General features: G+C 34.2%; 2 protein-coding genes across 2 annotated transcripts; one reads left to right on the plus strand and one right to left on the minus strand.

Moving 5' to 3' along the window:
* Window positions 1-17,215: 17,215 nt before the first annotated feature.
* On the minus strand, window positions 17,216-20,888 carry LOC114261577 (transcription factor bHLH62). The gene is made up of 7 exons (XM_028201851.2): window positions 19,278-20,888; window positions 18,954-19,190; window positions 18,727-18,861; window positions 18,561-18,632; window positions 18,193-18,372; window positions 17,977-18,076; window positions 17,216-17,657 (listed from the first exon to the last, which is right to left on the minus strand). The coding sequence occupies exons 1-7, from the start codon at window positions 20,202-20,204 to the stop codon at window positions 17,620-17,622; spliced, it is 1,689 nt and encodes a 562-aa protein (XP_028057652.2). The 5' UTR covers window positions 20,205-20,888; the 3' UTR covers window positions 17,216-17,619.
* A 12,245-nt stretch (window positions 20,889-33,133) lies between these two features.
* LOC114276851 (uncharacterized) lies at window positions 33,134-36,298 on the plus strand. Its single transcript, XM_082904850.1, has 9 exons — window positions 33,134-33,474; window positions 33,614-33,647; window positions 33,947-34,002; window positions 34,106-34,234; window positions 34,343-34,414; window positions 34,504-34,572; window positions 34,766-34,837; window positions 35,257-35,330; window positions 35,964-36,298. Exons 1-8 carry the CDS (start codon window positions 33,134-33,136, stop codon window positions 35,297-35,299), a joined length of 816 nt encoding a protein of 271 aa, XP_082760976.1. The 3' UTR covers window positions 35,300-35,330; window positions 35,964-36,298.
* Window positions 36,299-72,089: the final 35,791 nt, after the last annotated feature.

Below are 72,089 nucleotides of genomic sequence, written 5' to 3' on the forward strand. Positions count from 1 at the left end.
CTGAGCAACAAAAAGAAAAATTATAAAACAATGGCTGCTTTGCCTAGGGCAACTTGGTCACAATTTCATTTCTTAGCAAAACGGTGACTAGGTGCAAGAGACCCTTGCTAAAATGGGGTGTAAGAAAAGAAAAATAGACTGCAAAATAGATTGTTACCATAACTTGAACCCATGCCGCCACCAGGATGCCTTTACCTTAGGGCCAAATTGTCCTTTATATTTATTTAGTGTTGATTAGGAAGAAAAAAAAGGTTTGGCCATTTGGCTAATTTAGCCGACAAAAGGGGGAAAATAAAAATTCACTCAACTTTATAGCTCACAAAAAAAAAAAAAAAGAAGCAACTTTTTAACATTTGTCAAATGCATTCGCTACAAGAAAAAGCAGAATTGGCGACTAAAAATAGAATTTTCGTTGCTAAAAGTAGCAGAATTGGCGACTAAAAAGCGACTAAAACAGTTTAGTAGCCAAATGTGTAGTTATCAGCAACTAAGAATCAGTTTAGTCGCCGATTATATGGGTTTTAGCGACTAAAAAAATTTTAGTAGCCAAAAGTGAAGGTTTTTGGCAACTAAAAAAATTTAGTAGCCAAAAGTATAGGTTTTGGCGACTAAAAAATAGTTTGGTCATCGATTATACGTGTTTTACCGACAAAAATAAATTTTGTAGACAAAAGTGAGGCTTTTTGGCTACTAAAAAAAATTTAGTAGCTAAAAGTGTACAATTGGGGACTAAAAATAAGTTTAGTCGCCAAAAGTGGTTATTTTTAGGCGGGAATTAATTTTTTTAGCGACTAAAAAATAATTAGTAGCCAAAACTATAGAATTGGCGACTAAAAAACAGATTTAGTCGCCAAAAGTGCTCTCATTTTTTTTTAGTAAATAATTTATTTTTTATATAAATTATATTGAATAAAAATAATTATGTTTATATATATAGTTTTATATTAATACGGGTCAATATAGTATATAAATAATATATGTTGCATATATATTCGTGTGGTGTTGTAGAGGCATAGTGAAGAGAGTGTGTTGATAAAGGTTTAGAATGTGGGAGGTTTAGTAATTTTTTTTTTTTTCACAGAACAACCTTTGGTGACTAAAATTATTGGTCACCAAAAGTATTTCTTTTGGCGACTAAACGGTTTAGTAGGCAATTCATTGACTATTGGCGACTAAAAGATTAGTCGCTAAATGTATAATTTTAAAAAGTGTAATTGACTATTGGCGACCAAAACTTTGGTTGCTAAAGACCTATTTTTTGCCGACTAAAACATTTTTAGTCGCCAATACCTTCCCTGACCGTGTTTTCGCGACAAAACCGGCGACTAAAAAATTTAGTCGGGGAAACTAAAAAGTCGACTTTTGGCGACTAAAAATTTAGTCGCCAAAGGTGTTTTTTCTTGTAGTGATTAGCATATGTTTTGGGAAGTTGGTAAAAAGCTGACTTTTGGCTTTTTACCAAGCTTTTTAGCTTTTTAGAAAATAATTTGGGAAGTTGGTAAAAAGCTGACTTTTGGCTTTTTAGTTTAATATTTGTTTATGGTGTCAAATCAAATTAAAATGACCAAAATACCCTTATCCAACATAAGAAATTTATTTTTTTTTATTTTTTTGTCATAGGCTCCAATTTGTAATTTCACACTTGCATTTTTATAACTTTCCAAACTAATTTTGTTGCGTTTTTGCCACTTGCGTTTTTGGACCAAAGATAAAAAAACGTGGCTTTTTATTTTGGTTCTCAAAACGGCACTTAATATCTACTTTCTCTATAAAATATATATATATATATATATATATATTGTATTTACCAAGCCACAGTGGCAACCCCAGGGCAAGTCCTTACACATAATCCACTGCTTGAACAAGAAAGGTAAACTTATAGAAAATGTTTAAATCTTGAGCGTGGTCTGCAAATAGTCCACAAACATCACTCAACAGCCACAAAGTTTGCTTAATAATCATCACAAAGAGTCAAAGAGTTTGCTACCACGTAATCTCTACACTATGTAATTTCTACACTCAAGTGCATATTTGAATCACTAAAGCTTTGATATTTAATAGTTTGCTACTCAACTCGCTATTAACAACAAGACTTTGAACTCGTATATAGAACAGCCCAGATCTTATTCATTTTTTACCCAAATTACAGTTTCTATTCATTCCCTATGAATTCCACAAACCAAACGGATCAAAACAAAATATAAAATACTTTCACTACTAGCTTGGATGTATTTGCTTTGTTGTTACAAGCAATGGTCAATGCATCTGTTTTATAACCAAGCCACCAAGTTGGAGATCATTAGTTATGAGATTATTACCTTTCACCTGAATACTCTATTTTATAACCACAAATAGATCATAAGAGTCTTTTATTTAAATAATGCAGGTCTCTTTTTATTTCACAACTACAAGAGTCTTGCTATCCTCAAGTTATGAATATAGTTTTAACTTAATGTAGCAGAAATCTCAAAGCCACCACATCAGCAAATAATGTGCATACCAAAAATCCACACATTATAGAAGCCATCAGAGAAGTCAGTTTTGTGACCACAACGACTTATTATCTCTAACACTCATTTTGCAACATGTATAATTAAATCACAATTAAAATTAACATGATCTATATAAACTCCACTTCAAATTAGCAAGGTTAAATTACAACTAATCAATATCAGTACATAAAAATACACTAATCATGTGGTGCTGAGAAATGAATTTCAAATAGTTAGCAGCATAGTTACTGCTAAACTTCCCATTACATAGATAAACAAACTTACACCATACACCACACACCAAAATTAGATATAACAATTAGACTCCAAAATGAATTATGGCTAGGTTTGAGGCACATAAAAGCAGAGTAAGGATAGCTATGGGAGAGGAATTGATTTTATAATTCAGAATGGAGATAGGTTGCAGTTAACCCCATTGCATCCCATCCCATCCCATCCCAATTATGTATTTCACGAGAGGCCTCTCTAGCATAGATCGGTTATTGAAAGAATGGTAAGGCTTTCATGCCTCTATAAAATATCTACTTTCATTATTTTTATAATTGAAAAACTAACAAATGACATTTACATATTATAAAATCAAATCAACACAATCGATGGTATTACATAATATGTGAAATAATTGAGGATCATTCCCTATGCATTGTAAAATTACATTTGAAATAGGGTACTAAAAGAAATTTCAAAAACTTAAGGGATCATCCCATCTACATTGTAAAAATGCTCTTGAAATAGAGGGCCAATAAAAAAACTTTTTAAAGATGTAAGGGGACCATTTCATATACAATATCAATATAATCTTAGAATTATTGGGTAATAATAAAATTTTGAAGAACTCCATGATATTCAAGCTGAAGTCTTTGAGCAAGGATATCTGCATGCCTACTTATCAATGTGGTAACCAAAATTTGGAGTCTTCACTTCCATGAAATCAACCCTCATTTTGCATACAATAAAAAATGTTGGGTGTACAACATTAGAGCAAAGTTTAAACCCCCATTGAAACAAAGTTTAAACACTCATTTCAAACAAAAGATTTTCACAAAAGAGATAGCAATACCATATATGTCTTTTCCTTTCCTCTATGATAATTTGGGCACATAACCTACCATATTAAAGCTTTGAAGTCTGATGCATCTTTTCAAAGTAAAACAAATATAACTGATGTTACTACTGATCAACAAATCTGTCCAAAACTTTTAACTCTTGCAACCTCCACCTATGTAAGCATTTAATCACAAGTAACAAAATATTTCACCACCTACAAAGCACATGCTTTTCTATTCTATGTTGCAGAAATCCTAACCAGACAAAGAGCTCTCTTTGTCTGGACATTGGCGACATCGAGGAAATAGAAATTTCTGAAACAGTTCAGTACAGGGTACCCACATTACTACCACCTAGTATATCATGACGATGATTAGCTCAACATCACTTCGAACAATATGTAATCATACAATGATAAACAGCGTGAACAATTTAACTTAAGCATATAGTTAACTGAACACACTAAGATAAAGGACTTTCAAAAAGAGATGTTATACGATATCTGAGTGGCACTTACTGCTGCTTCCACGTTTGCTGGAGATTCATCATTTGGACTGGAAAGCATTGAAATAATACTCAAAACTATACTTTCAACCTGTCATAACATCATTTCAAAAGTAATTAAACCTGTAATGCAGACATAAAATAAAAGGACAGACAAAACCTCTGTGTGTGTGTGTGTGTGTGTGTGTGTGTGTGTGTGTTGGACAATCCAACATCATTAGCTGTCTGTTGAATGGTTCAAGTGAGCCCATGGATGAAGCAGCAGATTCCATTCATCCAAGGTTGTGAACAAATCTTCCACAACTTTAAAAACAAACTTAGCAACCTAAACCTAAATTTGCTGCTACAAGAGGAAACTAGTTCATACTAACCATTTGGTTCTATATAAACACACACACACACACACACACACACACACACACATTATACATACATACATACATACATATATACATGTGACAAACAACCATTGACAATTATTTTCTATCTAATCCCATTGCTATGTTAATCTTAGTAGAAAGGCCAGACAAACCAATATGCTTTTTCCCTATCATCAAACAATAAATTCCTTATCCAAATAATGGAACTATGCATTTCCACCAAGGAAGAAAAGAAAAGCAGAAGAAAATTGCATGATAAAATAGAATTAGAAAGTTGTGACAAAAATTACAAAATAAAAAAAGAAACCCTACGATGTAGAACACAACACATGAAAAAAAACCATAGATCAAATGCAAAAAAGCATTCACAAAAAATAAAAATATAGAGACATAGAAGAAGAAGGAATTAACTAGAAAGGGAAACAACAAACAACCTATGAAATTGATTTGCTCCAATTAAATCGCATTACTTTTTATAGCTCTCAACTCTACCTGCATTCCAGAACCTAGGATTTTAATATGAATAAATTAAGAAAAAATAGTAGCCAATGGAATAAAAAAAAAATGAATCAAAAAATGATATGTATGACAGAGAAACAAGATTAGCCCAAAATAGAGAAACTTTAACAACTTCAATCTTTGCATACCATGCTAGATGAGCTTTATCTCTTTTTGAGCCAAAGATAACCCAGATGAAGAAAAAGTTTCATTTGGGTTTTCCAAGCTATGAGTCCCTTAGGCTGAGGCTTCCAAATAGTGCCTCTTTTATATGAGAGAGAGAGAGAGAGAGAGAGAGAGAGAGAGAGGTGCAAATTGTGAGGTAGTTCACACACTGAAAAAATTGCAGAAGAAAATTTTGGAAATCCAAAAAGGATATGAAATCAAAATGACATACAAAATCAAAATCAAAATCACATTCACACACACAATCAATGGATTAGGGCTTTGAAAATGCATACATAATCAATGGATTAGGGCTTTGAAACTAATGAGCAGCCATACATGCAAATACATACACAATGAGCCAGATTCGGGAGCGAGTGAAGGAGAATGAGAGAGACAAAGACAGAGAAAGACAGAGAGAGAGAGAGAGAGAGAGAGAGGAGAAAGAGAAAGAACCTGTTCGTATTGCGGCGGCAGTAGTGGCGGTGGTGGCGATGTCCGACGAACGTAAGGAACGGTAGTGAGGGACTTCGGTGAAGTAAGAAGATGTGAGGTTCTCTGTGTAAAAGGGAGACAGAGGAAAGTGACGTAAATCTCGGCGCAAATCATAAAAATATTTTTCCTCCAAAATTTTATAAATATTTTAGCGACTAAAACGTTTTTTAGTCAGCATAAGTTAGCTATTTGGTGAGTAATTGTTCTTTTGTCAGAAAAAATTGAGTATATGGCGACCAAAATCATTTTTGGTCACTAAAAATAAATTTTTTGCGACCAAATTTTTGGTCGCCAAAGATAAAAAGGAAAGTTTTTGTTTTTCATTCAGCTACCAAAAAATTTTAGTAGCCAAAACTAACTATACAGCGACCAAAACATTTTTTAGTTGCCAATTGTGGCAATTTTAGTGACTAAATTTTTTTTTTAGTCGCCAATAGTCAATATACCCCGACAAAAAAAAAAATAGTAACTAAATATTGTACTTTTGCCGACTAATATAGTTTTTAGTCGCCAATTCTACTATTTTTGGCGACTAAAGATTTTTTTAGTTGCCAAATTTAGTCGCCAAAACTGCAATTTATTGTAGTGCATGATGAATGCAATGTTAAGTATGGATAGCCAACAAAGCTATCTTATTACGAGACATATATGCATATATATGAGATACGGAGTATGATATATGAAAATATTTCTCTTAAACTCTCCCTCAAACTCACTGTCACTAGAGAACAGTATTGTGATTTGTGAGGGCAATATTCATACTAGAAGCATATGATTCACCCGATTTTATGAAAAACATTAAAATCTAATTTAATGAAAAATAATGACAAATTCAAAAACACTCATAATTATCATATATTGTTTACCTTTTTCCATTAAAAAAATATTTTTTTTGGTGTTTATTTTCACCAAACTAATTTACAATATTTCAAATTTTGAAAACGAAATCAAACAGATGATCACATTAAAACACACAACATCTAGATTAATTGCCTGTATTAGGAACATGAAAACCATGATGGCCTTCAACATAACAAATTAAGATGAACTTTTTAATGACAAGGTTACAAAGAAGTTTGATGATCAGTAGGGAAATCTGCAACCATGTTAGGTGTAGATGCGTGCAAGGAAAGTTAGTATATTCATACAAATACAAATAAAATACTATAGAGTAACCCCCCGGGGGGGGGGGGGGTGGTGGGGTTTAAAAACAAGCATGATTGTGATGTGTACAAACACTGCCAATAACTAATGATCACAACTCAGAAATGGAAAAGATGGCCTTTAATGGTGAGAGTTTTTTTTTGAAATGCAGAAAAACCAAAACATGTGTACAGTTGTAGAGCACGACATATATAATGCATGGTTGTTGAAACAAATGATGGTCCTTCATGGCTTTTCTTAATTTTCTCCCCCCAACAATGGCAAAAAAACTGACCTACAAGTTACAGGATAAGGGGCCATTTAGGTGATGACGGTGTTCGCGCTGGGTAGTGTAGATCTTGATAAATATTGGATATTTATTAACCTCTCAACTCTAGACTTAACTTATGACAATTCTATATATATATATATATATATATATAATTGAGGTGAGTGGCTATCTCTATGGACTTGCTTGATGTGACATTTAACAATCTAAAAAGTTGATAAATCCTTTTTTTTTGTTTCTCAATAGCAAATTTTTTTTCTTAGGTATTTCTACATCATAAACCATAAACACAAGTTGTACTAAATACTGTGACACGTTTCTAAAATAAATAAATAAAAAATACAAATAACTCTATAAACTATAACAAACAGTTCCTATATTTCATGTTTAACCTTTTTCTTTTTGTTATAGTAGAATTGCAACTATTGTGAATTGCAACGATTGTGAAAGGGAGAAACCATGTAACTCTTATGTGTGTGATTCATAATTACAAAAAGTCTAGAAACTCATAAAACAAACCAAAAAATGACTTAGAAATTGTAATTAAATATCTACATTTCCAACTGTTATTGTGGAGTCACACTCTGAATAAATCTCAATTTTTGATTACAAATTGCGACACTTTTTTTTGGTCTATTTTTCTAGGTTCCTATAATTGCAGTTTATAATTATTGTGCATTTAAATTTAACAACAATGATAGAGACCACTAATTTTGGAGTTCTAAAAAGATCACTAATGACATGACACTCAATAAAAAAAAAAAAAAATACAACACCAAGACCAAAATATCAAATCATTCATGGTAGGACCTACTGCCACATCATTAGTGGGAGCACTAATTAATGCTCCCACTCATTTTCCTAAATTTAATTATATTTTGTATTTCATCAATCCTGATTCAGTATTACAATTCCTAACATATTGGTGAGTGAAAACACTAGCAAAGGGAAAGAGTAGAAGAACAGTGAAGTTATGATAATGGACAACCACCCTAATGGTTCATTATTATGATCATGCCCTACAAAAACACACCAAACTCTCTCCGGGCTCTCTCTCCTAACCATATACACTTTCTTGGCAGAATTTCATTTTCTTGTCGACTTTGCGGGAAAATGTGAAGATCATTTGCGGGGGCTCCAAGCTTTTCCTACTAAAGATATATAGAGAGAGAGAGAGAGGACATAGATTTCAGGATATGATTGTGACAACTGACCTGGAAAATTCCCCCACTACTAGTATGGTTCCCTGGATGCAACATGTTGGACTCAGAGAGCTGTCAACGTATACCCTTTGAAGCTACAATTTTACTTCTACACCCTAGCTACAAAATAATGTTCGGATCTTGGATTTGTCAATGAAAAAAAAAAATTTGTAAGCAAAATTGAGTTGTGACTAGTTTAATGTTTTCACTCAGATAGTTAAAGAAAAATGCTTGAGATTCCTTTTTTTTTGGGACCTCACAATCTCTTTTGAATCTTAACCATTAACATATGTGTGAGATCCACTCATATATGTGTGGAGTCCACACCATTAGTGGTTGAGATCCAAAAGAAATTGTAGAGGATCTCAAAAAAAGAAAGTCTCAATCATTGTTGGACAATTAAGTTGGATGCAACATCTACCAAAAGTTACAATTTTGAATTTGAAATCAATTAGGCTTTTTGTTAGATATATGTTGATCTAACTGCTCCAGTGACTAATTTGCCACCAATTTTACATAATAAATGAAATTAGTTATGCATATGGATTTTTTAGGGGTAATTAAACAAAAAATGGATTTTTTTTTTTATTTTTATCACTATATGGCTTCATTTTCTTTCATTTTTCTAACACCAAAAATAAAGTGAGAAAAATTATAATCTTTTGCCTGAACATTGGATATTAAAAGATATCACTTGTGTTAGGTTTTTATTCTTAGCAATCCCGTTTGATAAAATTCCTTTAAATTGTATTTGTTTTCGCACTTTTTATTTCAGTGAGGATATGAGTGTTTAGATGCGAATCCAACCCGAATTGTGCCTTGCAAAAAAGTTTGTGATATTAATGCTTTCAAGATTGCCACTTCGCTGATTATGACGGGGATCGAGTTGCCCGGTTAGCTCGCGGGGGTCCAAGGGGCAGTGCCCCTTGGCGGGTCCGGGGCAGCGCCCATGCGGGGTCGAGGGGCAGCGCCCCGAAGCAAAATGCAAAATTGCATTCAAAGTTGTCTGTCCGCCCTTGTTCGCTCGAGCGAAGGAGTCCTTACTCAAGCGAAGACTGCGTCTGGCAAAAAATCGGAAAGAGATGAATGTGCGCTCGAGCGAAGCTTGCGTGGCTCGAGCGAAGCCACTTATGGAAACCACGCGTTTTTGGTTCTTCGCTCGAGCGAGAGAATCTTCGCTCGAGCGAGCATCGCGATTCAGATTTCTATAAGTACGTATTTCTATCAGATTTTAGGATTACTTCTCTAGATTTTTTTCTTGGGTTCTAGGGTTTATATCTGGGGATATTTTGTTAGTTTTCTTTGATGTTTTGATTGAGTATTCAACTCATGGTTTAAAGAGTATACATCAAAGGATTATTTGTTTGTTTTACACAAAAGAGAGAGTTGTTCTTCGGTGGATTCTGAAGAATTCGAGCCTAAAACTTTGGTGGATTCCGGAGTGGCTCATCGTCAAAACAATTTCGAGGTGAAGACGGGGTTGGAAGAGGCACATAGAGGTTGGTTCAATTCGAGCGTGGATTCGTTAGGTAATTGAGAGTATACCTGCGTAATTCCTTTATATCTTCTTAGTGGATTGTTTTGTGGCTATTGCCCGTGATTTTTTTTATCACAATTGGAGGTGTCCAATTGTGATTTTTCTACGTAAAATCGTTGTGTCGATTTGTCTTAATTGTTTGATTGAGATTGTTATATACTGCTTAAAATTGATACATAATCACAAATCAACATCTAGGGGATTTCTAGATTTTTCAACTTGGATATTAAAATTTGAATTTAAACCAATACATTAGTGATATATCAAATGATATCAAAATTCAGTAAGCAAATTTAATCACAATTGCATTATTGATGTCCAAATATGAAATTAGAAGAATTTTCTAATTTTTTTTTTTTATCTTATATAGTTGTGTCTTGTTTGGTTTAGTTTTTTTAATTTGTTTTTGACTTTGAGTTTTTCTCTTTAATGAACTTTTTTCATACTTTAGTCAAATTTTTAACTTTTTATAGGCACCAAAAAAGTAAAACAATTGTGAAAAAATTCCCAAAAAAAAAGTTTATTAAAAACAATAAAAAAGGATTGGTTATTTTATTTTTTATTCTTTATTCTTTAGTGAGGTTTTTTTTTCAATTTTTTTAACAAATATATTTTACTTTTTTGGAATATTTAAATTAAACGTGTTTAAAAAATAAAAAAATAATTAAAATGTGAAAAAAATTATTAAAGACAAAAAAAAAAAAAAATACTAAAACCAAACACAAAAATAAATTTTGAGTTATAAACCTTAGGGCTGAGCAAGAAATCCGTAAAATCCGTAATCCGATCCAGTCCAGTCCAATCCGATAGGTTTGGATTCGTTTTTTGAATCCGTGGTTCGGTTCCGGATTGAAGAATTAAAAATCCGTAGTCCACGGATTGGTTCCGGATTGAATCTCACGGTTCCGGATTGGAACCGATCCGGACCGTATACAAATAGTCTATATTTTTATTATACATCCTCCCCCATAGTATCTTCTCTTATTCTATATAAAATTTAAACTCAAACCTAAACCTCGTATAATATCTTCTTTTATTACTTTTGTTTTTTAGTTTTTAGTTTTAATTTGTAATGGTCTAAATATTTATGGTGAAACCAGTTTTTTTATGATTGTTTAAATTCTAGAACATTATGTCGCTATTATAGAAAAATATGTTGCTATTGTAGAACTAATGTAGCGCTATGTTTATATTTTTATAAAATTAAAGTGTTATATATATATATATATATTTGTTATTTAATTATGTGAATCCGTGGTCCTAAACCGATCCAATCCGTGTTGAAATGGATTGGTTCGAATTGGTTCCAAGATTTAAACGGATCGAATTGGTTCCGATTTTTCAGAAACCGTAGATAACGAATTGGTCCTGATTTTATCCTAATCCGTTCCAATCCGGACCATACTCACCCCTAATAAACCTATTCACCCACCATCACTTTGCATATAAAGAAGAACCTTGCATATAGGACACCTGTCCACTTCGTTTGCTTTTTCCTTTTCCAGTGCACACACTAGCCCACTAGCAACCTAAAAACAAAACTAAAAATAAAAAACATTCTAGGCAAAAAAATTTACAAAAATGTTAGAGGTCTAAAAAATTCTATTAAAAGTTTTACTAAAAATATGAGTCTCATACCCATGTGAGACATTTGGTAAAAATTTTAGTAAAATATTTGGAGTTTCTAGCATTACACAAAAACTTATCTTAAAACAAAAGGAGTGACAAGCTAACATTCATAGGGTGATTATTTGTTATCAGAAAAGAAAGCAAAGTGATATTGTTATAACAAAAACAGCAAAATGACGGCATTGTTTGGGAAGAAGTTTTGTAAATTTTTTTTTTTGACTATTTTAATCACAAAAAATAAAATAGGTTATTTTAGTCATAATTAATAAAATATTACATCTAATCCATAATTATTATGCTCTTCTCTCATAAAAAAAGTTAAAAAAGTCAAAAAACCACAAAATCTTTTCCAAACTAAATTTTTTAACCCAGACTAAAATAGTTAAAGAAGTCAAAAAATCAAAAGTCAACACATTTCCCAAACCAACCCTAAAGAGCAATGGACCAAAGTGAACAGTGTTGTGAGTAATAATTTTTCAATAACAATACAAATTCAAAAAAAAGTATTCAAAAATTTACTCAAAAAAAGAAATAAATGATATGACCTACATTCCATTAATTTTAAATTTATACCATATACTCATTTTCGAAACAAGATTTAGAGTATATTTTTATGATTTATAGTAGTTTTTTTTTTTTTTAATAATTCGTCCTTAGAGGCAGCTCTATCACTGATTAACACCACCTATTGCAACCCGAGTCAAGATTCCCTCATTGAGTTTTTTACTTGATTTTTTACATTCTAAGTTATTGGGTCCATTTTTAGGCCTAATTTTAATGATCCGAATCGTTCATATTTTAAGATTTGTTAAGTATGTCATATTTGGAAAAAATCAAGTTGATCGAATATAAAAAAATATGTGTTCGGATAATCAAACTAAAAACCATTTTTTAAAAAAATTTAATAAACAATTTTCTGGACATTTCTGATATCCGATCAACTTGATTTTTTACAAGTATAATATACTCAATAAATTTTAAAATATAAACGGTTTAAATTATTGAAATTGAATTTAAAAGTGAACCTAATAAACTAATAAGTAAAAAGTCAAATAAAAAATTCAAGAAGGGAATGCTGATTCATTGCAACCCATGTATTGAGTGAAAGACACATATTTAACATAAATAATGAAACAAGTTCCCTGGTTGAAAAAACACTACTTGAGATGAATGGTGTAAAAGTAGAGAGAGAATGTAAATGAGACGAGGGCCTACCTAATTAGAGTTAAACCTAGCCCCTAGCAAATCCACTATTAGATGTTCCACTCTGTAACTTTTTCGGATTTGAAATTATTTTTTTAGTAAATACAATCTAACCAATTGGAATTAGTAAATGAAGTCAAGGGTAAGTCTAGCAACATATAATTTGATAATGACATGTCTTTTAAGCTCACCTTCCCCATGAAGGTTTTTATTTTATTTTTATATTTTTATATTATTATTTTTTATTTTTTATATTCGAAAACTATAGTATGAGAAGAGAGAGGCTTATTTGTGATAAAATTTAAACAGTCGAATTATATTAACGGTCTCTATAATTTAAAATTTGTATTATTTTAATTTTTAATTTTTTAATTGTGATATATTAGACCTTAAATTTTGAATCTCATTTCAAATAAGGACAATTGAAGACATTATTACTCCATTTGAAAGGTAAAGTCGTTATATTACTTATTTTGTGTTAACTAATTACCTGTTATTTGAAATATAATGACTTTTTTTTTAATGAATAATGTTGAGACCTTTTTAGTTATAAAGTTCTGTTTGATTTGGTTTTCAGAATCTAATTTTAAAATTTTTTTTCTAAGAAATTAAAAATTAAATTGATGAAAAAAAATTAAAAACACATCATTTTTATATAATTTTATCTTTTAGGATGGTAGAAATAATTTTTTTGATATTTGTTTTCGTTAAATTAAATTTTATTTTTCAAAAGTCAAAAATAGTAACAATTTTGATGTCATTATCAAACTAATTCATCTAAAAATATCTGCTAACAACAAATATAACCATCTAATACATAATAATCATAAAAAAAATCAATAAAAACAATCACCCATTACATGATCATCATCCAAACACATACTAAAAATTAATTTGGTAAAAAAATAAAAATATAAAAGTACAAAAAAAAATCATTTTTATATGAATTTATCTCTAGTGAAGAAATAATTTATAAAAATTTAAAAATAATTTATTGACATTTATTTTATCAAATTGACAATTTTGCCTTTAAAATGAAGTAATAATGTCTTCAATTATTATTATTTGGAATGAGATTCAAAATTTAGAATCAAATGTATTACAATTGAAAAGTTAAGAACTAAGCCTCGGTTTGGTTTTCCTCTTGGGCTAAAAAATCACAAAAGGACAAAAAAAAGTCAAAAATCAAAAAAGGACAAAAAAAATTTACCATTCCAAAACCAAAAAGCCAAACAAAAAAATCAAACAAACAAAAAAATCTCAAGCTAAAAAAATCAAAAAATTAACTAAAAAATTATTACCAAACGACTCATAAAGTGATATAAATCTCAAACTATAAAGACTATTAGTATAATTCGTCAATTTAAATTCTTAACCTCCTAATAAACCGTGATAGTTATGAATAATGTGTACATTTATGAAGAGTCAATAATTGGACTTGAAATCTAAGGCATATCTCTCTCCCAGTCTATGAAGCACGGATACTTTAAAAAGGGTAACGTATCCGTATTGGATACTTATCGGATACCGATACTCCTCGGATACTCGCGGATACGTATCGGATACTTCTTAAAAGTATCGGATACTTCTTAATTAATTTTTTATTAATTTTGAAGTATCGGATACTTAATTTTTAAGTATCGGATACTCGAAGTTACATATTACTTATAATATTTTGTTTAGTTCTTTCATAAGAGGTATATAGTGAGAACTAAAGTAATAGAATTTGTCAAATTGATGTATTCTTGTTGTCTCTCTCACTTCTCTCTCGCTTTCTCACTCTCTCACGTTTCTTCTCTCTGCTCTCATTCTTTTTTTGGTGTTGGCATGTAAGGATGATGTTTAATTTGCATTTGCATTTGCTTTTACTTTTAGTTTTGGATGTTTTATGAATGTTTGAGCACTTTTAGGTTAATAGGAATCCCTCTCTTTATTTATTAATTTACTTTAAGTTTTATTTTCATGCATATTACATTATTAAAATTATAAAAAAAAAAAATTATGAATGTATCCCCGCTGTACCCGTATCATACTTTTTAAAATTTTGACATATCGCCATATCCACATTCCCATATCACCATATTCGTATCCGTGCTTCCTAGGCTATCATTGATGACTTAAAAAAGTATATTTGCTGAAATTTTTATTTAAGAATGGTTTTTTAACTTTGGCTTTAGCTAAGGTCTTGTGATATTCACTGATGAAGGGGAACAACTTGAAACTATTAATCTTGAAGACTCTCAGTTTTGTAGGAATCTTTCTTCTTTATCAAGTTGTCTTTTGCTTTAAGTTTTATTTTTATGCATACTGCATTACTAAAAATTATTAAAATAATATTTTTTACGAACGTATCCCCGCCGTACCCGTATCCTAGTTTTTCAAATTTTGTCGTATCGCCGTATCGTATATCGTATCCGTATCCGTGCTTCCTAGCTCCTAGTAGTGTTTTGAAAAGTTGATAAAAAGTTTAATTTTTTAATTTTTTGACTTTTTTGATAATTTTTGTATTTTTTTGTGATTTCTTAAAAAAAATTTGATAAAAAACCAAAAAATTAACTTTTTAGCAAGTTCCAAAAGGTCACCAAAACAGAGTAATTGGCTTTTTCATTGAAGATTAGGAAAACCTAATAAAAACAAACCCACCTAAAAGCAAGAGAAAAAGAGTCCAAATGAATAGTAAAAAAGAAAAGGTAAATTGAAAATCAAATTAGGCTGTATTTTGATGAAAAATTTGAAGGGAGATCAGTGAAGGAAAAAAAAAATTACAAATCAAGTGTTGTTTTTAAAAATAATTATCTGTATATGAAAAAATTTATGATTTTAAAAATTAAAATTTATAAATTTTATCTCACTCTAAAAAAAATTCAACCTCTACACTGAGTTGTTATTTTCCTATGAAAAAGTGAACACAATTAAACTTTATTTCATTCTTTTTTTTTTCCCTTTCTTTGAACAAAAATTATACATTTAAATTGGCTTTGGATTTAGAATTTGAGCAAAACTCTAGTTACATCTTCATATTTTTGTAATTATTTTAAAAATATTTAATTGATTTGTAATTTTCTTTATGAAAAACTAATTGAACCATCTGACAAGTTAGGCAGTATGATTATTTTCTTTAACTTTCTTGGACAAGACTGTGACCTAAACCTTTCAAATATAATAATATGTTGTTTTAACTCTTCTATGAAAAATAGTATATCATTTTCAAAGAATCTTTCCGATAATTAAGTCAGAGACTAATATGCACACCACCAATAATGGGAGTCTCAATTAAGCTATACAGAAAGCTGCAACACACAAATCTTTTCTTAATCCCTAGAAACTGGATTTTACTAACCACCTCTCATCTTATGATTAATCTATTTTTCAAGGGCATCTTTTTTTCTTACCTGAACTCCACTACATCACCTTTTCCTATTCACAATAATTTTTTTATTTTTTATATAAAAAAAGTTTTGATTAGATGTGTTAAACCCTACATATTCATTGAGTCTAGTCAGAATCTCACCACCATTGCCACCCTGGGATTCTTTTGATGTCTCACTATTAATTTTTTAAGTTTATTCCAAATTGAATGGTACCAACCTTTTGATTGTTTGATCTATTCTGTGTACAGTAAAAAAAAAAAGACAACAGAAGCTTCTGCTTTCTTGTTTAGCTATGGAAAATTACAGAAAGGCCAATATATATATATATATATATTATTTCGTAACAAAGGTATCCGAGCCTTCGTCGAAACTCATTAAGTTTTTAAAAATCTTAGGCTATATATTTAAATGAAGTCTTGTTTTATTAAACTTTTAAAAAATTAAAATCTTCAATAATAAATTTTTTATTGAAATTTTCTTAATAGTATTTAGATGATAGTTTTATCTCAACTTGTTCCTAATCTCTATTTCAAAAGAAATTTTTCTATATTAATGAAATATCACATGTCACTGCTTTTCACTAATGACACATTAAGATGGTGTTTGGGAAGTGAGTTTTTATGTAGATTTTAGTAGATGTAGGTTTTTATGAGATAAAATTTTTTTGGTGTTTGGGAAGATAGTTGGGTTTTTATGTGGTTGGATGTGATGTTTGTGAGAGAAAAAGTGAAATGATTATGGGGTTGGATGTGATATTTTGTTTGGATGTGTTTTTTTTGGTTTTGCAAAACTTTTGTCTTTTAGTGGAAAAAATGAGAAAAAAATTTGGGAACTTGCTTCCCAAACACCACCTAAGTAATTATCAAACAGAATACAAGCACTATCGGGGAGCCCCATGGGAAGGGATTATCCATTTACAGACACTTTTATCCATTTAAAAACGCTCAATTTATTACTCGAAAAATGGAATTAAGGAGCCCAAGATTTACCAGAAATTATGGTTGACCACAGCTAAAGCTAAAAACCAAGTGACCAATCATTTCAGATTTTGGACTTTTGAGAGAGTTGGGGAGGCCCACTCACCCAGCTGGTTACAACATTAAGTTAGAAACAAACCTACCAAACCACAACAAAATATGAAAAATCATTTAGAGAAGATTAGGATAAAATCATGAAATTGATTGGTTAACAGTGTATGAATGACATGATCAAAATACAAAAAAAAAATCTAAGAGAAGATTATGATAAATCTTGTTGAATTGATTGTCCGATTTTCAATTATGCAGTAGTACGATTTGGAAAGGGTTGGAAAATGAAAGCTTCCGGAAATTATATCTTACAAGTGGTGCTAATATAGGACTTTTGCACCATAATACGGAGCTGGGTTTAGGATTTTACATTGGATACTTATAACAAATCCACCCCCTCCCCCAAAAAAGAAAAGAAAATAGGAAGATCAAAAATAAAATAATAAAAGGTAAGAGGAAAAAAAATGTACTATTGATTAGACCTAAAGATGGATTGGCAGTCCATGAAAGCAACCAATTGAGAATGAAAATCTCTTTCTTTTCTATAATATACAGCAGCCTCTCTCTCTCTCTCTCTCCCCTCATGGGCTTGAATTGATGATGGATGATTGGTGATCACAGTTCAAGTTTCATGTGGGATGTCTGACTTGAGCCTGTGTTGGACAAATTTATGTATCAAAAACCATAACATAGCAAATCAAGAGAAAATATTAAACAAGTGAAAATTTAAAAAAAAAAAAAAAACTAATTGTAGATTAGTGGAGTCTGAGTATGAATTAATTCTTACTCGCACTCCACTAATTGCACTGTGTCCAGACACAGTTTTTACTTTTGTTGGGTTTGATTGATTTGCATTTATTTTATTTTATTTTATTTTATTTTTAATTTTATATTCTCCCAAAAAGTAACCTACTTCTAGGTACAGATAATCCTGGACATCTTGAAAATATATATGTTGTTTTTATTTCTTACCAGGAAAGCTTTGTGAATGAAATCCTGTGTTGCAGTTTGCGTTCTGACCAAACCCCATCTGAACAAAGCTTTGCAGATCATCTTCACATAATGTTGGAAACTGGACAATTCAAGTCAAGAACCAGAATTAGATGATAAATTATTGTTTTTTATTTTTTATTGATTGTTAATCAAACTTGTAATCTAATGTTGAGGAATTGGCCAGAGCATAAACACCTGTGGAAGACCTTGGCAAAGTTCATCAAACAGACTTAATTGCACTGAAGGGTCCACTGAGCATTTGGTCACTGTCACATTGGAAGCATTGGTATGTGTTTGTGGGGCTTGCTGGTTCTGGTGTCCGAAGAAAGGTGATGCCGAGGAATCTAATGGGTATACTGGATGAGGTTGCAAAACCTGGAATTCACAATGGACCCAACAAATCAATTTTAGAAAAATCACAAAAAAAAAAAAAAAAGGAAAAAGAAAAAAAAGAGGATAACATGTGCCACTAAGATGCTAATGACAAATCTTACTGTTAGGTCAAATCGCCCTCCCAAAACAGTAGATAAAGAAAGTGATTTTACAAAATGGCCTTTACTTACATCCTTTGGTACGAGACTATCCATGTTAAAATCCAACCTTGGATTCACTGAAGCCAACTTCATAGAGAGAAACTACATAAAAACAAAAATGAATACCGAATAAGCCACGGAACTTGATTTTATGCAATGAATTGAGAAGATGGTGATTAAATGAGTCCTAATTTACCTCAACTTGGCGCTGCAATGACTGTACATAGTTTATAATTTCATCGAGCATTAGTGCTTTGCCAGTCACCTTATTGCAACCGGGCACAAGATCTTGGAGAAGCTTCATTCTTTCACTGATCTTCTCTCTTCGAACCTGGCCAAATACCCAAAAGAGCGAAGCGTTAGACTAAGCTAACCACAGTGGAAAAGAATGAAAACTAATTTAGTTTGAGCTATGATTCGTACTCTTTCGGCTAAACTATGGCTGTCAGTGGCTTGACCCCTTCTTGCTCTGACATGAATGTAGTCCTTTGGGGGCTCAGGAAGCTTTTGGTTAGCCTTGGTTTGTTTATGATCCTCCTCCCCTGCCGCATTTGCAGTCCCCTGCATTTCCTCCTCTGTTTTGACACTACCATTTTCGCTCCCATTAGCTTCGCTAGATTTGCATCGCTTTGAATTCGAGTTGTCCTCTGTTTCTGCCACCTGAATCAGAGTTTACAAAATTCTCAGCCGAATTGAAAGAAAATAAAAATTGAGATTAACCAGAGTTTTTGCAGGCGATTTATGTACCTTTGTGGTGTTGGAAGAGGGAATTGGTGCAATCTCCTTGGATTTTCCCCTTGAAGCTGCTTTTCTTTTCCTGGAATTCGAATCACTTGGAGTTTTCAACCCTGTTTCCCCAATTGGGATTTGCTCGGAAACAGAGGAACCCTCATTAGAACTGGCAAATTCAGTCCGATCCAAGGCAGCAGACCCTGGTACTTTATTGAATTTTGTGTCCGAGCCATTTTTAGTCACCATTTCCATTTGGGTTTGTGTCGAATTCTTGTTTTCTTGATTAGCAGCCATTGGAGACACAGCTTGCTTGAGAGAAGGGCTACTCGAAACTCCATGTAAATTTAGGCTTCCCATCAATGGACTAGATCTATATGGCAATTCAGTGTTGTTCAACCCCAATTGGTTCGTTCGGCCATTGAAACTGCGACTTCCAAAGCATGAAAACTTCGCCGCCCTCTCGGCGAACCCGGGATCGTCTGAAAGTGCCCTCAAATTGGGATTCAGCGGCATTGACTTACCCAAATTGGGCAACTTTTCTTTGACAAAATGACCCATAATTGGCAAATGTGACTGTGAATTCAAAGGGCTACTGTTTCCACCGCCAATGTAGGCCGCCGTGGCCGCCAGCAAAGGGTGGGACTGCGGGGAGATCTCGCCGGAGTTGCAAATATTGGCCAGTTTTCCGATCAGTTCAGGGATTTCGAAGCTGTCGTTGGACACTGCCGAATTGGAAGCCGCGGGAGATGAGACCATTGAGCTCAGGGCAGACTCGAAGTTCGCGTACTGGTCCGTTGACTTATCCCATTTGGGATTGAGGAAACAATCCAAAGATTGCTCCGGCGAGCAATTCATCTCCTGGGATGAAAACAGAGACTGCCAGTTTTGCACCGGCGATGGTTCGAAGTGCACACAAGCACTGAGAAAGTACTCTTTGTCCATGGCAAACGATGGAATAGGATATGAATGAAGAAAAAGAGGGAGACCCAGATGAGAATTGGTGAGCAAAAGGTTGAATGTGGAGAGAATTTAAGGGTTGTTGATTTGTGTTGGGTGAAGATAGAGAAAGAAGAAAATGAAGAGGGTGTAACAAACAGAGGAAGAAGTGGAAAATGAGAAGTGGTGGTTGAATATGATGGAGGGTGCGGTTGAATGGGGCTGAGGTTGGTGAGAGGAGATTGTGTTGGTGCTGAAAAAGCAATCAATCAGACAGAGAGAGAGAGAGAGAGAGAGAGAGAAGGGGGAAGGTTTTGGGTTGGGTAGTGATGGAGTTATATAGACGAAGAAGGAACTGTTTGTTTGACCTTTTTTAAAATTTTTTTTTTTTATACCAACTGGTAATTTTCCCTCTCTCTCACTCCGTTAAAAGCGGAGGAGGAAGAGGGGTTAATGACGGGCCTTAAACGTCACAGCACCAAATTGTCAAGTCTCTTTCTTGAAATTACCATCAACGAAAACTCTATTCCTTCTTTCTTGCTCTCTCCAGCGACACACAGAGAGAGGCTTTGGAAGAGAAAAGTTACAGAAGAGTTTCACCATTGGTTTGACTTTCAGCTAGGTGTGGACAAGCAACCGGCCCGGCCGGACCCAGCCGGGCTTGCATTATCTCAAGTTTGGTCCGACCTGATATCATGTTTAATCTAATTATTTTTAAATTTCCTTTTAAAAGAAAATTACATATAGGTGAAAGAAGAAAAAAAAAAATACCAACATATGGAAGTGCATATAACACTTACACCTCCATAGTCTTTCATTTTCAACCCCATAACTGATACACTTCCTTTAATGTATTAATAATTTTTTTTCTCCTCTCCACCTGCATGTAGTTCTCTTAATTTTAAATTTAAGTTTATTGTAAATACTATTAAATTATTAGATCTTTTAAATAATTATTTAAATTTGAAATATTAACAAAATTTAACTATAAAATAAATATCATCTTTTAATAAATATTTCATTTTAAGTCATAGAAAGAAATATATATACGGTTGACTTTTTTTTTTTTTTTTTTGTAACTAAGCTAAACTAGAAAAATCTTAGTTTAGATTCAAAATTTAGTTTGTTTTGTGACAGTCATAGGCATTAGTTCAAAGGTTTTAGCTAAAAGATAAGTTTGTTGTTAAAAATTAATATAAGAAAATTTATTTGATACATTTTTTTATTTTTTGGATTATTTTAATCATTTTTTAGACGGGCTAAAGGTGAATTTTTGGTGGGAAATGAATTCGCTAAGTTAAGTTTATCTTTAGCAATTTGGACTTTTTAGACAATAACCTTTTAGCCTCCGTTTGGGAAGTGGGTTGACTTTTTGGTTTTTTGGCTTTTTTGGCTATTTTAGCCTGGGCTTAAAAGTTTGGTTTGGGAAGGGCTTTTTGCCTTTTTGACTTTTTTGAGTTTTTTTGTGAGAGAAGAATGTAATGATTATGGGTTAGATGTGATGTTTTGTTTGTTATGGCTAAAATAGCCTATTTTGTTTTTTGTGGCTAAAATAGCCAAAAAAGCCCAAACCATGGCTTCCCAAACGAAGCATTATTGATTGAGAAAATTGGTGAAAAGTTTAATTTAAGGAGGATATATGATATTAAATCTAAGGAAAAATCTTATTTGGTAATAAGAATATGGCGGAAAATTTCGTCGGTGCAGGGAAAGTCACCAGCAACAGTAAGTGGTAGTGATGAGGTAAAAAAATATATAATATTTTAAATTACTGAAATGTGTCATATTTCAATAGATAAACAGTTTTGTGAATTTTAATAAATAGAAAAACAAACTTGGTGAATTTTAATAGGGAGACAAATTAGGTGATTTCAATAGATAGATATTTTTTTTGGATAAATTATGTCGTTTTGGCCAAAAGAGATTAGAGCTCGGGTTTAATGCCGCCCCCTCTCCCAAAAAAAAAAAAAAAAAAATTAGGAAATGAACTTATGGCATGAGTACCCAAATTTATTTAACAAAAATAAATATTAAAACTATATTTTTAAATTTTCAAAAATCATTTTATCTTCCCCAAAAAAAAAAACTAATGGTTATTTTTTATTTTTTAAAAACTGGGTAAATTACACTAACACCCCTTGAGATTTTTATCGATCCCCTCACATTCGAAAAATTACATTTCCCTCCCTGAGATTTGTAATTTCATTATAAATTGCCTCATGAATTGCTAATGTCATGTCCAAAATTGTTTTAAATGACCATCTTGCCCTTATTTTTACCATTTATTTTTCTTATTCTCATGATTACATTTACAACTTTTCATCATTAAATTCTACCTGAATATATTTTTATTAAGTGATGATATATAAACATAAATTTTATACAGTAGAATTTTTAAATACAATGATATAGTTTAATGGTGACCTTTCACTTTAAAACAAAACAACCATAAACATGATTTATATTTACAATATATTACTATCACAACATTTTTATAATTTTTTTTTTGTATAAATTGTTATATATGAATATAATTTTTTATTTATTTCCACAATTATATTTAGATTAGATCGATTTAATATATATATATATATATATATATATATATATATTTAAAAAGTATAAAATTTGTACAAAAAAATTTAAAAAATCAACAAAATACAACAAAATAAGATAATTTATTAAATTTTTTTATTTTTTTACATTTGGTGAATTTTAAAAAAATACAAAATATTATATTTTTTAAGTATATCTAGATTAGGTGTATTTAAAAAATAAAATAAAATAATCTGCTTAAAATATTTTAAAAAATTGTAAAAAAAAAATGAAAAATAAAAAAATTAATTTTTTGTGTGAGTTTATCAAAGAAAATGATTGTTATTTCTCTTAAAATGACATGAATAAAATATTTATATTATTTTATTTGTATAAAGGTTAAGAGATAAATATATTATTTTAATTTGATAAAAATATAAATATAATTTTTTAAATGTAAAAAAAAAAATCTATATCGAACAAAATCTGAGGGGGTGTCAGTATATAATTTACCATTAATTTAAAAACTCAATCAAATAGAGAATGTGGCTCTTCTCCTCTTGCTGCTTGAACTCGCACATTCTCTTACTTTTCCTTTTAGCCATGAATGAGTTTAATATGTCACAACAATGACAACAATGATTGGAGTGAACAGAAGGTGTCGCCTTAGGTGAAAAGTCAAAAGTAAATTAATTACTGGTAAATCTTATTTGACAGTTATTTTTCAACTAAATTTTTATATTTTCTTTCGCATGGAAAACGCGTAAAAATAACAAACACTCACATGTTTAATTGGGTGGATTAGAATGTGAGATTGAAATTATTAATTCGTAGATTTAATTATTCTATATTTATTTTAATATTTTAATTTAGGATTATTAATTCAATGAATAATTAATCCAACAAATTTGTAAGATTATTAGTAATGAGATAAGAGTGGGATTATTAATCTAATGGATATTAATCTAATTGGATAATGAATACCACACTAATTTAATAGCATTATTAATACTTCACTATTAATATTGTGAATCAAACATGATCACATAGTATTATTTTTTAGAGTGACTAAAACAGAGTATTATTTTTTAGATTGATTTAAAAAAAAAAAAAAGTTTGGATCAAGTAGGAATCATTGCATTAAATTTCCACCTCTCCGATTGAATCAGTTTTTGTCGGGTTCACATAATAAAACAAATCCTTAATTTTTTTTGGATCTAATTGATAGGAGATTAGAATCTAGATAATCAAAAAAAAAATTGATAAAAAATTACAAGTATAAAAATAATTATATCAAACTAAATAATTATAACTCAGTAATACGATGCTTGATACTTAAAATGGTTAATTAAACTAGTCCAGTTGGTTAAAGAAGCCCATATTACTCTGCTCTATTTCTAAGGAGAAATGAGTGAAACCACTGAAAAGAAAAGCACTAATAGCTTTAAAATGGTGCAGGTCCCACATGATGGAATGTTTTGCTTTTTTTTTTTTTTCATCTCATTAGTAGTCCATTAGTACTCTCAAATTAGTGGGATGAATCATTGTTGATTTCTAAGTTATTGTAATATTAACATGCTATTTAGGACCGTAGGATCTACCACTGGTGTCATTTTGACAATTGGTTCCATTTATTTTTTTAGTTCTTTTATATAGATCTTCAATTAAAAATAAATAAAATTAAATTGATCTGATAATTATAATTGATAATTTTATCATATTTATTAAGAAATATATTCTCTAAAGTATACATGCCATAAAAAAAAACTTTTGATACAAATATGATTTAATCACATAGATATACTTATTGGACTCTTCTTCTTCTTCTTCTTCATGAATGACCTATATATACACAAAAACTTCAAAAAGAACAAAATATATTATCAAAGTGAAATTCATAATAGATATCACAGCTTCAAATAACATAGTGTTTTCCAAAACAATAGCCTTTAAATTTACTGCAATAACGTAGATAGTTACATATCAATTATTCATTTGTTTAGGAGTCAATCAATTAAGACGTCCTATCACCTAAGTGCAAATAAATTTATCAGCAATATTTTACAAATATTTAATCATTCCCCATGCAATAATAAAATTTCATTATCATATAGGACATTGATTAATAAAACATTTGTAAATTTTATTAATTTGTACAGCATTTGCTTGTAAGAAGTGAAAGTGACGCATCAACCGATTCTAACGTCAATAACATTCACAAACACAGTTGTTTCCGTAAACTTGGGTATAAATGTGCAACTACTTAACTTGTTATGGCTTTATTACTCATAATATTTAGCCAGCCAGGTAAGTTAATTCATGATGGTTATGCACCACCAAATACATAAAAATGCCTTGTGGCTTGTTTGTGTTTTCATTTTTAATATTGCATTTGTTTTTTAATTTTTTTGGGTTTTTAGATACAAACCCATAAAACCAACTTAAAGATTTTTCCTTGATAAAATATCCTAATTTTTAAAATTGCATTGTCAAACATATTTTAATTATAAAAAAAAAAAAAAACTGAAAATGTTATCGAATGCAAACTATCTGTTTAAATTTATATCTATCTATTCAATTTTTTGAACTATTTGCTTAAAATTTTTGTCTATCTGTTGAATTTTTATAATATATTTTTTTTCTATTTATTCAAATTCACGCCATTTTTCAAACTTTTCTCTCTCCACTTCTTTTTTCTCTTTCTATCTGTTGAAAAAATCTCACACTTTCAAACTTTTCTTTCTCTATCCACTTCTCATTTCTCTCTATTTGTTTCTCTCTCTTTATCTATTGAAAATCTATCTGTTGAAAAAGGAAAAAAATCTATCTGTTACAATCATCATCATCAACAACAATAATATCATCTCAGAGCCATTTTGAACAGATTAGAGTAACAACAAAAAATTATTACATTTCAAACCCTAAAGAATCCATTTCACAATTTGTTGTTATTATTATTATTATTATTATTATTATTATTATTATTATTATTATTATTATTATTATTATTTGTTGAAATACAAAGCTGTGTGTTGAAATCCAACAACATATCAAAGATAGATATCTGAACCAATAAACAAATCTACGATCACTTGGATGGTTGATCTTCAACTTTATTGTAGCAATCCCGACCTGTGATTAGCCTATAACTTATGATTAAGAATGTCTAATAAGTAATTAAGAAGAAATTCTGAATTAATTACATGTGTATTGCATTACTTATGTTTATATCTGTTTGTTGTAGAAAGATCTGTCTGTGTTTCTGTTTCTTAATGTGAATTGAATGCCTTATCGGCATCCGATCACAAAATTGACTCAGTATATGTGTTATTTAGAATTTTTAAAATTTTATGATAGGTTGAATTGAAATTTGATTTGGAACCCAATAATTAGAATAAAATAATCATTTTTGATTAGCCTAAGCTAGAGTTAATTAAACTCTACTAATGAGCCTATATAAAGCCTATACACATTCTAGACTTTCATTTTCTTCATCTTGAAGGCAACAAAATGTAGAGAGATGGAGAGAGAATAGGAGATTGAGCTCAATTAGGAGAATTACCAGAGAACTTGGAGAATTAAGCTTGAAGCCTTTGAATTTACACCTTAGGTATGAACTTCTCCCTTAATTGTTGGAAATAAAGTGTATAGGGGGTAAATTCATGAGTCATGTAGGAATACTTACATGAGATTGAAGAAAATACGTTAGAATTATGACGATCATGGAAGAAATGAGCTAATTACATGCACGTATGTATATATCACATCATTTTGAGGATGATTTTCAAGAATTCTCTCATGCATGTAATCTTTCTAGCTTAGTTTTGATTGTTCCTCACATTTTGTACCATGTTATTCAAATTGATCATAATTTGGAAAAAGAGAACCCATGTCAAGTCATACATGTAATACAATTAGAGTTTCAAGTTTGATTTTGCACAATTAGCATGCTTTCGAGTTTTGATTTTGCGAAATGATTTTGAATTCACAATGTTTTACAAGTCTACATATGTTTCCTCAAGTTTTGGGTCCAAAAGGATGTGTTTTGAAGCTTTGAAATTGAGTGACCTAAGTTGAGCTCGAGCGTAAAATGAAAGCTCCTAGAAGTTTTATAGACTTTTGTAGACCGCTCGAGCATAGAAAGTTAAGTTTGAGAGGAGACCCTGTTTACTTAGTATTTGGCTTGAGCATCCGTCGAGCGAAAAAATCATGCAACCAGTACCTTTACAAACTTTGTCGACTGCTCGAGCGACCGATGTTGCGCTCGAGCGGACTGCCCTGTTTTTGAAAATTTGACTAAGTGTTTCAATTTACATTTTGCCATCCTCATTGCATATTAGGCATTCCTAAGCCTTAATTAAGACATAATAATGAGGATAAAGATTAGAAACACACTAAGATAGAAAAGAATCGAGTTAAGTGTTTTCTGCACGTGTGTTACAATGTGTATTCGTTATGTATTTGTGTAGGTTACGCGCCATAGATCTTTGATCCGACGATTTTGACTTTTCTGCTATTGGAGTTATCTGTGATTAACAACTTTGTAAGGATATGTTGATTATAAGTGTTTTCCAAATGAAAAGATACAATTTTTTTTTATGAAATGCTATTTTATAAATCATGAATGAATGCCTATTTTTCTAAAATGTACTTGTGGCATCCTTTATTCACGTGCCCCTCGCCCGAGGGTTATAATACCGTGGCCAATATGCACATGGCCCTCGCCCAGGAGTAACAATATCGTGGCCAACATACATGTGGCCCTTGCTCCGGTGAAACAATACTGTGACTTATGTTCATGTGGCCCTCACCTGGGCGTAACAATACCGCGACTTATGTTTACGTGGCCCTTGCCTGAGGATAACAATACCATGACTACTTGCGCGCAAGATATGGATCTTTATGGTCGTCGGTATCGACTATGCATATGGGTCTTATGATTAATATGATCTGATAACTAATGGATGTACCACATATAACTGATTATGAAATATGTATAAGTATGTGAATATGAATATATTTCTGATATGAACTCTAATTTCTGAATTTGAATTGGGCATCATTCATAACCCTTTACTCTGTTGTTATTCACTGGGTTCCAGCTCACTGTGTTATTTTTGTATGTAGGTAATCAGGCGCGTGACCAAGTCTAAGCTATTTCCTGGAGGTCAGTTTTGTCCAGCCAACCACAGTGCCTCCCGTGGAGGTTCCGAAACCCGTTTGTGGTCGATGATTTATGATCTAGAATTTCATTTAAGTTTTCTTTTGTTTTATTTGTATATTGGGCTAAGTCTCATTTTGGTTATCTGTAAGTGAAGTGACGTAAGACTGTTGCTTATATGACTTCATGTTTATGTAATTAAAGTATAAAATTTTTGTCCCATGTATGTCTGCACAGCTCTATGGACATTATATTTTACTATTAGCTTTTGCTAGCCCTTGTATTTTGTTTATCATGTTCGGAGGCCTTTGGTAATTCGAGGATTACTGGATGGTTACAATACTAAACCTATAGGGGTAGGTTTGGGTCGTGACATTTATACTCTTCACAGAAGTTTCGAATGAGTTCCTCAATACCAAATCAAGATGTCATAAATCTCAAATCTATGATCACTAAATGTAAATAATTCTAAAAAACTCTTAGACTTATACATATATATACATAAATACTATTTGTGATCACTGATATATCTATATATATATGAATAGAAATGCCGATTTTTTATGTATCCAATCATATATGTATATATGTATATATATATGAATCAATAAATACAGATCTGTGAAACCGACTTCTTGATGACAAGGATCGTCATTTGGAGTCCATGGACACCACTATGAACATGGTTTGCAACAGTAAAGAAGAGAGGCGGTGATGCCGAAAGAGGAGGACGAGGTCAATGTCGATGGAGTGGCGGACTGGGTGAATGGGGAAGAGGTCAACATCGATGACGAGGCTGTCGACAATGACGTGCTCAACAGCTAATGGAGGCGATGCACAGATTGAAGAAGACGCGTAGATAAGAAGATCTCAAATTTGGATTTTCGATAGGCTCTGATTAGAACTTCCCAAATCTGAGATCTAAGATCGGCAACGACGCCACTGTAGGGATGGCGATGAGGCGACAACCGACTGAGGTGAAGAAACCTTCGACAAGAGCTCCAACGACAGATGTGACGAAAGAAAAAGGATGACGGAGGTGAAGAGAGAGAGAGCGAGAGAAATAATATAACGATTCTGGTTTAAACTCAACCCATTTGCTGCTTTCAGATCTGAGAACCCGTGTATTTAACTATTGTTCAGCTCATTTCTATTTCATTGGTTATTGGGTTTGGCTTTTGAGAGTTGTAGTTGTATTTGAAACAAGTTAAGAAGTTTGTTTTTCAAAGAGTTGTTGCTGAGAATTCTGCTTGTTTGCTCAAACGACCATTCCTGCACTCAAGTGGTCTTTTGCAGTCTGCAAACTATTGAGAGTTTGAATTCTTCGCTCGAGCGGTCTTTTTTGCGCTCGAGCGAACTTTTGCAAGTCTGAACTACTGGGAGGGGGTCATTGTGTACTCGAGCAGTGATTTTGGTCGCTCAAGCAGTGACACAAAGGTGCCACTTATTGTGTATATTGCTCGAGCGAGCATTCCTACGCTCGAGCGGTTTGTACGTATATCAGTCCAAGATGAGTACTTTTTGGATCATTTTTTTATCTCTTTCTCTCTCTAAACATTCCAAAACCCTAAATCTACTCTTTCTCTTTCTAGTTCTTGAACTCTAGCTCCAAATACTCCCAATCCGTGAGTTTCATCACCTTAGTCCTTTGGAGAAAAACATTTAGCACATCGAGAGCCTCGTTTTGATTAGATCATTTGCTGTTTTTGACTCCATTGAGTTCTACCCATATTTTCTTTGTGTCTTGTTCTTCAAGGTAGCGATTTTTTTTTATTCTCTAATATAATTTTTAGCTTAGTTATTTCCTCTTTGAAAAGTGTTAGTTGTTTGAAAATTTTTGGTAAAACGTAAGGTTTGGGTTGAAATCAAAAGAGGGGTTTTCCAAATTGATTCTTGAAAGTGGTTGTAGGTAGGGGTGAGCAGTGGATCTTCTTATCTACCTAAACTGATCGAACCAAACCGATCGGCCGCATTTTGGATGGATGCGTGATGACGAGTGGACGATTGCGGATTAATTTTTTTCAATCTGCCTAGTTTTGGATGGATAGCAAATTTGAGGTTCATTTGACCGTAGCCGAACCGCCGAACCACAATCAATAAAAAACTTACTTTATTTCTTTATTTCAATTCTTAAGCTTATCAAGTGCAAATTTATTAACCAATAAAAAACTTACGTTGTAAATTACTGCACAAATTAATCATAAAAGAGTCAGACCCCTCCTTGGATGGGGTACTTACTGGGTCACCTTGTAAGCAAGGTTCAAAGGAGTAGTAGTTAATTAATGCCATTAAGAAGGAAGGTCATCTAATGGATATACCAATCCAGTTGGGCTCTACAAAAATATTCTCGGTAGCAATCTTTGTATTTACTCGATTTTTACTAGAATACTCACTGATATTACAGCTGATGTACTTCATACAACAAGACAATTACTAGGAGGGAATTATTTCAATGTTTTAGATGAGGGATTTTGATATCTATTCGAGTGTTTTTTTGTATCCTGCTTGTGTTAAATCTTGTGGTATTCTTCAAATGAAAGAACATAATTCTTTGATCAAAAATATTTTTCCCTTACTTAAATTAGTAAAATTTGTAAAATTTTAAACCACCAAACCGATTAGCATCCATCTGCTAATCCGCATCCACCAGATTGGCGAACAGATATGGATTGATTTTCTCCAATCTGTCAATTCGGTGGCGACCGCAATTGATCCGCGCCCACCCCTAGTTGTGGGATTATGGTTATGGGTGAGTTGTGTTGAAATGATGGAAATCTTTTCTTAAAATTGATTTTGAAAGAAAATTGGATTTTAGACCTAAGTTTGGATATTTGGAATTATGAAAAGGAAAAAGGAAAACGATGATGGATATTGTGAAATTTGAATAATGGTCAAGTTGTTGATAATTATGGTGAAGTTGGATATGTAATATCACTCACATTATAATTGATAGAATGTATCTGTTGATTTGGAATTTCATCTATGGAATAGAAATATCTGTTTTGGGCTATTGGTGGAGAATAGTCTTGATTGTTGTAGACATTGCATGTGGATTAGATTGAATTGAAATTAATTTCACATCCATTGTGTATTGAGCATCATTACACATTGAACATTGTAAAAAAAATGGGTGAATACCTTGGTGAATTTGGTTAGGAGGTATGGTCGTGGTTATGATGTTGGTCTGTGTATCCTTGATGAAAGTCCAGAAACCCATGCGGTTAGGTGCCGATCCTTCCGATTAGTACCGGTAAAATAGCTTTGGTAGTGTTTGTATAACCTACTGAGACATGTACCTAGAGATTCCTAGTGTATTGTATCAACTATCCTGTTTTCTGTATAAAAGTATCATTTTATGAATTGATATATAACCTTGCATTGCATTAATTTGAGATGGAAAACGAGAAATGTTTGAAAAATAGCATGTATTGTGCCTTCACTTTATAATTTTGCTAAGATTCATACACTGTGTTAGAGTATTCCTACTGGGCTTTTGCTCACCCTGCGTGAAAAATAACTTTCAGGTGTTGATGATATACCTTTACCAAGGATATAGCTTGGGAAGACTCGGAGCTTAAGGATTTCCTTTTTGTTTCTTCATGTAAATATTTTCATGCAAGCCTTGGGCTTTATTTGTATTGAGTTTAAACTTATTTTGTTGTAACCAAGCACTGTTTTGAAAAGTTGTAAGCCATTAGAGTATTTTTTTATTTGATTTCAATTTTCTTTTTATCATGTACTCATGCCATATGATATAGATTCAGGATCTAAGATTTGTGAATATATATTGCATATGCCATCTTTTGCAATTATCAAAGCTATAGTAAATAGAAAATATGAGATTGTTGATCTATTGTGTCACTATTATGTAATGGGTTAATGTTAATTATTTTGGGACGTTACACAGAAAGAGAGAGAGAGAGCGTGTAGAGTGTTTGATTAGGGTTTGGTTTGGTTTGAAACTATATATATATATATATGAGGGACAATTTGGTCATTTTATAAAATCATGTCCTTATGGACATATCATTTTTGTGTGTGTGAACTATTAGGCAAAAACAATTCAAATTTGGATTTTTAGCCTGAGAGCCCAAGTTATAAACATCACCATAAACGGTACTAAATAAGGTCTTAATATGTTGAATAAATTATCAATATATAAAATCAAATTGATCAAAAGTCATCTAGTTTCAACCTAGGGCAAGCTTAAGCCTCCATAAGATCTAAAGAAAAACTTTATTACGAGACATTTTATATTTTGAACTTAAATGTAAATAATATTTATTATTTTTAGTAAATTATATATCATGTAAAATTCATACATCTCTTCCATTCTCATGACCAAAATTTCAAAGTTATTTAAAATATTTAGCTATAGAAAAAAAAAATTAAAAATGCCAAAAGTTATCAAATAAATGAACCTTATCACTACAGGAAATAAGACAATTAACGGCGTTTAATTAACGGCGTTTTATTAAACGTCACGTTTGTTAATTTTTAACGGCGTTTCGTAACCGTCGCATATTTTTTAAAACCAAAACGGCACCGTTTCTAATTGAAGGCGTTTAAAAGCGCCTCCGAATGCTGTAGCTACACGCGCCCCTTCATGAAACCCTTATTTTTTAATCTGAGTGCAAAGTGTAATAGCAATTTCGCGCACATCTCTCTCTCTCTCTCTCTCTCAGCGACGAAGAAGACGGAGGAGATCAATCGGCTGTTCTTGAAGCTTGAATACGCACACATCTCTCTCTCTCTCTCAATCCTTATACGCACACATTTCTTCATCGAAGCTCCAGCTGCACCTGCGATTTCGAAGATTCAGAGCGATTTCGAAGCGATTTCGAAGATTCAGATCGATTTCGAGATTCAGAGCGATTTCGAAGCTCCATCGCCACCGTCATCTGCACCGGCGAGGTAGCGAGCTCCACCGTCTCTCTCTCTCTCTCTCTCTCTCTAGATCTATGAAATCAATGTTTTGAAGGCATTCTTACTTGAACCTCATTTGCAGAGATTCAGATAGAGGCATTCTGACTTGATCCTCATTTACTGAACTTTAATCGATACTCTCTCTCTCTATTTCTTTCGAATTTTACTGCATGTATAACATTTGTATACATCGATATTTGTTGAATTGTTGAATTGATCTGTTAGGTTCTTTTTTGATCTCTCTATATACATATACATACAGCACACCCTCTCTCTCTCTCTCTCTCTCTCTCTTTTCTGGAAGTTCACTTCGATGGCGTCTGAAACCCTAGAAGACAAGAAACAAGAAGAAATAGCTAACGTCGAAGACAAAGGTGAAGTGAAAGAAGAAGGGAAAACAGAGGAGGGTGAAGAAGAGAAGGAAGTGGAAAAGAAAGAAGAGGATACGGAAATGGCGGAGAAGGAAGAACCTGAGGTGACAGGTGAAGAGAGTAAGGAGGAAGCAGAGGAGGTAAGCAAGAAGGCGAAGAGAGGCCGAAAGGCTAGTTCGAAGAAAGCTGCAAAAGATGAGAAGGCGACGAAGAGTGAGCCTGGCTCAAAAGAGCCTGTTACGCCAATTGAGAGGCCGATCAGGGAGAGGAAGACTGTCGAGCGGTATTCGGAGCTTTCGACTGGGAGAAGTGCAAGCAAAGCATTGTCCATTGAGAAGGTGTTGACAGTAAATTTATGCTATACTTTTTTTTTCCCCTTAGTAATTGTGAATTTTCTCACATTGTGTTTTGTAAATATGCAGGGTCAAGGCACACAGCTTAAGGATATACCAAATGGTATGTATTTATCATTTATCTAGTTCTGAGTTTGTCAATTCAGATGTAGAAAAGTACTAATTATGGATTGACAGCTAGAATTTGAATTGCATCAATACAGATTTGTTGTTCCTCAATCTTATTTTGTTATATTGTTTTATGCTCTGTCTAGCTAGGATGTCCTGGTTTTCACATCGATCTCTAAAGTTCATTTAAATGTTATTTTCCCAAGGAGGTGTTGTTCCAGTGTATAAGCGGAACATTTAAATGAGTTATGTTAGTGATGTCTGGGGTCTTTAGTTTCTAAGGTCAAGTCATAGCTTTTGATTGGTGAGATACCGAGGTTAATCTATTGGAATGAAGTATTACAATATCTGTAAGTACTACATCAATTACGGTTTAACAACTGATAGATAAAATCCAATTTCATTATCAACCCTTGATGCTATTAACACTTAAACATTTAATTTGGTTTATAGTTTTACTCTGGACAAACTATTGGTTCGTCTATCATCTGGTGGTAATTATGTTTGCAGAGGGTTACGTGGCAATTCTTTAACTGGAACCCTGTCCCCAGATATGTGCCAACTGACTGGCCTGTGGTATTTGTGAGTGTTCACTTCCTGGTTATGCTTGCTTTGGGCTTTTTCTGTGCTTCCTACTTGCTTTTTGCTTCATATCCATGGGGACATTGAAATCTTCCTTGATCTCTTTAGTGATGTAAGAGGCAATAACCTAACTGGAACAATCCCTGATAACATTGGCAATTGTACAAGCTTTGAGATCTTGTGTAAGTTTCTTAAATGATAACTACCCTACTATGGAAATACATTCTTTCTTTTCATTTTTGGTTAAAATTGTAGTGTATGATTTTCAGAGATATCTCATACAATCAGATCTCTGGGGAGATTCCATACAATATTGGCTTTCTACAAGTGGCCACTCTGTGAGTTCTCTTACTCCACTTTATATTTTTCTTTTGTGGAAGAAGTAGAAGCTAGAAATGTTCTTCTTCTGTTGTCTTCAAGGAAGGTCAATTGAAGTTAAAATTGATATGCACTTAATTTCTGAATTCTAATACAAAATGCATTTCGTGTTTTTCATTATGACATTACTGTGCTTATGGTTCTTGTTATTAGATCTCTGCAAGGAAATAGGCTGACAGGGAAAATTCCAGAGGTGATAGGTCTAATGCAAGCCCTTGCTGTTTTGTAAGTGTGCTTAATATAGTGGCATGTCTTTGAGAATTTTTTTTTAGAATGTGTCTGAATATAGTTGAAGTCAGATAGTACTTGCTGAGATTCTTTGAGATGGATGGACAATGTGAAAGCTGTATATTAATTATATTTATAGGGATAGTGACTAATGGAACAACATTATTTTTTGAAGTCATTATTTTTTTTCCACCTCCTCAATTGCTTGTTTTATTACATGGATATGGGCAAGTGGATCAGCGTGCTGAATACATGATTTTTATTTCCTTGCATCAGCCAATTCAACTTACTCCTTGGTTCTTGCAAATGATGGTAGGGAAGACCTATTTGAAAAAAAAGCCTTATGAATAGATGGTCGTGTCTACTTCTATATTTACTTCGGTGTTTTTAACCTATTTGTTAATATTTCATTACAGGAAGTTACAAAAAAGGCCCAAGAAGAGGCTTCTGAGCATGTGAGATGTCTGGAAGAAGATTTGGAAAAGTTGAGGTATATTTGATTTGTTTGAATTTCTTCTTTTTCTTCTTCATTTTCTACTTTCTACTGTAAGCTTAGAAGCTTGCACTGTTGAAAGAGCGTGGTGATCTGTTTTGTGAATTTTAACTTGGATTGTACACCTTCTTCTTCTTTAAATGTTTTATACTTTAATATATATTAGTATTGGTGGGTCCCCATGCTTAGCAGAAATTGGAACCACTTTATGTTCCTGAAAATGGATCCATGGACAATTTGTCCGCTAAAGAGGGTGATTTGTTGTTTCAAATAATAAAGACTATAAATTAGCTAAAAGGCTTTGTATGTTTGCTATAACACAGGCAGCTAATACATATAAATCTCAATGAGACACCATATTGTTGTGTTATATGAAGATTATACAGGTTGAAGAAAGTAAACATGCATCCCATAGTTGCACAATGGTGCATGCATTTTATACATTTTAATTCTTTCAAAATTGTATATAACGGACATGATATTCACAGAAATATTGTGCAAGATTAACAAATTGATCATGAAATTCAGTGTTTAGTCAAAGAGATGAGTTCATCTACATCAACAATCCTAAAAGTGTACTTCTATCTCTAGTATCTGATGTTTAGATATGTTGTTTTCATTTCCGTGCAGTACAAGTTTTTTGTTGATGGAGAATGGCGGCATGATGAGCACCAACCATTTGTAAGTGGAAATTATGGGGTGGTGAACAGTGTCTTCTTAGCTAGGGAGCCTGATGTGATTCCTGCAAGTTATACTCCAGAGACACCTGGTAGATCTAGTATGGATGTGGATAATGATCCATTTTTTCATTTTTTGGAAGCAAATTATCTTACAAAAGCTTTTGTAATACAAGTTGGTCTAGTTGATAAGAACAAGGCTATGTGTGACTTTTGGCTGGTGTTGATTTTTGCTGCCATAGGACTGCTGATTTTTTGGTTGAGAATTGTGAATTTAATTTTTGAATATGTTATTTTGTGGGTAATGATGATTGGATATTAAATTAAATAGGAAAGTGAATTAATGCTGCATTTATAATTTGAATGGGAGTTGTTATTTCATATTACGGCTACTCAATTTTATTATAGGTATTTTTTTAGTTTAATCACATAAAATTAGCATAATTTCAAAAAAAAAAAAAAAAAAACAAGAGGGTTTCACGGCGTTTTTAAAACGCCACCTAAACTCCAAAAGGTAACGGTCAATTTTTTTAAAAAAGATATGACGGCGTTTTGAAAACGTCGCTAAAATCATAGTAATGTCATGTAGGGACATTTCACGGCGTCTCTAAAAACGCCGCCTATTCTAATATCGCGACGTTTTTAAAACGTCGTAAAGATACAGCGACGGCCGCAGCTTCGACGTTTGGTACTAAACGTCGCAAAAGGAATTAGCGGCGTTTTTGAAAGATATAGCGGCGTTTCTTAAACGCCACTAAAAGTCTGTTTTCCAGCAGTGTATAAATTTAAAGCAAAAACTAAGAAAAGTTTATAGAACCTATTTTCAATTGGTCGGGCCTCTTCTAAAGTGAGCTTCCTCAAAATTATATATTATAAGCTTTTTAAAATTTATGGAAATTTTTTCAATGTGAACCTTTATTTATATATAAAATTAAAAATATATATATGCATATGACAAACATATACAAAACCAATGGACTTTTTACCAAAATTTTAAAACTTGTATTATGCTGATAAGAGTATATCCTTTTTCTTTTTCTTGTTTTAGTTTTGTGAAAGGCTTTCAACAAAGTAAACTGAATGAGAAACAATTGAATTATATTTAATTTATGATTATATATATAAAAATATTGAAGCCTTTTTGTAATTGAGGCCTAAAGCATTTGCTTCAATCGCTTTAGGTATCAATCATTAATCATGGTGGAGTTCAAAAAAAAAAAAAAAAAAAAAAAAAACCATTAGTCATAAAGATATATGTAATAACTAATATCCATTTTAATATTGAAGCCTTTTTGTAATTGAGAATCGCTTTAGGCATCAACCATTAGTCATGGAGGAGTTCAAAAAAAAAAAAAAAAAAAACCGTTAGTCAAAGAGATATATGTAATAACTAATATTCATTTTTGTGGGTGTTTGGAAAGTGAATTTTTTTGTAGGTTTTTTTAGTTATAGGATATTATTAGAGAATTTTTTTTTTTGTGTTTGGAAAGAGAGTTGAGTTTTTTTATAGTTAAATGTGATGTTTATGAAAGAAAAAGTGAAATGATTATGAGATTTGATGTGATATTTTGTTTAGATTTATTTTTTTTGATTTTGTAAAATATTTGTCTTGTAGTAAAAAAAAAAAAAAAACAAAAAAAAACAAAAATCAAGTTCCAAAACACTGCCTTTGTCAGGTATCTTTCCAGTTGAACGAAAAAATACGTGTATATTGATGCATTAATTGATGCAGCAACACCTCCGTTCTCTTGGACTAAAACAGTCCTTGAATTCAATTCAAAGATTATATACTACAGCTAGCTACCATGGCTGACCCGGCAAATGACATTGCTTTGGTTCTCTCTCACTCTCTCTCTCTCTCTCTCTCTCTCATTTTCGCAAAACACTTTCTGGATTCAATATGCATCTAGTGAGAGCTTTGCCATCCTTCTGTCATGTCTCACTCTCATCATTTATTAAAATTTTTTAGCCTCAATCGTGGGCGTATTCACTTTCAAGTTAAAAGTTAAAAATATAAGTGAAAATTAAAAACTGAAAGTACACCTCTATCAATTTCTTGATGTTCAATTCTTTTCATCTTATCGTGGATAGAGAATAAATAAAATGCGTTGTTTAGAAAGGAGATGAAGAAAAAAAAATCTCTTCCTGTTGGTTAAGCTGGAGAGTGAAAAAAAATACAATCAGTGTGTTTGGTTTCAAGTTTCTGGATTAAGTTTTTTGAAAATTAATTTTTTTGGTTTTCGTGTTTTTTTTGTTTTTAGTGAATATTTTTTAAATTTTAAACATTTTTTTTACTTTTTTAGATGCACCTTACTTAGATGTACCTAAAAAGTAAAAAATTTGTGAAAAAATATTTTAAAAAATTAATAAATACATAAAAATACAAAAATTATACTGAATTTTTGTATTTTTTTTATATTTTTGGTATTTAGTGAATTTTTAAAAGATTTTTTTACAAGTTTTTTTATTTTTTAGATGTATTTATGTTAGGTGTGTCTAAAAAGTAAAAAAATTCAGTAAAAACAAAAAAATACGAAAAATAAGAAAGTAGAATTTTCTAAAAAGTGTTTTTTGAAAAGTGAAAACAAGTAAGGTGATAGACAAATAATTATTGCAAACAAAAATAACATTTTATAGTTGACTAATTTCACTCTTCTCATAGTTAACTAAAAAGAAAAATAATTATTGCAAACAAAAATAACATTTTATATCTGGTATCTAGATAGACAATTTTTGGTATTATTAAAAAAAAAAAAATTAATCACCTCATTTTTTTTCCCTCCTAATCTTTTTACTATTGGAGAGATTTAAAAAGTAAGTTAACAGAGAAAATAATTTCTCCTAATTTCTTTCTCTTTCTCACAAAATTATTTAATCCAAAACACTCATGAGCATTCCCATGTCATTATTGTTAAACAATATGGGCACCGAGGAGAAGATTGATTCTGACCCTACTTGATTTTTGTCTGCTTCTAATCAGAAACAACAAGAAGGAAAAAAAAACAGTGACTATAAAATAAAAAAAAGAAGGAGAAGAAGATAAATATATGTAGAAGAAAAGAGAAACAACTAAGAAATACTAGTACGTCACATGGGAATTCCATGTTACCAACATACAAAACATATATATTTATTTTGATTATAATGTAGTGGTTAGCTATCAATATATGCATATGCATGCCTGAATCTCCAAAAAATTGTTCTAAAAAAAAAATCGAAAATTAATCTGGTCAAAATCTAACTGCTCTCCTCTCTTCTCACTACTTCTATCATCGTCCACCCAACTCTACCGACTCTCTCTCTCCGCCTAACAAAACTGCTGAATCCCATTGTATTTCTATCACTTCAACAGATTTTTGTTGTCTCGTTAAAAAGATTGCATTGGTTTTTGTCAAATGTGGAAACAAATCAATGATGAGAGTGGTAAGGTAATTGAGCGCCACTACATTAAATGAAAAAAAAAGACAAGAAAAGAAAAGAAGGAAAGAACAAGAAGAAAATTTGTAGAAATTGCACTACGAAACTCAATTGTTATCCACATTTGAAGTGAAGAAGTCAAAGAATTTTTTGAAAATCTTATAAGATTCATTCGTTCTTTATGGTTAGATTTTCATTTAAGTTCGAATCTTATTGAAAGATTTATTAGATATTAGGAATTGTTGAAGAAAAGCACTTTTTTGTGAAATTTTTAAATGTTTATAGGATTACTGCTAATGTAATTGGGAAAAAAAAAAAATTGTTATTCAAATTCAAAAATTAAACTCATTTTTTAAACCCAATAATATGACACATTATTAAAATATCTAATTCAATTTTTTCTCTCATTTCTTTTCTAATAATCAACTAATCATTTTATTTACACATCGTTAAGCATAAAAAATTAATCTAAAAAATAGACTTGCATATCATGTTTTTATTTTATTTTATTTTTAAATTAGAACCATTTTGGATGCATCCTATGGCCAACCACCACATTAAACAGTTTAACAAAAAAACAAAAAAGAAAAAATTTAATTTATATGAAAGAAAAAATAAGAACAATGAAGCATATGGATTAGTTTTATATGGTGTTGGTTTGTGCAAAAATTGCCATTACCAAGAGATAAGCAGAACACCCATACTGTGGCATTACAGACAAAATTTGATTAATAAACTTGATTAAGGCCTCGTTTGGGAACATGCTATTTTAGTAACTTTTTAACTTTTTATGAAAAGATGTGCAGAAAAGTAGAGAGGTGATGTGACAAGTTTTAGTTGACTTTTTGACTTTTTGGCTAAAATAGCCACTCCCCAAAAATAAAGGCTGTGTAGCTCTTTTCTTTTAATTTTTTATTTTTTAAAGAAAAATATATATATTTTTTTGAACGAAAAAGAAAAATATTGTTGACAGCTGCTAATTATCTGCATTTACATCCTATTAATTATTTCCCATTATTTTCGCATAAATTTGAGTTATATATCGCAGCATGTCATCGAAATTGGAACCATATTTCTAACAAGTCAGGCAGTGTAACCAAGCATATCGACCAATTACATTTCTACATGTGTCACAAAAATAATTGTATGATATTCAATTTTTTTTTTCCCCAGTTCTTGTTACATTGTCTTGTATATACTTAAATGCAACTAATCACAGATTATATGCAGCTAATCACTGATTAAATTGGTTTTGCTTTTGTTTGTCTGTGCCTTGTCCTGAAAGTAGCGCAACAAACAGCAAGCAAACCCAATAAATAAAAATTTTAAAGACAAAAAAAAAAAAAAAGAAAGAAAGGAAGGAAAAAAAAAAAGAAAAGAAAAGAAAAAGGAATTAAAAAGTAATTTGTAGCATGCAAAAGACAAACATTGCTCCTTAACAAACACACACAGATGGAAAGAAATATTTTATTACAAATCAATGGGTGTGCGGGTGGAGTGCTTTTATGTGCTTTTTTTCCTTATAAAATGTTGTATTTTTATATATATAAATGAATAATTGAATAAGAATAGTATATTTAGGCTTGGTTTGGCATCTTAAAAAAAAGTTAAAAAATAAAAAATTTAAAAAGTCACTATCCTATTTAAGTCATATCATCCTATTTAAATTACATCACCTCTCTACCATATCACTTCAAACCTAACCCATATTTCATAAAAAGTCAAAAAATACACTTATTTAGATCATTCCATATATTTGTTTGCTTTTTATTGTTTTATTATTTATTAAAATAATGGGATTATTATATAGAATGGTTGGTTTGGTTAGCCTCAAACCCAGAGGTTTGTTTCTCTCTAGTTCAAAATAGTTTGAAGGGTGTTATTGAACTTCTGTGGGAATACCATCGTATCCGCATCAATAATCTGAACTGTTCATTGTATAAAACTTATCAATATTTCATTATTGCAAAAAATCACACTGATTAGATATCGATAGTCATTTATTCAAATTATATTTGTGTCAACGGTAAGTATGATTTTTAAAATAAATTATTTATACAAATATGATTTGATTAAGTGTCTATCGATATCCAATCAAAGTGATTTTTTGTAGGGATAAAATATTCAATGAACCCTACATATTGAACGGTTCAGATTATCAATGTAAGCTTCATGGTAAATTCACAAAGATCTAACAACACCCCGTAGTTGGGTTTCCCAACTAGAGACCAGCTTCCCCTGAAAACTAGGGGCCTAATCTAAAGCATCTGAAACCGCTGGCTCTACTCAAGGGTAGGGTGTAACTTGGGCATGCTTAACCCAAAAAACTCGAGCCTAGCTTAAATTTTTTTAGAACTTGAACAAAATATTTTTAAATTCAGCATGAGTTTGGGTAAAAATTTAAAAGTCTGAATTAAATTTGGGCGAGTTTGGGCAAAGACGTCAAATAACCCGAGCAACTCAAAATCCGAATTATATATATAGATATATAAAATATTAAATATACATATAAATTATTAGTCATTACATGATATTAAAGTAATTTATATTATTAAATCATATTGAATATATATTATATATACAAATAATACAAAATCTTACTTTTTTTCTTTTTATTTTCAGTCATAAATTGTAAGGACTACTATAGTGGCATTTCTCTTACATTATATAAATTATTTATTTTGATAGTATTAATGATTTTCTATAAATAAAAAAATTATAAATAGAGTCAAATTTTAATAATTTAATAATGTAGCTGCCAAAAAAAAAATGAAATTCATTTACAATTCGGACAACTCGGACAATTTGGGTTTAACTCGGGTCGGGTTTGGACAAGTCTTAGCACAACTTGGGCTAGGCTTGGACAACCTTCTAACCCGACCGAACGGGCCCGAGTTGCACCCCTACTCAAGGGTAAATTACAAACACATTCTCTGAGATTTACTTAAATTACAAATTATCTTCTGTAGTTCTAGAAATTACATTATACTTTCTAAGGTTTCTAATTTCATAATAAATAGGTGATTTTATTAACAAATTATTAAGTTAATCAACAATTTTTAATAATGTTAAAATTTTATTTCAATTAATAATTCAAATAATTTTATTATTGTATAAACACTTAGAAGTTTTACTTTTTCAATTAATTTTATTAAATAAAAAATTCTGACATAAAAATATTTATAGTTACAAAAAATAATTTATATTTTAATCAAACCCAAGGTGCGTTTGTAATTTATCCTTTACTCAATAATGGTATGAACACAGGGTGTATTGCTTTCCTTTTCTTGGGCCACATTTTAATTTTTCATTTTTACTGGTCCGACCCAAAACCTAAGCTGAATCCAACTTTCTTGACAATCCAATTCAGCCCTCGACACAAAAGTATATACAAAGCCCAATGTCGTCAGCAACTTATGAATTTGAGTGTCTTTTTATTTATATCATTACTAGCCCATATAATTGTAGATATTTATATTTATTTTAGATTTTTTTTAATATACAAATTATCGTTTTTAAGATTTTTTATAAAAAAAATTTAACAATTTTATCATTAACTATAGTGTATGGGAGAAGTTGAAAAGGATAATGCAGTAACTATACACGGATTGTATTTATAATTATTTGTATGAGGAGATTTTAAATGGTGATCAGGGGATTTTAACCAAATCAATAAATGCAGGCATGTGGAAAGATATATGGATTGGAAAAAGTTAATAAATACTGATCGGGGGATTTTGACCAAATCAATAAACGCTAAGTTTTTTTTTTTAAATAAAAAATTTAGAAAATTCAGATTGGGATATTGAAACTCTGACGGACTTTGGGGGTTAAAAACCCGCTTTTGTTTAATATATAGTATAGATATGATCAGCTATTGTGTGTGACTACTCATAATAATGTATCAATGTCTTCATGCAATTTATGAAACTGTTTTTAAATTTTTTATTTTGAAAATATATTTCAAAATATCTGCTACAATTTTAACTTATAACTTATGTTACAAATTTTTTTTAAATAAACTCAAAATTTTAGTTATTACAAATAGAAAAAAAATTATATTTTTAACATTTTCTTTCTAAATATCAACTTTTAATTTGTAAAAACTAAACCAAATAGGCCTAATATTATCACTACGGATGTAATTTGCACTTATTTTTAATATTTAAAATTACACATTACACAAACAATTCTTGATATATTATAAAATAATTTTTGAAAAAATATCTATAAACACAAGAAATAATTGTTTTTTTAGGTTCTTCCCTTTAGCTTCTTTTCTTTTCTGCCTCCGATTTAAGTTCCTTGGCTATCACTTATTGTAGCTCTGTACATCGGAAATCATCTATCTCTTTGTAACGTCCTAAAAAATAAACCCATCATAGCATACATTCACGATAAATAAAAGAGTTTTTAGATTACAATCATCAGAGTATTCTTACAAAAGGTATTACATGTTGACAATAAAAGTAAACGCCCTATAGGCTTACAACTTTCCAAGTCAACACTTGGTTACAAAAAGAGAGTACTAACTCCACACAAATAAGCCCTTGGCTTGATATACATGTAATACAACCAAAAAAAAAAAAGAGTCTACAGCCTCAAGCCTCCTCCCAAGCTACGTCTTTGGAGGTGGCATAACACCTGTACCTGAAAATGATGTCCTATATAGGGTGAGCCAACGCCCAGTAGAGATGTGCTAAACATAATATGAGCAATAACTAAAACATTAGCACTTGATAAATGTTTAACTCATATAAACCAACATACAGTACAATCCAATTCCATAATCCTTAACTTAACAAAACTCAACTTATAAACATGGCTCAGAAGCCAAATAACTGAAGTGAGACTACATCTCATGCCAACAATACTACAAACTGCCATTTTACGAAAATTACGTCCACGGGATTCGGCACCCATGTATTTTTATTCTCTTATGGCCATTTTACGGATATTTCAACCGCGGGACTCGGCACCCATGTATAGATATTTTCGGATTTGCCATTTTACGAAAATTGCGTTTGCGGGATTCGGCACCCATGTATAATTATATTCAAATGGCCATTTTACGAAAATTTCATCCGCGGGATTCGGCACCCATGTATTCAAATACACAACTTGATTAGTTTCAATTCACCTAATCATCATACAATGTCTACAATAATCAAGACTATCCTCCATCGATAGCCCAAAGCAGTTATTTCTAAACAGATAATAAATGCCTCAACAGATATATAATTGACATTTTCAAAAGTGAGCGATTTATAAATCCAACTCCACTGTTCTATTTCATAATGAGCAAATTTCATTACCTCCGACTCAATTTCATAACAAATGTCATTAATTACACTAATGACCCAAATATACCCAAATATGACATTTTCTCCTTTAAGCTCAATATTGACCCAAAGGTCCAAATATTATCAACAACACCAATATTGTCATCTCTAGGCTCAAATACACATTTATAGACTCAAAATACAAAACCCCTCTTTTATACATTTTGAAACCCTAACACCCAAAATCACCCATACTCAACATTACATCAAAATGACCAATAGTTTATGTCAAAGACCATAGAAATGAGTAGTTATCCGTACCTCGAGATGAAGAGCTCAAATGGAGGAGATGACCAAAATCCAAAGTGCTCCAAATCCAAGATTTTTCAGATTAAAAGGAAGCCCTCAACACCCTCTATCTTTCTTACAAAGAGCGAAGGTTAGAAACTCACTACAAGTAGATCAATCCCTAGAGAGAAGTTGTTTAGAGGGAGAGAGAGCTCAGATCTAGGGTTTTTGAAAAAGAGAGAGATGAAAAAGTGAAGTGTAACCCCACTGCTGTCTACTGATACAAAAACCTGGACACGCTCAAGCGCAAATATGCCCGCTCGAGCGCCAAGACACAACTGCAAAACACACCTGCTCGAGCGCAAAGGGAAAGCCGCTCGAACGTAGATTTCCCTCTTCTAGTACTTTTACAGACAATGAACTACCCGCTCGAGCGTAAGGAAATCCGCTCGAGCGTGAAAAACGCACCTGCAGAAGTTTTGTAGAGGCACGAAATGCTGAGAGTGTGTAAACTCCGCTCGAGCGTAAAGGGACCCGCTCGAGCGGACCACGAAAAACCTGGGCAGCTAGAAATGGGACATAAGCTCAACCAACCTGTTCGAAACACGCCCAATACATCCTAAAACTCAAACACACGGAATTAAAGGATAACAACAAGATATATAACCACCAACTCAATGGAACCTAAGTCCGGAATACAACAATCAAAGGAAGAGAAACCGGGATCGCTATAACCTCCCCCCCTTAAAGAATTTCGTCCCCAAAATTAAGTACAAGTTTTTCAAAAACATGTTTTCTCAATTACCAACATTATTACAATGTAAAATTCAACAACTTGACCCATTACCGGTCATTCCATCTCTATTCAAGAGGCAAACTTCCAACATAATCTCCAACATGCATTATCAACATGCATCACAAAACAAATTCAATGCCAAAATTATATTTGCATTTCTAAAACAGAGTTAACATATGCAATGTTAAAATAAACTTCCATTACAAGGAAAGTTCCACAATATTCCCATAAACCAAAACATTCATAATGTTTTACAACTTAAGACATATTTAATGCTCTTAAAGTTCATCAATATTACAAAATCCCAATACATGGTTAAACATTTACAAACAAGTCCGGATATTTCACACGGACATCCACCTCACGTTCCCAAGTGGCTTCCTTCACTCCGTGATGTTTCCACAAAACCTTTACCAAGGGAATAGTCTTGCCTCGCAAGACTTGATCCCACCTATCCAAGACCCGAACCGGCCTCTCATCATACGAGGCATCCTCGTCAACCTCTAAGTCGGTCCAATCCAATACATGCGATGGATCCGACTCGTACTTCCGAAGCATACTAACATGAAATACGTTATGCACTCTGTAGACGTCCCTGAACGCCTCGGGAGGACGAGTCCCGTTCTGTTCATATTGGGTTCACTACAGTTCAGGACTCTCAAATTGTCACGGTTCTTAATCCGAACCAAAGAGTCCAAATCCGGCAAATCGTTTTGAGAAAACAGATTTTTTGAAAGAAGTGCCAAACATGGACTGCTTTGTCAGATATAGAGTCGCCACCTAAATATTTTTTATGGGGGAATTTAGGAAACCCTGACTCGGTGCCAAAGGCCACGTGTCCATCATCACCAAAGTTGCCTCAGTTCGGGAACTTGGATACGATTGGGGAAGGTCAGCTATGAGCACCCCCTCTCGCCCGATCAAAGATCGGCCTCTACTAACTGTGATATCCAGTTTTGAAAACGTTATGTGTTCTTATTCCATTTATTAGCCTAGAATTACTATGTTATGCGCGCAGCAAACAAGTATAGACCAACTCGCCTAAATTGGAACAAAACATTGCATGTTCGTTTTGAAGATGGTTTGCTACTCGCAAGTAGGCTAAAATGCAGGTTTTGCCACCTTCGAATGGGCTTTTAGAAAAGATGATTTTGCCACTATCTAGTGGGCTTAAAACTCACAGTTTTAATGCATTATTCCAATTTAGGTAATTCAACCTCCATCCACAGGCATTCAAGCAGTTATATCACATAAGCAGCTAGCCTCATGGTAATCATGTTGTTATGGCAACACTCACACGCATGCGGTATGCTAAAGCATAAATGCTTACCGAGTACTCCAAGCCAAAACAGAAACTAGTTAGTAATCATATGCATGATCCTAGTTTAAGATGGCTAATGCAACACATGCGAAATGCAACTAGAAATGGGCTCGGCTATTATAAACATGGCATGTGAAATGCTACAACTAACACGTATTCAATTTGGAATTGAAACACAATGCAGTTAGCATGATGTGCCGAGCCTGGTGCATGCAAGACAAATGTATGAATGCACGCATGCATAGCATAAGGTATGCTAATTTAAATATGCCCTAGTCTACCATCATAAACAGGTAAATAAAAGGAAAGAAAGACGTGGGCTTGGAAGACATACACACACTCATGCACACTTATTACACAATTGCCCTCGCTCAAAGGGTCCGAACAAATATTACAGTCCGAATAAATAATGCTAAATTAATTATTACAGAATTTCTAATTAATTAACAAATTAAACAAGGGATTAAAGTGGCCACAGCCCCTGCCTCGAAATGCGTGGATGATGCATGCTTGACTCGTCTTGCCCAAAAATCCATACCATGCCACTGTTTTTCACTGCCCTGCTCCTCTGAGGACTGCCAAAGTCCAAGGGCATGCTCTCTGGATGTTGGGGAATACCACCGACCAATTAGAAACGCCATCGGCCGGAGGGGATGATCACCGGCCACTGAATAAGCTATCGGCCAAACATGTTTTGCCGGTCGGCACCCAACTATGCCGGTCGGCCAATTTTTCCTGCTGAAACCTGCAGCTGGCAGCAGCAGAGGGCAAGCAGTGTGTGGCATGGAAATTCAAAGCAATGTATGCATGGCCATTCTCCCTATCATGCAATGGACTCATGGGAGCATGGCCCTCGACCCTCGGGCCATTAATCACGCATTTCAATGCATGATGGCCTAAAAGCCAAATGTGCAACTTCGATATCAAATGAAATGCGAGCACAAAACACATCAAAGGGCCCCAACCCCTATCATGGTTGATCAAGAGGCAAGGGATGCATGCTCAATGAAATGCAACCTAGGCATGGAGGCTAAGTATGCAACATGAACATGCAAATGAGCAATGTATACTAGGCACGCAACCTAAACATGTAAGCAAACATAGCATGCAACAACATGTGATGATGGACTTAAACTAACATGGATAGCTCGCAAGCATGCCAAAATCAGTGGCCATTAGATGAAAGTGAGACAATCGAAATGCGTGCACACATGCACGCAAACCGATGACCGAACCTAAGGCATAAAATGCGACTCTACCAAGGCATGGCAAGGGATGCAATATGGCATACAAACATGTGATTTCAGCACTAAAACATGATGCTAAACAGCCCCAAAACATGGAAAAATGGCGCTCGATGCATGAGACAAACCCTGAAACTCGAAACTAGACACACAGAATGACTTATAGCTATACAAAGCATGCATTATTTGATCATGAAGCATGAATACAGAACCAAGGCAGTCCCAAAATATGAACATTTCTAGTTCAAAGCATGGCCAAAAAGTGCTAGCAAGATGGACTAAAGTGGCATGCAACTTTGACTAGCAAACATGGTTTACATGGCAAGTGTGTGAAGCATATGGAATCTCACCAAACCAGAAGAAATCAGTGAACAAAACATGTGAAAATAAGCCCAAATAACCACTGGAATGAAGCCAACACATGCAAAAAGATGAGCTCCTTTGGAGAGCTATGCAAGGGATTCTTAGGCACACACAAGATGGACACTTAGCATGGCACAAACAACTCTGAAAATCAAATATGATAGCTCCAAAACTTACCAAATTGACCTTGAAATGTGGCTAGGAAACATGCAAGATAAGGTCTCTTTGGAAGGCCAAAAAGACCATCAAACAAGGCAAGGAGAGAGGGGGTCACCCCCCTCTAATTTTGAGGCTCAAAACAGTGTGCTAGCCACTGAAAATCCACTGGATTTCAGTGGCTAGAAGGCCAAACAAAGCATGCAACAAGAGCTTAGGTGTAAGGCTCAAAATAAGAGGCAATCAAGCATACAAGGAAGCATATGACCTCAAACAAGAAAGTTCCCTTAATCAAACATCAAGAGGGCCTCAAATTTTTTTTTTCCAGTTTGTAACAAATCTCGAAAACAAACACAAATAGGGCTAATCTATCATGCAAAAATGGCCCTAAAAGAGAGATTAGTGACAAGGGACAGTAGATGGCCTCAAACAGCAATGAGCCCTTCAACAAATTTAAAGAGGGGCTAAAAAAAAGACACTTTACAGTTTATAGAAAGTCTCGAAAATGATCACAAGTAGGGCTAAAATATCATGCAAGAAATGGCCCTAAAAGAGAGATTAAACACAAAGGGTGAGGAGAAGATCTCAAACAGAGAAAAGTCCTTGATCAAACATGGAGATGAGCTCAAAATAAGACTATTTACAGTTCAGGTCAGAGCCCAAAAATGTAAGCAACAAGAGCTAAGATAGCATGCAAGATAGGGCAAGAAAAGAGGAAATAGGGACTCACCCTTGTAGCACAAGTCTTCAGTAGCTTTTGGTCTAAGAAAGTGTGCTCCTAACCTCTGAAAATAGCCTCCAAGTTGCTGGAATAGAGTGTGGAGGTAGTAGGCTTGGAGGTGTAGTGTAAATGGTACAAGGTCAAGGGTGTTTGGAGGCTTGGATGAGAGAGATAGGGAGGGTCGTATGCATGTAGCTCCAGCTGGTTTTTCTAACCTGGTATAAGGAAGAGGAGAGCTTCCTTTATAGAGTCAATGGACTAAAGCTTCTCTTAGAAGCTTCAAACTAAGAGCAAAGATCCTCCATACACGTGTATGGAGGATCCAGTCTGTGCCCTCCAGCTGGCATAGCTGGCATCCATTCAATCTATCAAATACACCGGAAGGTCGTCGGCCAGAAAAATTGGACGGTCGGCTATTTTAAATGGTCGGTCGGCCATCTATTTGGCCGGTCGGCTAAATCTATGGCCGGTGGTGGCTGGCAAGGCCAAAAAGTGGCCGGTGGGTGTCCATATTGAAGCCCCGAAAGTTAGCTTTCCAATGGCGCAAACCTTGCATTAAAATTCCTCCTGTGGAAAAAGTTATGCCCATTTTGGTGAAGCCGCGCAGATTCGATCCAACCGGGATGATACCCAACTTCAACCAATCATATCTCCCCCACCCGGACTTGGCTCTAGGAGATTCTTGAGTGCAAAATGAAGCCCCGGAAGTAAGCTTTCCAATGGTGATGGCCTCATAGCTAAAATCCAAGTATGTAGATAAATAGGCCCGATTCAGCGAGGGCTGCTCGACCCTCTTCTACCCGGATTCATGCCGAACTTCTCCCAAACTAGTTTTCTTCTCTCCTTTCCTCTTTTCTTCAACTCCAAACCCTTAAACAAAGCGTTTTGAAAGATTTTTCAAAGATTTCATCTCTCTTTCATTCATTTCCACTTTGTCCTTGCTCGGTTTATCGAAAAGCGCATCATTTGACAAAATGTGAGCCTCGAAACATTGTAGAAACTTTATTTCAAAAATGTTTTGAAAGAGAGGGTTTTAAGGTCTAAAAACCATCCAAAATAACTTTGGCCCAAAATGGGGTGTGAAGTTGAGATTTGTCTCTCTCCTCGTCGAAGAAACTGAACCTTTGCCCTGCACACCTTTTACCACAAAGTAAACCATCAGTAACGCCCAAGTCTTAAGGGCGGTCAAAAATGGGGTGTCTACAGTTGCCCCTCTTTGACAGAACTCGAAAGTCATAACAATGACGGGAGTGAATGTCAAAGCTCAGAGACGACCCATTTTTGACAAGGCCAAAGACTTGGACAGTCAAATAAAATACTGATAAATAAATGGTTGTGCTCGCAGGCTGCCTACGTATCCCTTTGCAAGGAATCAAACCAGCGTAGTTCAGGGGCAGAATGCAAATGATATGAAAGAAGACTTTGATAATTGGACTTATACGCTATGCGGAGCCGGTTTGTATTCAAAACAATGCAATGTACTAACAAGTACAGATGAGGTGCGCAAGATAGCGCGATAGAATGCATGCAAAATGCAAGTAAGGTGCACAAAACAGTGTGACGCAATGCACTGACAAATGCTACAAGCATTTTCTATGCAAGATGAGAGAGAAAGCATGTAATGAAATGCACAAGATAGTGCGATGCGCAAGAGAGCGCGAGTGTAAACTGCACAAAATAGTGTGATGCACAAAATAGCGCGAATGAAACAATGTGATGCACAAAACAGTGCGATGCGCAAGAAAGCGCGAAAGTAAATTGCACGAAACAGTGCGATACGCTAAACAGCGCAAGTGTAAATTGCACAAAACAGTGTGATGCGCAAGAAAGCGCGAGTGATTTGAAATGCACAAGAAAGTGCGATACGCTAAACAGCGCGAGTGATTTGAAATGCACAAGAAAGTGCGATACGCTAAACAGCGTGATTGATTTGAAATGCACAAGACAGTGCGATACGCTAAACAGCGCGATTGATTTTGAAATGCACAAGACAGTGCGATACGCTAAACAGCGCGAGTGATTAACTGCACAAAATAGTGCGATGCGCAAGAAAGCGCGAGTGATTTGAAATGCACAAGACAGTGCGATACGCTAAACAGCACGATTGATATGCAATGCACAAAATAGTGCGAGTGAGATACAACCACAAGATGCACAAGACAGTGCTAGTGAGATACAAAGTGTAAGTGCACAAGACAGTGCGAGTGAATGCATGTTCTATGCAAATGAGGTGCATTTTCTATACAAGTATGGAAAAGTGCATTTTCTATGCGAAAGATACGAGCATTTTCTATGCAAGAAACAAGAGCATATTCTATGCAATATTGAAAGCATATTCTATGCAGAATCGAAATCAAGCATATTCTATGCATGAATCATAACGACACGCGGCACGCATGTAACAGAAGTGTATATGAAAGTGCACATTCTATGCAATGGAAGGGCATCAAACATGTACTCTGGTGCCTCCGATTTATCTCTCGGAGGGCTTGGCAATACGCTCATCTCAAAAGGGGACACCCTGTTTATATTGGCGAGAGATAACATCTGCATGTGAAACCCTCGGGTGTTGCTTGGACTGCCATTCTGACTTGAAGCAGGCTTACACTTGGGGTCGAGATACACTCATACTCCAGAGAAATGGCGAGGCCTGAGAAGGTGCACCTGGAGTGCAGTCTCGGAATTTGCCGAAGTTGAAACAGACTAAGATGCTCCAAATTTTCCCTCTTTTCTTTTGCTTTGCAGTCCGGAACCTATATAGCTTCAGATAGGTCCTTGTTCTACTGTTTTCACATGACCTGGGTTGAACCTTGCGGTTTATGAAAGAAAGAATCTTGTTTTACATAAATGTGCAGAATGGCACAGCACTCTGAGCACAAAACGATTTTTTGAAAATGAGAAAAGGGTTCTCAACCGGGTATTGAGCCGACAACTGAACACAGCATACTATGACTCAACAAAAGGTACACGACCTAAACACATCGAGTAACATTCGAAAAAGACTCAAAAAAAAAAAAAAGTTGAGGTAAACAAAATAAAAGACACGACACACAGACGTGTCACAAAGACAAGAGACCTCTCAGTTCGCGAGGAGCCAGTTTCTCCGGGTAGTGTTTCCCACCCTTTTCTCATTTGTGATTCTCACATCACTCTGGTACTCAATCTCTGTTTTTCTGGAAAAAAAAAAGCCATTTTCTCACTTTTTCTCTCAGCGCACATCTCTCTATTCTTCAATCTATCATTTTTTATCCCTCCCCTGGGTGGTTGGTGGATAAACCGAAAGTTGCGGGGTCTTGCCCCTAGCATTCCGCTAGATTCTTCTTCTTGTTCACAACAGTGAGTTTCTTCCATAGAGGGGCTGCGCTACAATTGGGTGTGTAGCAAATCTGCAGTTGACATCAGTTGACGATGCTCTGCTGGGGAGTTTGGACGTGATAAGATCTGCCCAGATGAGGGAATGGGATATCTCGTCCCATTCCGATTCGTGTTTCGCACTTGGCTTGATACCTCATTGCTTGGAGGATGTGAGAGCTTCCTGCCCTTTTGCGGTTAGCTTCAGTGGTGCTTTTTTCCGGCAGGTATGGTGCCTTTCTTGGCAAGCATGTTAACAATGGAGAAAAGACAGAACACCTGACTCAACTGTGCCCCTAGTTCATCATTTTGACCATTTTTTGTTTTGGTTTTCTACTAAAACAATTTTGACCAATATAAGAGTTAGATTAACATACTTGTTCGATTTTTGATTTGAAAATCATGCAAGTCAGGCTATGAGCACTGAAAATTTTCCTTTTTGGGGTCCAAGAAATGGTCCAGTTTTTTGGAAAAATGGAATAATTTTCGAGAGAATAGTCAACCTCAGTAAAAATTCTCAAAAACTATTTTTGCAAACGGCCAATGCTCAACAAGCACGGAACCTACCCTTGAGATGCACAACCTCAGATCCGAAGGAAAATTGCCCCTTGCTTGAAGAGAGCTGCACGGCAACGGAAAGTTGCCCCTTGTTTGAATGGCACCACGGCACACTGTATGGCAACAGAAAGTTGCCCCTTGTTTGGATAGCATCGCAGCGCATTGCAATCAGTCCTCACAGTGACGATGACAACCGAACTCTTGGATACAGAGAAGGCAAAGATGATCAAAACCATTACATGGACACAGTTGATTTTGAAGTGTTTTACGGCTGGACTTCGGAATGAAGTTGCCTACGTATCCCAAAGATGGGAATCAAGCCTTACGTAGTTCGGGGTTAAGGTACACTCGGGTATTTAACCTCTCCTTTTGCGCTCTAACTTTTGCCAAGGCCGCCCTTCCGGGTTTTCAACCTTGTGAGCTCTGTTTTTCTTTTCTTTTCAATTCTTTTCATTTTTTTTCATCTTCTCTTTTCTTTTTTATTTTATTTTATTTTATTTTTTCTTCTTTTCTTACTCTAACTTTTGCCTGGGTCGCCTTTCCGGGTTTTCGACCCAGCGAGCCTCTCAAGGGTAAAAGTGTAGCTTTGTCCATGTCAAATGGTTATGAGATCTCGAATCTGTTTGAATCCAGGAGAGTGACTGCTGTTCGCTGACAATGCAGGAGTCCATCCCATGGGGGCTGAATTTGCCCCTAGTGTTGTGGATAGGAACTCAGTTGTTCTTTAGCAATACTTTCTTCTTTCTTCTCTTCTGGGGTTTGGCATTCTTGCCAGTCTTCATCGATTTGCAGGACGATCCATCTTCGGCTCTTTGAGCACATCTGGCATTTTTTCCCCTAGTTCCTGGGATACTTCTGATCTAGCTTTGCAAGCTTCTTTGGCGACATCTGATCTCCTTGATCTGACTTTTCTTGCCCCTAGTTTGAAGGCTGCTTTAAATGTGGCCACACAGGCCTCCTTTGATGGTTGACCATTGACCATTCTGAATTTAAGTCCAAGGTTTGAAAATAAGGGGTCGAGTCTCGAGGCTGAGAGCGATCCTAGGCTGTACAATCTCAAGAGCGATTCCACACAGGTCTTCGCAGGATCGCGCAAAACATTTTTTTTGAAATCTTTTAAGAAAGCGACTAGTCACTCGCGCTGAAGACAGTGTGAGACCAATCTGGATCAAGCTAGGATCCTTCTCAGTACTCACATTAACAAGCATGATCTCAATAATTAAAGGCTTAGCATGCCTCTCTTTCTCTCAAATGATCAAATTTTTACAAAAACCCGAGGAATTCCTTCCTCTTCGTTTTCATCACAATGTTCAACAAGTTTTGAAAAACTTAGGTCAATGCAATGATTTTGGGGTGCAGAAGAGTAGGCGAAAAGTACTGCCGCTTCATTCAAACTTTCTGGCACAACTGGCACAAGGCAGAAACAAGCACAAAAGCATGAAAAACCACTGTTGTTTCATTCATAACTGTTGGTGTAATTGGCTCCATGGCAGAAACAGTCTCAAAAGAAAGCAAAAGGACAAACACAAAACAAAATAGTGATGCCCGAGGTAACACCCCCAGAATCACCTAACTCTAACAAAACAGGACTGACTCGATACAACAAGACAGACCCGAAACAAAAAAAAAAAAAGGCTAACTCAAAACAAAGAGACAGACTCAAAACAACACAACAAAACTGACCTAAATACCCAAGTCAGAAACTAGCATTCGCAAATGCTCAACACAGTGCGTGCCATACGCCACATCTGGAGTAAATCGAGCGCCACCCGCAGCTGGTTCATCCCTCGATCACATATTCACATTATCCCCCAAGTTCACTGATCCAATGACGATAGACTCTGCTGAGTTGATGCGACGATGACCTTATTGTCAATCAGATCTTGTATTTCGTGGCGAAGACAGAAACTGTTATCCCAGATAGGCAACCCAAGAGCGGGGGTGAATTGGGTTATTAAAAATTTCACAATATTAAAAATAACACAATATTCAGAATTTTAATAAATAAAAAAAACAGAATAATAATTATCAATATAAAAGTAGAAGAGATAGAGAGAGAAAATCAAACACTGCGATTTATAGTGGTTCGGCACGCCAGGCCTACGTCCACTCCCCAAGGAACCTCCTTGAGAATTTCTTTACTATCAATTGAATAAATACACCACCAAGCTTGTGGATTTGGCACAGGACTTACTCTTATCTATTGAGCCTCACTCAACAATAAATGCCTTACCCTTACAAAATCTCTCACAAAAATAAGGAATAAGAATAAGTGGTAATTGAACTCACTTTTACAATAATTCTCTCACAAAGAGTAGATATGAAAGTGTAAGAACAAAAGCTAGACTTAGATCTGAAAGTGAAAGAGCAGAATACTCAGAATTTTGGAGCTCACAGAAATATTTTCTCTTCAAGTTCTTGATTTTTTCTCCACACACAACACTTCTATATATACACAAAAATATACCCGTTGGACGCTCCTTGCTGACGTCATGGCTTACATAAGCACGCTCCTGACGTCATGGCTTACATAAGCACGCTCCTGATGCCATGGCTTACATAAGCACACTCTTGATGTCATCGCTTACATAAGCACACTCCTTGATTTTGAATAGTCAGCAAAAGAAAAAAAATAAGACTGATTTTTTCTTTTTGTTTTTTCAAACATGGAGCCACCATTTTTGTAGACAATTTAATACAAAGTTCACAACTTTCAAGCAAACAAATAATTTTCTCCATCTAGTTTATAATATATATATATATATATAGATACACATATATATATATAACTCCATCTTTTTCTTCTTGTTTGATTATAATATGATATAATCAATGTAATGTAAAAAATTTAATAGCGCACGTGATGTATTCTATTTATATTATATGTAATATATATAATGTTATATATGTTCTGATCAAATATTTGCATACACAGAAAAATCTCTTTAAATAATATTTATGATGGATCTGAAAATATATGCCCTCTTTAAAATATTGTATATGTTGTAGAGATTTTAAACTAAATATATTCTACCACTCCATATTAATTTTGTCAAAAGAAGACTACTCATTAATATTATATTTGTCAAAATAATACAACTAATCAATCATTTTAATCAATTTTAATTTTGTCAAAAAGTGAATAGTGATCAGCCTAAATTTTCAAAAAGTGAATAGTAAAGTTTTCAAAAATATTTTTATTTTAATTTTGTCAAAAAGTGAATAGTGATCAACCTAAATTTTCAAAAAGTGAATAGTAAAGTTTTCCAAAATATTTTTATTATAATATTTAATAAATATATATATTTTTAAAAAGATAATATTTTGTGTCAAATAATATGTATATTAAAAAAATCCAAATTGTTACAACTAATATTTTAGACATCATCAAAATTAAATAATATGATTAACAATCTCCCCCTTTTTGATGATGGCAATATTTGTATGGATTTGACACAAAATGAAATTGACAAAATATTTGATAACCCTGCAACATATAATTTTCAAAATAATATTTTTTACACAAAATAAAATTGACAAAATATTTGATAACCCTGCAACATATAATTTTCAAATTTGATAACCCTGCAACATTTGATAACCTTGCAACATATAATTTTCAAAATCATATTTTTTCTCCCCTTTTGACATCATCAAAATAAAGATGAAGATAAGAAACAAGCACATTTGATACAATAATCTGAGTGGCCAAAAATAAATTAATGGGCCGTCTGTCTTGTCAGAATCATTATGGGGATTTTGGAGCATCTCGAGCACAGGAAATATTGACAAACAAAATATTTGAGCAGATATAGCAGATATGCATTGAGTAATGGATCAATGGAGTGTATAAAAAGTGACACAGATCAGAGGCAAAGATACGAAATCATCAAGTGTTTGAGAGAAAAATTTGTTTTAGCTTCTTTTGTAATCATGTCATTCCTTACCTTGTCTATCAATGAGTCGGACCTGCATGAGGTGCCTGTAATGCAGGCAAATGAGAGAGTACCAGTGACGCAGGCACATGCTATGCCTGTAAATGAGGGTTCTAGTGATATTGGCAATCGAAATGATTTCGATGCTATTAATAACACTATGGCTCTTAGTACACAGGCCATAACTGTAGTTTCCAATATGGCGCGACGATTACAAGCAAGAGTACAAGAAAATCAGCAATGGAGAGATGAGGTGTGCTTGTTAAAACAACAAGTAGTGAATATGTGTAAGGAGAAGAAAGAGCTAAAAAGGAAAAATGCACAGTTGGAGAATGCAGTGCATTATTATGCAACGGTGATAATGCCAAGACTCACAGAAATCAAAAATAGAGAGAGACATGTAAAAGAGGCTCATGAAAAATTGTTGAGAGAAGTGAAAAAGAAAAAATATGTGAAGCCTTCTGAAAATTTACATGTAATCGAGTAATATTTTCTTTTTCTGAAATAAAATTGTGAGCATTTCTTCATTTATTTATTTATTTATGTTATTTTTATTTATTATTATTATTTTTTTAATTCTGTCGTTGCACAAAAAAAAAATTTGTTTGTTGGTGCAGATAAGGAGTATGGCAGATAAGGAGTAAAAAAAAATATGTATATATACTCCCCCTAAAATTATGCACAGAATCTACACATGCCCATTTTTTTTTTTTTTTTTATAGTTTTATAATGAAAATATATGAGTCTCCCCCTGAATTAATGCACTAAAAATTACATAAAATTGAAGAAACAAATTACCAATCTATAATACCAAGGGCCATTAAGATCCGACCATAAACAATTACACCAAGTGCACTAGCATAAAAGGAGAAAATAAAAATAAAAATAATTTCTTCAGACAAGGTAGAAACAACCATTATTAAATCCAAGAGAATTTGGAGCACATACAACAAGTAAAAAAATATAACACAGTGCAACAAGAATTTTAACATGTTGATCGGTGATAACCTTGATGAACGGAAGAAATTGAGACGACTGGATAGATCGGTGACGAATTTGTGTAGATCGGCAATGGATCTTGATGGATCAGCCACGGATCTTGATGGATCGGTGATGGAACTTGATGAATCGGTGAAGATGGTGATGTAGATTTCGGGTGGAGAAGTGATGGAGTTTGGAAGATTGGTGAGGGATTTGGATGGATGGTGCTAGTGATGAAAGTGATGGATGATTTTGTGGATGGTGGAGTTGGTTGTAGGCTATGGTGAGGGTGGCGATGGAGTTGGCTAAGGGTAGAGGAAGAAGGAGAGAGCGAGACAACAAGAGAAGGAGAAAAAAAGAGAGTAAGAGAGAGAGTGGGTGAGAGATAGAGACGGAACGGGAGAGAGAGAGAGAGAAAAAAATTATATATATAAATATATGTATATTATTATTATGGTTATTATTTTTTATAATAATAATTATTATTACAATATTTATTTTATTTAATTATTTTAAAAAAAATCATTTTTTAATATAAACATTATATTGGAGTATTCATCATACCAAGTTCTGTTCTAATATAACAAAATTGTTCTTCATTTAGAGGCTTGGTAAATATGTCAGCTAATTGACAATTTGTAGGCACAAATTCGAGTTCAATGTCACCTTTGAGTACATGATCTCTTAGAAAATGATGCCTTATTTCAATGTGTTTAGTGCGTGAGTGCTGAATAGGATTTTTTGAAAGGTTAATGACACTTGTGTTGTCATATTTTATTGGAATATGATCATAGTGAAGTCCAAAATCTTGAAGTTGTTGTTTCATCCAAAGCAATTGTGCACAACACCCAGCGGCGGCAATGTATTCTGCTTCAGCAGTTGACAAAGCCACTGAGTTTTGTTTTTTGCAAAACCAAGAAGTAAGTGAGTGTCCAAGAAAATGACAAGTGCCACTAGTGCTTTTTCGATCAAGTCTACATCCCGCAAAGTCGGCATCTGAGTAACCAAAAAGTTCAAAGGTGGTTCCCTTAGGATACCATAATCCCAAATTTTGAGTGCCGACAAGATATCTGAAAATGCGTTTGACTGCGGTGATGTGTGACTCTTTCGGTGCGGATTGAAAACGTGCACACATACAAACACTAAACATTATGTCGGGCCTACTTGCAGTAAGATAAAGTAAAGAACCAATCATACCTCGATATTTCTTTTCATCTATGGGTTTACCTTGCTCATCTTTGTCGATTTTTATCGATGTGCTCATTGGAGTTGCTGCATTCTTTGAAGATTCCATTTCAAACCTTTTGAGTAGATCTTTGATATATTTCGTTTGGTTTAAATGGATTCCATCATTAGTTTGTTTAATTTGTAGACCAAGGAAGTAATTTAATTCCCCCATCATACTCATTTCAAACTCACCCTGCATGTCTTTAGCAAACTCTTTGCACAAATTTTTATTAGTAGCACCAAAAATGATATCATCAACATAAATTTGAACGATTAGCAAATCTTCCTTTTTGATTTTTATAAAAAGTGTTGTATCAATTTTTCCTCTGCAAAAACCTTTGTCAAGTAGAAAATTACTCAATCTTTCATACCATGCTCTAGGAGCTTGTTTCAAGCCATATAAGGCTTTTGAAAGTTTGAAAACATGATCCGGGTATTTATGATTTTCAAAACCGGGAGGTTGTTCAACATAGACTTCCTTCGAAATGTACTCATTTAAAAAAGCACTTTTAACATCCATTTGATATAATTTAAAATCTTTAAAACACGCAAAAGCAAGTAACATTCTAATAGCTTCAAGTCTAGCAATTGGTGCAAAAGTTTCATCAAAATCAATTCCCTCTTCTTGATTATAGCCTTGAGCTACTAATCTAGCTTTATTTCTAGTAATAACTCCAGATTCGTCCATTTTATTTCGAAAAACCCATTTTGTACCAATAACGGGATGATTCTTAGGTCGAGGGGTCAAAAACCAAACTTCATTTCTTTCAAATTGATTTAATTCTTCTTGCATTGCTAAAATCCAGTTTTCATCATTTTCAGCTTCTAAAAATGATTTTGGTTCAATTTGTGAAACAAATGCTAAGTTACCACAAATATTTCTAACAGAGGAACGAGTTTTTATACCTTCCACCACATCACCTATGATGAGGTCTTTGGAGTGGCCATGAGCATACTTCCATTCTTTTGGTAAATTTGAGTCATTTTCTGGAAGAGCATATATTTCTTGAAGTTTCTCCATTGTCATTTCTTCGTCATGTTCGCGTAATGGATTTTCTTCATTTTCCTTTTTATAAATGCTCTCCATGCTTGGTTGATTTTCTACAATATCATTACTTAAAAAATTCTTGGAAATAATATCGTTAGATTCATCAAAAACAACATGCACAGATTCTTTAACAAGTAGAGTTCTTTTATTGAATACTTTATAAGCTTTACTAGACATAGAATAACCAAGAAATATAGTTTCATCCGATTTAGCATCAAATTTTCCTAAATTATCTTTATTGTTATTTAATACAAAGCATTTACAACCAAAAGCACGCAAGTGACTAATATTAGGTTTTCTACCTTTCCAAAGTTCGTAAGGAGTTTTCTTAAGAATAAGTCTAATCATGGCACGGTTTATAACATAGCATGCAGTGTTTACAGCTTCCGCCCAAAAATATTTAGGCAAATTATTTTCACAAAGCATAGTACGAGCCATTTTTTCAAGAGTTCTATTTTTTCTTTCAACCACACCGTTTTGTTGAGGAGTCCTAGGGGCTGAGAAATTATGATCTATTCCTAAGTCATCACAAAACTTAATAAAATCATCATTTTCAAATTCTCTACCATGGTCACTTCTAATACTACAAATATTAAGATTTTTCTCATTTTGAATTTTTTTACAAAGTTTTGAGAAATTATAAAAAGCTTCATTTTTGTGTGCTAAAAATAATACCCATGTGTATCTAGTGTAATCATCAACACAAACAAGGGCATAAGATTTTCCTCCTAAACTTAATGTTCTAGATGATCCGAATAGATCAATATGCAAGAGTTGAAGCGGTCTAGTAGTTGAAACGATATTTTTGGATTTAAAAGAAATTCTAGTTTGTTTTCGAAATTGACATGCATCACAAAGTTTATCTTTTTCAAAAACAATTTTTGGTAAACCTATGACTAACTCATTTTTTGAAAGCTTGGAAATTAAATCAAAATGAGCATGTCCTAATCTTCTATGCCAAAGCCAACCATTATCATTTATAGCAGATAAACATTTAATGTTAAAATGAGAAGATAAGTCATGTAAATCAAACACATATACATTCTCATGTCTATAACCTACAAATAAAGTTTTGTTTTTTAAGGTATTTTCAATAGTACAATGAGTTTTCTCAAAAATAACTCTATAACCTTTATCACATAATTGACTAATACTAAGCAAGTTATGTTTTAAACCTTCAACAAATAAAACATTTTCAATAATAGGAGAGGGATTTTTACCAATACTTCCTACACCAATGATTTTACCCTTGCTATTGTCGCCAAAAGTCACATATCCGCCATCCTTTGGTTGGAGTGTGGCGAACATAGCTTTATTTCCAGTCATGTGCCTCGAACATGCACTGTCGAGATACCATCTATCGTTACTGGATTTTGTCTTGAAACATACCTACAAAAATTTGATTTCTCTATTGGTACCCATTTTTTCTTGGGTCCATAAAAGTTAGAATTTGACACCCTTGAGATATCCTTAGGAACCCATATCTTTTTTAATTTAGCAAAAGGATTTCTTTTAATAGGACATGAAGGTGAAATATGACCTTTTGTTCCACAAAAATGACATGTGAGATGAGAGTGATTAGAAGATGCATATACAAAACCATTTTTGACAGTTTTTACTTTTGAAAAAGGTTTATATCCAATTCCGGCTCTACCAAAAGTACGATTTTGATTTTTAAGAATTTTATCTAAAGTCTCTCTACCTTGAGTGAACTTTGAAAGAGTAGTTTTCAAGTCTTCAATATTTTCTTTCAAAATAATTTGCTCATTTTTTAAAGACTCGTTTTCTTTTTGCAATACAACTAAATGTTTTTCAGAAATTGAAGACTCTTTTTGAGTTAAAATCTTATTTTCCTTTTTCATTTTCATGGCTTCATTTTCTAAAACATTTATATTGGAAGTCAATGATTCATTTTCTTTTGATAAACTTGAAATTACTTTCTTTTGACAATTATTTTTCAAACTAAGTTTCTTAAATTCAGCATGTAATTCATCAAAAGCTAATTGTAATTTATCAAATGTAAAGGATTTTTCATTTACCTCATTTTCATTTCCAAGTGCCATTAAACATAGGTTAGCAATCTCGTTTTTGCAAACTTCAGTTTCTGTGTCGCTTTCATCACTATCTTCTCCCCATGCTGCAATCATAGCTTTCTTTTTGTCCTTCTTGAATTTTTTCTTAAGTTCTGGACATTCTGATTTGTAGTGTCCAGGTTTGTTGCATTCATAGCAGGTTACTTCAGATTTTTTGTGATTTTCTCCTCTTTGAAAATCCCTGTTGTTGAAGTCTTTTCTAAAAAAATTTCGTACACCTTGTTTCTTTCTCACAAACCTTTGGAACTTTCTAGTGATGAATACCATTTCCTCATTCTCATCTGAATCATCTTCCTTATCCTCTTGATGTTTCGAGGTGGATTTGAAGGCTATTCCTTTCTTCTTGTTGTTGTCCTCCTCTTCCTTTCCTTCTTGCATTATGAGCTCATGAGTTAAGAGAGATCCCATTAACTCATCTAGACTTAGCTTTGATAAATCCTTGGCTTCGGTAATGGCAATGACTTTTGTCTCCCAACTTTTTGGCAATGACCTAAGCACTTTTCTTACAATTTCAGCATTAGTATATATTTTGCCAAGAGAAGTTAAACCATTAATAATATCAGTAAAACGAGTAAACATTTGAGGAATAGTTTCATCAGGCTTCATTTTAAAAAGTTCATAATTATGGACTAGCAAACAGACTCTAGATTCTTTAACTTGTTCGGTTCCCTCACGAGTCACTATAAACTTGTCCCAAATTTCTTTAGTGGTTTTACATGTGGAAATTCTATTGAACTCGTTGGCATCTAAGGCACAGTACAACATGTTTGTAGTTTTGACATTAATTTGGGCCATTCTAGTATCTGATTCATCCCACTCATCTTCAGGTTTTGGTACCCTAAGTCCATCTATAGTTTTGGTAGGAATTTTTGGACCATTACAAATAATTTTCCAACATTCATAATCATTAGATTGAATATGTATGGTCATCCTAGTTTTCCAATAGCTAAAATTTGTGCCGCTAAATAGAGGTGGCCTATTAGATGCTTGTCCCTCGGGTAAGGAATAACTAGGGGTTGTCATGATCTACTCTAAGACGGTTAAGTCACAAAAACTAGAGTTTAGGCTCTGATACCAATTGTTATCCCAGATAGGCAACCCAAGAGCGGGGGTGAATTGGGTTATTAAAAATTTCACAATATTAAAAATAACACAATATTCAGAATTTTAATAAATAAAAAAAACAGAATAATAATTATCAATATAAAAGTAGAAGAGATAGAGAGAGAAAATCAAACACTGCGATTTATAGTGGTTCGGCACGCCAGGCCTACGTCCACTTCCCAAGGAACCTCCTTGAGAATTTCTTTACTATCAATTGAATAAATACACCACCAAGCTTGTGGATTTGGCACAGGACTTACTCTTATCTATTGAGCCTCACTCAACAATAAATGCCTTACCCTTACAAAATCTCTCACAAAAATAAGGAATAAGAATAAGTGGTAATTGAACTCACTTTTACAATAATTCTCTCACAAAGAGTAGATATGAAAGTGTAAGAACAAAAGCTAGACTTAGATCTGAAAGTGAAAGAGCAGAATACTCAGAATTTTGGAGCTCACAGAAATATTTTCTCTTCAAGTTCTTGATTTTTTCTCCACACACAACACTTCTATATATACACAAAAATATACCCGTTGGACGCTCCTTGCTGACGTCATGGCTTACATAAGCACGCTCCTGACGTCATGGCTTACATAAGCACGCTCCTGACGCCATGGCTTACATAAGCACACTCTTGATGTCATCGCTTACATAAGCACACTCCTTGATTTTGAATAGTCAGCAAAAGAAAAAAAATAAGACTGATTTTTTCTTTTTGTTTTTTCAAACATGGAGCCACCATTTTTGTAGACAATTTAATACAAAGTTCACAACTTTCAAGCAAACAAATAATTTTCTCCATCTAGTTTATAATATATATATATATATATATATAGATACACACATATATATATATATATAACTCCATCTTTTTCTTCTTGTTTGATTATAATATGATATAATCAATGTAATGTAAAAAATTTAATAGCGCACGTGATGTATTCTATTTATATTATATGTAATATATATAATATTATACATGTTCTGATCAAATATTTGCATACATAGAAAAATCTCTTTAAATAATATTTATGATGGATCTGAAAATATATGCCCTCTTTAAAATATTGTATATGTTGTAGAGATTTTAAACTAAATATATTCTACCACTCCATATTAATTTTGTCAAAAGAAGACTACTCATTAATATTATATTTGTCAAAATAATACAACCAATCAATCATTTTAATCAATTTTAATTTTGTCAAAAAGTGAATAGTGATCGGCCTAAATTTTCAAAAAGTGAATAGTAAAGTTTTCAAAAATATTTTTATTTTAATTTTGTCAAAAAGTGAATAGTGATCAACCTAAATTTTCAAAAAGTGAATAGTAAAGTTTTCCAAAATATTTTTATTATAATATTTAATAAATATATATATTTTTAAAAAGATAATATTTTGTGTCAAATAATATGTATATTAAAAAAATCTAAATTGTTACAAATAATATTTTAGACATCATCAAAATTAAATAATATGATTAACAGAAACAACTATCAGTGACATGGCCGACTTGCTGATGAAAGGCACAGTACTGGGCCAGATCATGGGAGGGAGGAAGTCTATCTGGTAGTGGTCGCGACTCCAGGGGTTTCAGATCCCCCTATTTAATCAGAACCCTCAAGGCCGCTGATAGAGACATGTACAGTGGTGCGAACACCCTCTGGCCTCGAGGTGGGTGTTTTGAGGTTTGTGGAGTTTTCCTGGATGCACCAGCAAAGGGATTGGTAGGCGCTGACTGGGTTTGCTGATCTCTTCCGAGCGAGGTTTAGAGCTGAAAGGAACATTCCTGGTACAACGACCCTTCTCCCGGCTTGTCCCTTGATTTGAACTGCTCTCATTCTGGCCCTACCTTGTTCTTATCGCTGGCCTCCACTTTGCCAAGGGAGTGGCCTTCTTCCAATGCAGCCCATCCTGAGGAGCCTTTTGACATGAACTCCCTGGTATGTGATGCGGTTGATGACGGGGCCAAAACCCCAAAGGCCAGATCTGCCACAGTTCTCTGAAGGTCTTCAATCATTTTCATAAGCTCAGAAGTAGTGGGTTCGTGGGTTTGAGATGATTGGGGTTCAGATGCACTCATCATGCATAAGTCCAGGCTCTTTGGGATAAACACATTAGGCTTGGGTAGATGGGCTGGGGTGATGTATATGCTGGGGTCGTAAGAGACGGCCAGTGTGTGGATTAGATTGAGATGTGGATGAGGTACTTGGTCATTGGGGTCTGAAGGTGGAGCTATCGTCCGGTTGTCGATGAGATTTTGGACCTCATGACGAAGGCGGTAGCAACGGTCGGTGCCATGACCACGCTGCTGATGGTACACACAGTACTTTGAGGGGTTATGTCTGGCTGGGAGTGGGTCAGGCAAAGGTTGAGGATCGAGGGGTTTGAGATGCCCTCTTTCCATCAGGACTTTTAGTGCGCTAGTCAGACTCATATAGAGGGGGGTGAAAGTTCTGCCCTGAGCTCGGGCTGGGCCGGCTGTTTGTAGGCTTGGTTTGGTAAAAGGGTTGGCTGTGGTGACTGCATTGATCTCGGTGGGTTTGGGGAATACCACCGACCAATTAGAAACGCCATCGGCCGGAGGGGATGATCACCGGCCACTGAATAAGCTATCGGCCAAACATGTTTTGCCGGTCGGCACCCAACTATGCCGGCCGGCCAATTCTTCCTGCTAAAACCTGCAGCTGGCAGCAGCAGAGTGCAAGCAGTGTATGGCATGGAAATTCAAAGCAATGTATGCATGGCCATTCTTCCTATCATGCAATGGACTCATGGGAGCATGGCCCTCGACCCTCGGGCCATCAATCACGCATTTCAATGCATGATGGCCCAAAAGCCAAGTGTGTAACTTCGATATCAAATGAAATGCGAGCACAAAACACATCAAAGGGCCCCAACCCCTATCATGGTTGATCAAGAGGCAAGGGATGCATGCTCAATGAAATGCAACCTAGGCATGGAGGCTAAGTATGCAACATAAACATGCAAATGAGCAATGTATACTAGGCACGCAACCTAAACATGTAAGCAAACATGGCATGCAACAACATGTGATGATGGACTTAAACTAACATGGATAGCTCGCAAGCATGCCAAAATCAGTGGCCATTAGATGAAAATGAGACAATCGAAATGCGTGCACACATGCACGCAAACCAAGGACCGAACCTAAGGCATAAAATGCGACTCTACGAAGGCATGGCAAGGGATGCAATATGGCATACAAACATGTGATTTTAGCACTGAAACATGATGCTAAACAGCCCCAAAACATGGAAAAATAGCACCCGATGCATGAGACAAACCCCGAAACTCGAAACTAGGCACACAGAATGACTTATAGCTATACAAAGCATGCATTATTTGATCATGAAGCATGAATACAGAACCAAGGCAGTCCCAAAATATGAACATTTCTAGTTCAAAGCATGGCCAAAACGTGCTAGCAAGATGGACTAAAGTAGCATGCAACTTTGACTAGCAAACATGGTTTACATGGCAAGTGTGTGAAGCATATGGAATCTCACCAAACCAGCAAAAATCAGTGAACAAAACATGTGAAAATAGGCCCAAATAACCACTGGAATGAAGCCAACACATGCAAAAAGATGAGCTCCTTTGGAGAGCTATGCAAGGGATTCTTAGGCACACACAAGATGGACACTTAGCATGGCACAAACAACTCTGAAAATCAAATATGATAGCTCCAAAACTTACCAAATTGACCTTGAAATGTGGCTAGGAAACATGCAAGATAGGGTCTCTTTGGAAGGCCAAAAAGACCATCAAACAAGGCAAGGAGAGAGGGGGTCACCCCCCTCTAATTTTGAGGCTCAAAACAGTGTGCTAACCACTAAAAATCCACTGGATTTCAGTGGCTAGAAGGCCAAACAAAGCATGCAACAAGAGCTTAGGTGTAAGGCTCAAAATAAGAGGCAATCAAGCATACAAGGATGCATATGATCTCAAAAAAGAAAGTTCCCTTAATCAAACATCAAGAGGGCCTCAAAACAAAACTTTTTCCAGTTTGTAACAAATCTCAAAAACAAACACAAATAGGGCTAATCTATCATGCAAAAATGGCCCTAAAAGAGAGATTGGAGACAAGGGATAGTAGATGGCCTCAAACAGCAATGAGCCCTTCAACAAAGTTAAAGAGGGGCTCAAAAAAAGACACTTTATAGTTTATAGCAAGTCTCGAAAACGATCACAAGTAGGGCTAAAATATCATGCAAGAAATGGCCCTAAAAGAGAGATTAAACACAAAGGGTGAGGAGAAGATCTCAAACAGAGAAAAGTCCTTGATCAAACATGGAGATGAGCTCAAAATAAGACTATTTACATTTCAGGTTGGAGCCCAAAAATGTAAGCAACAAGAGCTAAGATAGCATGCAAGATAGGGCAAGAAATGAGAAAATAGGGACTCACCCTTGTAGCACAAGTCTTCAGTAGCTTTTGGTCCGAGAAAGTGTGCTCCTAACCTCTGAAAATAGCCTCCAAGTTGCTGGAATGGAGTGTGGAGGTAGTAGGCTTGGAGGTGTAGTGTAAATGGTGCAAGGACAAGGGTGTTTGGAGGCTTGGATGAGAGAGATAGGGAGGGTTGTATGCATATAGCTCCAGCTGGTTTTTCTAACCTGGTATAAGGAAGAGGAGAGCTTCCTTTATAGAGTCAATGGACTAAAGCTTCTCTTAGAAGCTTCAAACTAAGAGCAAAGATCCTCCATACACATGTATGGAGGATCCAGTCTGTGCCCTCCAGCTGGCACAGCTGGCATCCATTCAATCTATCAAATACACCGGAAGGTCGTCGGCCAGAAAAATTGGTCGGTCGGCTATTTTAAATGGTCAGTCGGTCATCTATTTGGCCGGTCGGCTAAATCTATGGCTGGTGGTGGCTTCCAAGGCCAAAAAGTGGCCGGTGGGTGTCCAGATTGAGGCCCCGGAAGTTAGCTTTCCAATGGCGCAAACCTTGCATTAAAATTCCTCCTGTGGAAAAAGTTATGCCCATTTTGGTGAAGCCGCGCAGATTCGATCCAACCGGGATGATACCCAACTTCAACCAATCATATCTCCCCCACCCGGACTTGGCTCTAGGAGATTCTTGAGTGCAAAATGAAGCCCCGAAAGTAAGCTTTCCAACGGTGATGGCCTCATAGCTAAAATCCAAGTATGTAGATGAATAGGCCCGATTCAGCGAGGGCTGTTCGACCCTCTTCTACCCGGATTCATGCCGAACTTCTCCTGAACTAGTTTTCTTCTCTCCTTTCCTCTTTTCTTCAACTCCAAACCCTTAAACAAAGCGTTTTGAAAGATTTTTCAAAGATTTCATCTCTCTTTCATTCATTTCCACTTTGTCCTTGCTCGGTTTATCGAAAAGCGCATCATTTGACAAAATGTGAGCCTCGGAACATTGTAGAAACTTTATTTCAAAAATGTTTTGAAAGAGAGGGTTTTAAGGTCTAAAAACCATCCAAAATAACTTTGGCCCAAAATGGGGTGTGAAGTTGAGATTTTTCTCTCTCCCCGCCGAAGAAACTGAACCTTTGCCCTGCACACCTTTTACCACCAAGTAAACCATCAGTAACGCCCAAGTCTTAAAGGCGGTCAAAAATGGGGTGTCTACAGTTGCCCCTCTTTGACAGAACTCGAAAGTCATAACAATGACGGGAGTGAATGTCAAAGCTCAGAGACGACCCATTTTTGACAAGGCCAAAGACTTGGACAATCAAATAAAATACTGATAAATAAATGGTTGTGCCCGCAGGCTGCCTACGTATCCCTTTGCAAGGAATCAAACCAGCGTAGTTCAGGGGCAGGATGCAAATGATATGAAAGAAGACTTTCATAATTGGACTTATACGCTACGCGAAGCTGGTTTGTATTCAAAACAATGCAATGTACTAACAAGTACAGGTGAGGTGCGCAAGATAGCGCGATAGAATGCATGCAAAATGCAAGTAAGGTGCACAAAACAGTGTGACGCAATGCACTGACAAATGCTACAAGCATTTTCTATGCAAGATGAGAGAGAGCATGTAATGAAATGCATAAGATAGTGCGATGCGCAAGAGAGCGCGAGTGTAAACTGCACAAAATAGTGTGATGCACAAAATAGCGCGAATGAAACAATGTGATGCACAAAACAGTGCGATGCGCAAGAAAGCGCGAAAGTAAATTGCACGAAACAGTGCGATACGCTAAACATCGCGAGTATAAATTGCACAAAACAGTGTGATGCGCAAGAAAGCGCGAGTGATTTGAAATGCACAAGAAAGTGCGATATGCTAAGCAGTGCGAGTGATTTGAAATGCACAAGAAAGTGCGATACGCTACACCGCGTGATTGATTTGAAATGCACAAGACAGTGCGATATGCTAAACAGCGCGATTGATTTTGAAATGCACAAGACAGTGCGATACGCTAAATAGCGCGAGTGATTAACTGCACAAAATAGTGCGATGCGCAAGAAAGTGCGAGTGATTTGAAATGCACAAGACAGTGCGATATGCTAAACATCGCGAGTGATTAAACTGCACAAAATAGTGCGATGCGCAAGAAAGCGCGAGTTACATCTAAGTCTCTATCAAGCGAGACGAACCCATTGTGGTACTAACCACTTCCTGCGTACCCAAAATATTTGAACCCGGTACGCTCTGATACGAAGTTGTAACGCCCTCAAAAATCAACCCATCAAAGCATACATTCACGATAAATAAAAGAGTTTTCATATTATAATCATCAGAGTATTCTTACAAAAGGTATTACATGTTGACAATAAAAGTAAACGCCCTATAGGCTTACAACTTTCCAAGTCAACACTTGGTTACAAAAGAAGAGTATTAACTCTACACAAATAAGCCCTTGGCTTGATGTACATGTAATACAACAAAAACAACAAAAGAAGAGTCTATAGCCTCAAGCCTCCCAAGCGACGTCCTTGGAGGTGGCATAACACCTGTACCTGAAAATGATGTCCTATATAGGGTGAGCCAACGCCCAGTAGAGATATGCTAAACATAATATGAGCAATAACTAAAACATTAGCACTTGATAAATGTATAACTTAACAAAACTCAACTTATAAACATGGCTCAGAACCTGGCCAAATAACTGAAGTGAGACTACAGCTTATGCCAACAATACTACAAACTGCCATTTTACGAAAATTGCGTCTGCAGGATTTGGCACCCATGTATTTTCATTCTCTTATGGCCATTTTACGGATATTTCATCCGTGGGACTCGGCACCCATGTATAGATATATTCGGATTGCCATTTTATGAAAATTTCGTTCGCGGGATTTGGCACCCATGTGTAATTATATTTAAATGGCCATTTTACGGAAATTTTATCCGCGGGATTAGGCACCCATGTATTCAAATACACAACTTGATTAGTTTCAATTTACTTAATCATCATGCAATGTCTACAACAATCAAGACTATCCTCCACCGATAGCCCAAAACAGTTATTTCTAAACAGATAATAAATGCCTCAACAGATATATAATTGACATTTTCAGAAGTGAGTGGTTCATAAGTCCAACTCCACTATTCTATCTCATAATGAGAAAATTTCAATATTCCCAACTCAATTTCATAACAAATGTCATTAATTACACTAATGACCCAAATATATCCAAATATGGCATTTTCCCTTGAAGCTCAATATTGACCCAAAGGTCCAAATATTATCAACAACACCAATATTCTCATTTCTAGGTTCAAATACACATGTATAGACTCAAAATACAAAACCCATCTTTTATACATTTTGAAAACCTAACACCCAAAATCAGCCAACTCAACATTATATCAAAAGGACCAATAGTGTATGTCAAAGACCATAGGAATGAGTAGTTATCCCAACCTCAAATTCGGAGCTCAAAGGAAGAAGATGTAGAAATCTCGAAGTGCTCCAAATCAAGAACCTTTCGGATCAAAAGATAGCCTACAACAAGATCAACACTTTTTGTAAAGGCTCAGGGTAGGGGATCACTCTAACTAGATCAATACCTAGAGAGAAGTTGGGTTTCTAGTGAGAGGAGCTCTCCAATGGAGTTTTTCGAAAAGTAACAGAGAGAAAAGATGTTGAAAAGTGATTCAAAATGACCCAGCTGTGATCTGTTATACGTATGACCCGCTCGAGCGGAGAATAGGACGCTCGAGCGTCAGACATAAAAACTTAAC

Source organism: Camellia sinensis, chromosome 14, assembly GCF_055761805.1.
Source record: "Camellia sinensis isolate YWXY chromosome 14, ASM5576180v1, whole genome shotgun sequence".
Taxonomy (NCBI): Eukaryota; Viridiplantae; Streptophyta; class Magnoliopsida; order Ericales; family Theaceae; genus Camellia; species Camellia sinensis.

Coding starts and splice junctions, on each gene's coding strand:
- LOC114261577 (XM_028201851.2), bottom strand. CDS start 20,204: ATGGACAAAGAGTACTTTCTCAGTGCTTGTGTGCACTTCGAACCATCG. Junction 19,191..19,277: donor CCTCTTCCAACACCACAAAG/GTACATAAATCG, acceptor ACTCTGATTCAG/GTGGCAGAAACAGAGGACAA. Junction 18,862..18,953: donor GCCATAGTTTAGCCGAAAGA/GTACGAATCATA, acceptor GTATTTGGCCAG/GTTCGAAGAGAGAAGATCAG.
- LOC114276851 (XM_082904850.1), top strand. CDS start 33,134: ATGGCGTCTGAAACCCTAGAAGACAAGAAACAAGAAGAAATAGCTAAC. Junction 34,415..34,503: donor TGTACAAGCTTTGAGATCTT/GTGTAAGTTTCT, acceptor TATGATTTTCAG/AGATATCTCATACAATCAGA. Junction 34,573..34,765: donor TTTCTACAAGTGGCCACTCT/GTGAGTTCTCTT, acceptor TCTTGTTATTAG/ATCTCTGCAAGGAAATAGGC.